Source organism: Ochotona princeps, chromosome 3 (genome assembly GCF_030435755.1).
Source record: "Ochotona princeps isolate mOchPri1 chromosome 3, mOchPri1.hap1, whole genome shotgun sequence".
NCBI classification, from domain to species: Eukaryota; Metazoa; Chordata; class Mammalia; order Lagomorpha; family Ochotonidae; genus Ochotona; species Ochotona princeps.
The window spans coordinates 86,705,665-86,765,416 of record NC_080834.1 but is presented as its reverse complement, the minus strand read 5'-3'; the positions used below and the strand labels follow the sequence as shown (position 1 = coordinate 86,765,416).

At 45.3% G+C, this 59,752-nt stretch overlaps 1 protein-coding gene across 3 annotated transcripts; it reads left to right on the top strand.

The window, feature by feature from the left end:
- The first annotated feature begins 2,394 nt into the window (after positions 1 to 2,394).
- Positions 2,395 to 36,492, top strand: ILDR1 (immunoglobulin like domain containing receptor 1). 3 transcript variants are annotated; one of them, XM_004578274.3, is made up of 8 exons: positions 2,395 to 2,629; positions 17,461 to 17,631; positions 18,705 to 18,854; positions 22,431 to 22,550; positions 22,813 to 22,959; positions 30,517 to 30,648; positions 30,860 to 31,710; positions 36,274 to 36,492. In XM_004578274.3, the coding sequence occupies exons 1-8, from the start codon at positions 2,575 to 2,577 to the stop codon at positions 36,313 to 36,315; spliced, it is 1,668 nt and encodes a 555-aa protein (XP_004578331.3). In that variant the 5' UTR covers positions 2,395 to 2,574; the 3' UTR covers positions 36,316 to 36,492. The 3 variants fall into 3 exon arrangements, with proteins under 3 accessions (XP_004578331.3, XP_058517951.1, XP_058517950.1); XM_058661968.1 differs by lacking the exon at positions 22,813 to 22,959; XM_058661967.1 differs by lacking the exon at positions 30,517 to 30,648.
- Positions 36,493 to 59,752: the final 23,260 nt, after the last annotated feature.

Sequence of the window (59,752 nt, the reverse complement as noted above, 5' to 3'; positions counted from 1 at the left end):
ACTCTCCTCACACCCACTGTGACCTCCTGCTGCCATGTGCTGGAAACCTACTGTAAGCCATCTAAAAGTTCCTCCACGTAGGAGGGAGCTCCAAGGAGGCCACAGAAAGTGCATATCAGCTTCGAACTTCATATTTCCGTGAGTTGAGAGAGAGAGAGAGAGACTTAGGGGTACTTGAAAGGTGGAGAAACTGAGTGAAAGAGATCTCCCATCCGCTGGGTCACTCCCCAAAAGGCCACAACTGCTAGGTCTGAATCAGGCTGAAGCCAGGAGCCACATGCACTGTCCTTGTCTCCTGTATATGTAACAGGGATACAAGTTACTTATCTGCTGCCTTCCCAGATACAGGAAACTGAACCGGAAAGAAGGTGGAATTCCCAGGGCTGAAACTGGCACTCCGATATGGGATGCCCATGTCAGTAGTAACAACTTAACCAGCTGCCCGTCGATGCTGGCCCCTTTCATGAGACTGTGAAGTGGGCTTTACCATCTGCCTGTGGTCACACACTTCCCAAACTTACTTTTTATTTTCCAGAAGATATGTGCCTACATGAATAACACTCCAAGTGAACAGGCCCATTGTGTGTGGGGAAGGGAGAGAAGAGTGGATGCAGAGGGAAATGGGGGCGGAGGTGGGGGAGGGACAGTTCTAGTAAGTTAGAGGGCAGCAGGAGGAAGGGGAATTGGAACTGGACGGAGACCTCAGAAAAGAGCCAGGGGTGCGCCCCTGAGTGGAAGCAAGACACAGAAGCAGCAACCTACCCAGCAGAGCAGGAGATTCATCCAGGAGAAATACCAGAGCCACTGACCAGAATCGGAGCTTCGTGAAATGATTTTTTTAAGCTAATTTATTTATTCTTTCAAGATAACATTTCTAATTTACATTATAGTCAAAGGCTTATGGCTTTACTAAGTAGAGTTGAACAAATCAAAAAGTAAAAAAAGTTCTCTCTCTTCTCCTTCCAGCCTCTCTTCCCCTTCCCCTTTTCCCTCTGATCTCCACCACCTTCCCCACCCCCACCCCCCGTTCCTGCCCCCACCGGAATAAACCTCCTAAGATAAAAAAAAAGGCCACTGTCCAGCAGAAAATTAGGCAGACTGTAAACAACAACCACATAAAAAGACGCTTAACTTCATGCACACACATTTTATGTAACAAAATCATTAATACCATAGTAGTATATAATTCCTATCAATTTGTTGGATCAATATTTTAAGTTTGACAAAACGCTGCATTTGCAGCAAAACTGATAGATATGGGCATTTCTTTCTATCTTTCAAAACATTTATTTTAGCTCCCACATGTAAGGAAGAACACGGAGTATTTGTCTCTGTGTGTCTGACTTATTTCCAGCGTGATGTCTTCCAGTTCTGATCATCCTGGTGCAATTGGTGGGATTTCATTCTCTTAATGCAGCTTTGGGATTGTTGTTATTGCTGTTAAAAAGAAAAGGTGATGACTGAGGGGCAGAGGAAGGCTTGTGTTTGTTACAGTGGGAAGCCGAGTCAATGAGAAATCCCGGTTAAGGGACAGGTGTACCAACAGCTTGCTGTCTGTGTACATTGGCCCATTGACCAGCGTATACAGGACTTCTCAGGTTAATGCCTGAAGGGAGGTGTGCTCTTCTCCTACTCACCCCTGCCATCCTCCCCTGGCCCTCTTTAGCGCGTCCTGTGGACTCCTGCTGTGGAAGGAGAGACTGGGAAGACACCACTTGCCTGCAACCTCAAATGTCACAACTTTGACCTTGGGAGGGTTTAGGTCTGTGAAGGCTGCTGAGTGCCAAAGCAGGGCAGGGGGAAAAAAGCAGAAATACCACAGCACTTCAGAAAGTGCATAGAAAGTGGAATTAAATGATACATTTATTTGGCGCCCTCCCCCAAATTTAAAAACCACACTTAATTTTTTGTAATATGCATTTTCCGTACCCATGTTGAAATCCCCTTATTTTCCAATATTAATTGTTCCTACCTATGAATGGAGAGTTTTAAAAATTCCTATAAGTTAATATTTTAATTTTTCTATAGTAAGCATTGTTGTTTATATAATGGTGGAAAATCGAGTCAGTCTTTTCTAGTTCATACTCTAATTTCTAGAAATTAACCTCTGGTTTCTAGAAAACCTGAGCAGACATTGAGTCTGACCCTCACCAGTGTTTTTAGTGAGGAAAATGTTTTCTGAGCATTCCTAATAAAGTTTATAACCACAGTAATTCCAGAAAGGGGGAGAAATTGGCAGTGTGGTGAGATTTTCCGAGAACTTCTACAACAGAATAGTCTCCGTCTGAGAACACCTGGCAGCGGGCAAAGGCAGGTGGAGAAGTGGCCGGGCCTCCAGGGAGCCGGGGGCGGAGCAGGAAACCCGGCCTGTGCGGGGCGGGAGGCGGAGCCGCCGGGAGCGCTGCAGGTGCGGCTGAGCGGGCGTCACCTGCCCGGGGACCGCAGCGGACCCACCCACCGCGGGACGCGGAGCCAGGGCTTCTCCGGAGCAGCGGGGCGACCGAGGGCGGCAACTGGTGAAGGCAGCTATGGTGCCCGGAAGGTCCTGAGCTGAGGGCTCCAAGAGGGGCCGACATGGGCCCTGAACTGCCGGTACCTTGGCTGCTGCTCTTCACCTGGCTCCCAGCAGGTGAGCCGTGGACAAATGGGACCCACCCTGGGCCTAAGGAGACGGGCAGCCATAGTGGCCTGGACTTGCCGAGCCGGCCAGGGGCTAGATAGTGGAGGTGTGGGTCACGTTCTGGTGCGTTTGGCTGGGGTGCCAGGTGGTGTGGGGACTGGATCGGGTTTCTGGCCGTAGGAACCTGTTGTTTTCCTGTTTGATTAGCCAGGCAACTTTTGAAATAGGAGCAAGTAACAGAGTAACCTGAAGCCTTTGGGCTTCCCCTTCACAACCGCCAAGCATTGGTTGAACCCTAAAGATGATTTAGTGAAGGTGAGAACACCGTCCTTAAATCTTCCTAAGTCGTTTTTCTCTTCATTTGATATTCTGCCTTTAGATCTTAGATAGCGTGATAACCATGCTGGCCCAGGATTGCATTTGTGTCATTCCTGGGGCATTATCATGTATCCTTGGCAGGTGAAATGTTCCTGGTAATTCAGGCTCTACAGGACCACGTACATATGCCCCTTGGCTACCCAAGTTTAGGATCACTTTCCCACTTTGAATCCAGAGGAGCTTCCCTTAACTTTGCTTCCCACTCTCAGTCTCTCCTAGCAGTTGCCCAAACACTTGCCATTTCAGCTTCTTCCTCCTACCTTCCACATGAAGTTCCCTCTCTGCTTTGGGAAGTTTGGCTTTATGTGTTTGGGTGGCATGCTTGGAGACAGAGACAGAGGTGTGTGTCTGAAGGAGTGAGACCAGGTATGAAATGGTAATGCTGATTTTGCAGGTCCCACCAGCCTGTTTTCAAAATAGGCGGTAGGTGTGACTTTGCAAATAAGAATGTGTAAGTTCCCTTGGAAGTTCCACTGTTTCATTTTCCCTGTCTTCCTCCTCTCTTTTAGGAATAGCAGCTCTCTTACCTCTAAGTTGTCAGTGGACCAGTTGCTCATGGGCCAGTTTTCGATCTTTTTTTCTTCTTCTTCTTCAAGGAAACAATTTTAATGGGAAGGGAAGGGCAGAACTTCTGTTTTATAAGCTCAAGCTTACAAGCTTTGTAAGCTGCTCAAGTGTAAGCCGATGTGATTCAGTCAGGAGTCTGTAATAACTTCAACTGAATGCTCAGAGTAAAAAGGAAAGGAGGATGGCAAAATGAGGAAAATGCCATGCGCACAGCCTTGGGTTCCAGGATCCTCTACATGTTATCTGAACTTGACAAACTCAGTAGTTGAACACCAATGTTGCCCAAGGAAAGGGACTAAACCTCACCCAAATGTAAGGGCTCCAAACTCTCCACTAGAGTGGTTGGTAGCTTAGATGGTGAATGCAAATTCATAAAAATGCCAGCACTTCGTGCCATCTGTCCTCTTGTTCTCAAGTGTTTCCTTCCAGCTCCATGGCAGCTGCACATTTCAGGCACAGGAGGGGCGTCTGCTCGCAGCCATCAGCTCCCTCTCCCCGTGGTTAGGACTTCATAAACAGCGGTCATCTGGGACAAGATGTAAGGGACAGAAGGACAAAGCCTGCAGACAGAATCCCCGTCAGGGCATAAAACCCAGTTCTTAAAAGAAAAGTCACTCCTTTTTTGGGGGGAGGGGGAAGTTCCTCTTTTTTAGACTTACTGATTTTATTGGAAAGGCAGGAAGGGAGAGCTGTCTCCATCTGCTCTTTCACTCCCCCAGTGGCCACAGCATCCATGGCTTAGCCAGGTCGAAGCTGGGAGCTTCAGTCAAGTTTCCCACATGCGAGGCAGGAGTCCAAGTATTTGGGCCACCTTTAACTGCTCTCTCAGGCGCATTAGCAACGAGCTGGCTTACAAGTAGAGCACCTGGGAATCGCAATACACACACCCCTGACACTAAATATAATTTTTAAGGTTCATTTATTCTTATTGGAAAGGCAGATCTACAGAGAGAAGGAGAGATGGAGAGAAAGGTCTTCCACCCACTGGTTCACTCCTCAAATGGCTGGAACAGCTGGAGCTGAGCGGATCCAAAGTTAGGAGCCTGGAGCTTCTTCTGGGTCTCCCACATTGATGGGTGCAGAGTTCCAAGGCTTTGGACCACTTCCTGCTGCTTTTCCAGGTCACAAGGAGAAAGCTGGATGGGAAATGAAACAGCCGGGACATGAACCAGCACACATACAGGATGCTGGCACTTGGAGTTAGAGGATTAGCAAGATGAGCCACCACACAGCCCTCTAGTGTAATATTGTAAAGAAAAAAAGAACTGACTTTTATTAATAACATTGAACAACGGAAACTCTTTAAATTATAACTTCAGATTATAACTTCAAAAAGTACATTCTTCTTTTAAGCATAGGATAGTGACTTGAGAAAACAGAGCCCTGAGCTTCTCTGAGCCAGTCACCCAGCGTGAACAGCTGGGATGTCGCAGTGGGATAGTCACACAGACCATAGAACCTGCATGGTGTTCTCTGAAGAAAGCCTACCAGCACACCACATTTTAGAACAAGAGTGCTGAAAGTGAAACAGTCGTGTGCATTAGGCTCACTTTCATTTCATACATGAGAAATTGAGACTTCAGCTATTGACGCCAACGCTTTAAGGGGGAATTGTTATTTTAGCAGAAATTTTTGCTAAATATTTGTAGGGCTGTGAATAAAATCACGTTCTGGTATCTCATGGAGATTTGCATCTAGGATGTTTCTATAGCTCTGGACAAATTATTGTATTGTTGAAGCCTCCAGGAAACAGAGCTGATGTGCAAGTTTTCGAGAAGATGCAATGAAGATGTCAGGACACCTAACACGGAGGCTGAACAGGGAGGCCTAGTGTGCATTAGCCCTGGTAATTAAGGAGGTGGGTTTTAGACCCAAGTAGGACAGTTCACACTAACTGTTAAGAAACAAGCTGTACTTCCCTCCCCTATGACTAAGGAACTAAATAGTCATCCAGATATCAAATTGAAATATAGAATCTGCCTCTTATTAACTGTGACTTTGAATGAATGACTTAAACTCCCTTTATCTAGAAAAACAAGTGAAATTCCCATCACTATCTCAGTCCCCTTCCCCCATCCCAATACCCAACAGGACCAACCCTTGCTGGGTCAAGCACCAACAGTGCCAAAGGTATGGTCATCACTCTGGAAGACCTGGGAATGTGGCCTTCCTTATCACCCTCACCATTTTTCTTTTATTTGAAACAAAGCTTTTCAAAACATCTCTTAGGATCAAATTAAAGGTCATACTTCCTTTTTCTCTTTAAAAAAATGTTTATTTATTTGAAAAATAAAAGTGTATGTGTATGATTGAAAGACAAAAATAGATATCTTGAATTTGCTGTTTCACTCCCCAAATAATGACCTGGGCTGGGCTGGGCCAAGCCAAAGTCAGGAGCCAGGACTCCAAGCTGGGACTCCCATGTGAGTGGCAGGGACTCAGATACTTGGGCCATCATCTGCTGCTTTCCCAGGGACTTTTATCAGGGAGCTGGATCAGAAGAAGAGCAATTAAGACTCAAACCAGCACTCTGCTATGGGTTAGGGCATTACAATTGGTGGTTTAACCCATTGTACCACAAAACCGGGCTCACGTTTCCTTTCTTGATCCAAGTGTCTACCAAAGCAGAGCTTTTAAAAAATTTTTTTCACAGCCCTTGGTAAGCAGTACAGTTTACATTGTGACATAAACATATACCATGGTTCATGAAAGGGACAAAAGATTTAAGAAACAAATCTCATGATTATGTCAAATAAAACAATAATGTCACTAAATATTACCTGATAGTTAAATTCAGAGAAAATTATGCCCACATTAGCAAAATTAAGTAGCACAATCCATTAAATTGATTTTCTCAAAACCTACTGTGAAGTGTGATGGACTTTGGAAAAACCTAAGCCAGCATGCTTTCATTTTGGTCCAACACCTTGTTCTCTTCTATTTTTAAAGAAGAGTCTACCCAGTTCTCAAATTAGCATCCAAGTTCCCACAATTGCATAGTGTCAGCAAGTAGTGAAATCGTACCAGATTTAGGTCCTCATTGGTCAATGTGGCTTGGGGCCCTTGACAAATTTTCAGAGTTAGGGAGTCTTGTGAAGTTACCACAGTGTCTATGTTCTGAATTATGCACATATCCCTTGGTGACAGCAGGCATGTGCTGCTTTGTTTTTTCTTCTTGGTATATCTCTGAAATTGTGTCTTTAGGTTAGATACATGTTTATTGCACGAATTACATCAGCATTCGCTCCTGGGAGCAGAACATTAAGATACAGTTGCAGGAAGCACCCACGGTGCTTGTATCATTGACCAACAGCTCTGGTTGCTTCCATCTGATCTCACTGTTCGCTTTTGGAATGAAGGTTTAGTTCCCCCCTCCCCCCACAGCCCTCACACACACATTCTTGAAGAGTATGTGTCATTTGTGTTTTTGTGAAATTTTTCTAAATTCTGGAGGGATGTTACCTTCAGAAGCACACAGCTATCCACTTGCAGTGTCATAACTTTGGAAAGTTAGGTGTTGAACCCTAATGGACATGAACCCTGGATCCCAACAATTTCCCCGATATGGGGGTAGGGGTGCTACAGGTGTGAATCATTGTGTAGACAGAATGAAATCTTGTGAAAATTCCCTATGTATTTGGGAGTAAGATGGAGCTTCTCAGGCTGTGATAGCCAGGGTAGGGGATGGGAGACTGCCCATTAACTTTGTCCCTGGATCCCAATGTGCTGTTAAATCCAGCTGGAAACCATTCCACTCCTGTCTGCCCTTGGCCAGTTCTATAGATAGAAAAATCTGGGTCCAGGGAGATCCTGTCTCAGATTGACACCATTATGTTAGTTTGAGAGCCGAGCTCAGAACTCCAGAGTCCTCACTTTTGCTCGTTGGCACTTTCCTGTATTTCACAGTCTGGGGCAGGTTTGCTTTGTTTAGTTGAATCCTGGTGTACAACATTAGAAATAGATGGGTGCGCGGATGAAAGATCTTCCTTTCTCTTTCCCCTCCTTTCTGTATATCTGACTTTCCAATAAAAATAAAATAAATCTTCAAAAAAAAAAAAAAAAGAAAAGAAAGAAATAGGGCCTGGCACAGTAGCCTTGTGGCTATAGTCCTTGCTTTGCATGCGCCAGGATCCCATATGGGTGCCAGTTCTAATCCCGGCGGCTCCACTTCCCGTACAGCTCCCTGCTTTTGGCCTGGGAAAGCAGTCGAGGATGGCTAATGCCTTGGGACACAGCACCCACTTGAGAGACCCAGAGTAAGTTCCTGGCTTCAGATCGGCTCAGCTCTGGGCTTTTGCAGCCACTTGGGGAGTATCAATGGATGGAAGATCTTCCTCTCTGTCTCTCCTCCTCTCTGTGTATCTGATTTTCCAGAAAAAAAAAAAAAATAGATGGGTGCCTCCTGGTTGGCTAACTAAATGCTAATTATTTAACATCTTGCCACAAGGACAATGTGGTAGAATGCCTTGTATACTTTGATTTCTCTCAGCTTAATCATTTCTTTCAGCTTTCAAAATCCTTGGGGTGGAGGAAATTAAATTATTGTGCTAAGGGTTATGAAGATTCTGGTAATGTCTATTCTGTCTACACTTATTTCTAGTCTTCCATTTTACAAATCTTAGACTGAGATTGCATCAAATGGTTGCAATTTTAATACTTTCTCCATTTCCCATACCCAGATCATCACAGAAATCTCTACTGGGTCCCAGAATCTGACCTTTTCTGTTCTAGGTGATAGTGTTTGAACTAGCCTACCTTTACATCCTTAACCATTTCCTTGCCCCTGGGTCTACTTAATACCTATTTGTCTACTTTCAATCACTCTCTCCCCAAATGATATTAACTTGCTGTGGTTAATCTTTCCCACAGCACTTTTTCTATTTAGGAACCTCCAATAGGCCCCATAGCTTATAAGAGTTGGTTGTAGCTCTTTGTTTGACATTCAAGCCTCACTGATTTCTGAACTCATTAACCTAGGTAGCCTTGCATCCACTAATCAGGGCATGTTTTTATTGTGCCCCTTCTTTTCTAAATGTAAATCTTTCTTCCTTGTGTTTTGTCTAGGCATACTACAAATGATTTAATTTAACCAGTTACTTATTGAAGGGTTAGACTATTTAAAATGGAGCCATATAGAAGGGGACGAGAGGGTGTGTGTGCATGTCCTGGTTAGGCTGTTGCCGTGTGTAGGCTGAGGGTGAAGGCAGTGTGTACTGGGATGAAAAAGAAGATGTGAAGAGATTCCAGAAATCCTTAGGAGATAAATAAACCCAATGTGATGAGAGGTTACATATGGGAAGTGATACATAGATAATCAAGGCCGATTACAAGATTTTCATTTTGCGTATTCACTGAGATGGTAAGCAGGGGAGAGAGGACCAGCTTTGAGTGGAAGGATGATAATTTCAAATGTGGGGTGAGATTTAAGATTTGAAACAATCAAGAGGAGCCATCAGAAGCATTTGGATTCTTGTATCTCTCCAGTCCCTTTTTGTACAGTAGAAGGTTTTCATGCTGAAAGTCCTGGCATTTTTGAGCCACTTTAGGGAATACTGTATCTGTATTTTTGTTGATTATTGACTCTCATTCCAAGCATTATGGGACCTTGTATTCTTTGCAGCTGTGCGCCTATCCTCCGGGATAGTGTCTAGTTCAAAGTAGGTTCTCAATAATTGAATGACTGTGTGCATTTTGGTGAACCCAGATTTGCATGTGCTCTGAGATTAGTAGTGGAGACATGAGTCACTAACCTGGGTGAGTGACTTTGGGAAACCCCAACCATCTGCCCTGCAGCTAGGTCTTGCCCTCTGCCACTAGCAACCCAAGAAATGTCAAGTTTAAACCACCTGAGTGGCTCTTTTTTTTACCTCATAGTTTACAAAAAAAAAAAAAATTAAAGGTATTTTCCCCTTTTGGAAGGGTTGTGGTGAAGCATGGGACTGTCACTTGCTGTAGATGGAAATACAAATTTCTTTCCTAATTTATCTATTGAAAAATAAAAGGCTTATTCCCTCTGATCCAGTAAACCCACTTTGAGAAATATATATAACTGGAACGGGAGTATGTCTGAAGAGAAATGTATACTAAGATGTCCATTTAAGAAATCTATACCATCTTTTGTTTCTTTTTTGTAATAGTGAAAAATCAGAAGTGAACTTCCCATTCATTATGAAGATGTGTGTATAAGCTGTGGTTCATCCATGAAATGAATTTTCATGCAGCCACTGAAAAAATAAAGCCAGTATGCACTGACAAAGTATAATGATATTTTATTTGAGGAAAAAACAAAGATGCAAGTTAATATGTATAATATGATTTTTAAAAGAACAGCATAGAAAATGTTGTGAAGTTCTCAATAGTGGTACCACTGAAGATTGGAATACATAATGAGCAAGAATGAAGTTTTACTTTATTGCTTAAAGCACATTATCTATTATTTATTTTTATACTAGCAATCAAAAATGGAGAAAGAATTTTCTACACAAATTTTTTTTTTATTGTGAATATCTCTTCAACTTGTGAATATTCCTCCAAGGGTTACTTCTCAACTATTTAGCAAACTTATGCCTTCCCCCCAAAATGGGATCAGATAATGGAAACCAGAGGAGGTTTTGGAATGGTTGAGTTCTAATTTAATCCTACTAATTTACTGGGCGTAACCCAGGCACCTAATCTCTATAAGGATTATCCTCATGGATGGAAAGGAAATAAGTTTATCTCCTATGGTATTTTTTTTACAACATTTAAATGGGAGAACAGATAATAAAATGTGCAATGCCGTATCTCACAACATAGCAAGTGCTTAGTAAGTAAGAGCTCCTCCTTGGACAAGGCATATGCTCAGGATCATTCAGGATACTAGGGCAGTATCTGGACTTGACTCCCAACCCATGCTTCCCAGCCTGTTTGCTCCCAACTCTATATCCGTTACCTCTTGTCCATGACTTGCTTCCAGTCCCCAATTCACTCCTTTCATATTTGCACTGTTATCTCAGAAAAGTTAACAAGCACTGATGGCAAATATACAGAGAGATAGGTTGCTTAGGACATAAACTCTGATATGATTGAACCTGTGCACTTTTTGCTAACCCATTGAATGGAAGTGTGGAGGGTATGTATATGAAAAACACTCGGGAATGGAAGACAGCATCAACTCCATACGACTGCCCTTCAGCAGCCAAGACCATACTCTACCTTCCTGCTTACTACCTGCTTCCAAGCATGGCCTTTCTGTGGAAAGGAAAGGAAAACCCATATAAACACAATTCCTAATTTTCTTTTTAAATATACAAAAAAGACATACTGAATAAAAGGATATACCAATATGGTCATGAATTTAGAATAGATGGCTTTGGTTATCAGTACATTCTACGTTCCCCCCGTGTGTCCCTTCTAACTCTAGTTAGGACGGCAGTCCCCATTGGCACAGCACTGCTGCCTTGGAAAGTACCTCAGGGCGGGAAACAGAGAGTCCCCTTTCCTGTCCCTCGTTCCCATGAGTTCTAAAAACTCATCCAAAGTTTTGCTTCTACCCTTAAGTGACAGATCTCCCCTGCCTTCCTCTTTCATAGAGAAGACAAACTGGGAGTGGGTTTGCCAGGATACAAAACTGCAAAGCTTTCAACCCACTACCTCATTTTGCAAAGAGAAAATGAGATTATTGCATTTGTTTTATTTGAGAATGTTTTGTTTAAGTCTTGGTCTCAGTTGATCTCAACCCTTCCCTAGGCAAGAGAAATAGGAATGATTGCAATGATAGCTAATGTCTCCCATGTGTGAGCCTGTTCACTAAGTGCGGAACATTTATTATTCTCACTGCTAACTTAAGAGGTAAGTTTTGTCATCGTGCCAATTTTGCATGGAAAGAAAAACTATAGTTTGGACTGGGTCCAAACTACTAGGTCTTGGGCTGGTGTCTGAACTCAGGAGGTTGGACTATACGTTTCAAGAGAAAATGAAAAAGGACAACAGGTGCCAATGAATTAGGGAGAAGGAAATTTAAAAATTACACCTGCCTAGTGCTGTGCGTGCTCAGAGCACTTAGTACTACAGAGGGAAGGAAGGCTCAATAAAAGGAAGATGAGAGAACGTCGCCTTTGAGCTCGGGTATCTTTCTGTTTCCTTTCTCTCCCTCCCAATATGGGAAAAATTCTGCTTTGTGAGAATCTAGTGCCTGACTTCTCCTTGGGAAGATCAAGCTCGCCTTGCATAGGTGAAATTGAGTTTTTGGTATCAACAAGACTTCAGTCCTAAATCCTGACTCTAATACTTACTATGCATGGTGATGTTGGGTGCCTGGGGCTGGATTTAACTTCTCAGAACTTTCTTTTTTCTTTTCTCTCTTCTTTTAATTGGAATGTCAGATATACAGAGAGGAGGAGAAACATCTGATGATTCACTTTCCCAAGTGGCTGCGATGGCCGGAGCTGAACCAATCTGAAGCCAGGAGCCAGGAACCTCTTCTGGGTGTCCCATGTGGGTGCAGGGTCCCAAGGGTTTGGGTCATCCTCAGCTGCTTTCCCAGGCCACAAGCAAGAAGCTGGATGGGAAGCAGTGCCTCTGGGATTAGAACCAGCACCCATATGGGATCCTGGCATATGCAAGACGAGGACTTTAGTCGCTAGGTTACTGCACAGGGTCCTATCTTTTCAGAACTTTCGTCCACATTGTTGAGAGGGCTGATATGCACTCTAGGGAATTTATGGGAACTAGAGACAAAGAATGCCTATCACATATTGCGCCATAGATGCTGAGGTCTGGCAACAACTGAGATGATCTACCCAGTCACTGGGCACCTCTTATCCTGAGACTTCCCCACTCTCCCAGGATGGGTGTGACAGGGGCAGGTGGTGGTAAAGCTGAAGGTATAAGATATGTCATCAGAGCTCTGTAAGATGCTGTGTGCTTGGCAGATCCCTGGAGGGCACTGAGGTCTGCAGGCAGGCATGTGGGAACCCAGCATATCTTAAACTGTGAAATTCATGTAAGGGGTGAAAGAGAAGAAAGGATAAAAGAGGGCCCAGGCAGCAAAGCCTGTGCTGACATTGGTAAGGGTGAGTCTTGTCACCCTTTTGTGGTAGGTTCATAATAAGGGCATTCAGCTAAGAGAAGCTAAGTGAACTTGACCATGGAGATAATCACTTATCTCCATTTCCCTCCTTAACGGTGTCAGATTCAGCAATTTTCAAAGCTACCCCAGAGCACCTTCTGTCTCTGGCCAGATTCCCTTTCCCTTCCTCCCTCAACCAAACCCAATGCTCCATCTCTATACAAGTAAATGTTGAGTCTTTGAATAGAGTGCTATTTATGTCAAATTACCATTGACTAAAGACCATGGAGGTTCCTAGTAATGTATCAGAATAGATTGCTGCCCAGCTTTCTTTTTAAAATTTATTTTATTTTTCATTGGAAAGTCAGATATACAGGGAAGAGGAGAGACACAGAGAAAGATTTTCCATCTGGTAATTCACTCCCTAAGTCTCTGCGATGGTAGGAGCTGAGCCAATCCAAAGCCAGGAGCCTCTTCTGGGTGTCCCATGTGGGTGCAGGGTCCCAGGCTTTGGACCATTCTTGACTACTTTCCCAGGCCACAGGCAGGGAGCTGGATGGGAAGTGGGGCCACCAGGACATGAACTGGCACCCATATGGGATCCCAGCGCATGCAAGGCAAGGACTTTAGCTGTTAGGCTACTGTGCCAGGCCTGCTGCCCAGGTTTGAACTCTGGCTCACATATCATGTCCCTAAGAGCAATCAATTGCAAACTCTCAGTAAGAACAACCAAACAGACTGGCAAGAGCACTGCTCATTGACAGACTCTTAGCTCTGAGCCTCTTAGAACATGAATGATCACATACACATCCCCTGCTTTTTCCAGGCCTCACATTTTGGTTTGTTGTACCTGAAGCAGACCTAACTTTTTTCCTGTCAAGGTCACATTTTGGGGGTAAAGGAAGATAGCTGCAAAGTGTTATATGAGCCTAAGATTCTGTGAAGGTCACCACCAATCAGTGTTTCCTCTCTATTCCAAACTGCAGGATTAGTTAGCAAAATAAGTCAGTGTGTGCAGTGATATTCCATTCATTGTCCAAAAAAAAAATTCCTCACCTGTAGCTGCTTCTGGTGTTTAGTTGTGTGGTGGATGAAAGCTATAAGGTCTATTTGAGGTCAGTTCTGGGAAAAAGCAAAGTGGTGGTGAGGGAGGAAGAACTGGAATGAAAAGTCAGATTGTGAGTAATCCATTTTAGGCTTGAGACACTGGTCATATTCTAGGATATCCCCTGAAACTGGTAGGAGGAATTGCCACAGAGCACCACCCCTCCCAACAACCGAGTCTGCCTATCTGGCACACACCAAATCCATCACCGACACCTCAAGAGAGGAAGAAATTGATTTGCAAAGCACAGAGCAAAGAGCCAGATGGCCACTGATGGGTTGAAGACAGTGAATCCTGTGGTTCATGATCATGAGCAACTTATGACTGGTTATGTGTGGGCCTCTGGTATGTTCACAGTGCACAGGGCCCTTTCTCTCTTGGTCAGTAATAGGGGAAGCAGAATTTCCTTTGGGAAGAGAGTGGTGGGCTGTCTGCCTGGGTCTTGGATTGAATGGTTATTTGGTTTATCTGGACCTGAATGTCCTTGAAAAGCTCTTAGAGTAGAAGTTCATGTTGAGGTGTTAACTGTATATTTTTTTCCTATTCATTTATTCATTAATTACATTGTATTACATGACACAATTTCATAGGTACTGGGATTCTCCCCCCTTCACCCCAAACCCTTCCCCCATGGTGAATTCCTTCACCTTGATGCATAACCACAGCTCAAGTTCTGTTGGGATTCCCTAATTACAAGCTCACACCATACAGGGTCCAGCATCCCACTTGTCCAGTCAAGTTCAACGGCCTCTTAGGGAGGCCCAGGTGTTAACTGTATTAACTCTAGGGGCAAATCAGGTCTTGCATCTGGTTTGTTATTTCTTTTTCTCTGAAAAAAATTTTTATTAGAATTTGAAAGATAGAGTTACAACAGAAAGAGAAGAGACAGAGATCTCCCATCCACTGGTTCATACCCCAAATGATTGCAGTGGCCCAAGCTGGGCCCATCTGAAGGCAGGAAGCATAAGTTTCTTCTGGATCTCCCACGTGAGTGCAGAAGCCCACCCACTTGGACACTTGGAATCTTCCATTGCTTTCCCAAGCACATTAGCAGAGAGCTGGATCGGGAGTAGAACAGCCAGTCCTAGAATTGGTGCCCATATGGGATACCAGCACCACAGGAGGAGACTTAGCGTGCTATGCCATGGTGCCAACCCTGTGGATTTGGTTTTACCCTCCACACTATTACTCTTTTTCAGTGAAGGCTCCAACAATTAGCCATGAACTAGAAGTAAACATGGGATTGCCATTTAGACTCCACCCCACCCCTACCACACCCACCTTACTTACCTCCCTGTCACCCACAAAGCCAGCAAAGCCAGCTACCCTGTTTTCCTCCAGGTCCTCAGGTAGCTGCCTCCCTGGCCAAGAGCTTGCTCCTCTCCTGGGAAAGAAAAATTCCTCCTGCCCTCTTCCTGTATCTCATGTGCTGTCCTTACCTTACTTGAGTCTCTACCGTCTGTGAAGTCTTCTCAGCCCCCCCCACCACCCTGCATAGAACACTTCTCCAGTGTGTCTGACACAGCCCAATGCTGGAGACAAACTGGGTTGTTGGGGGCAGGGGGGAACCACAGCCCTTCCTGGGCAGCATTCCATTCTCTCTCCGTGGAAATGAGATAAGCGGTGTAGAGGCCTATTAGAAGCTTCAGAGTACAGTTATATGGAGGGCTGGGGGAGTCTCCAATGGAAGGTGAGGAAAGATCCAGAATCACATGGTTCTAGCCATTAAGATCGACCTGCTGAGCTGTTCCACGAAGGGATGACTCAGTCAATAAAAAGTGACTACCCAAGAGCTATGTTGGAGAACACCTCAGCTTGAACCTCTTTCTCCTTGATCTGTTAATGTGGAAAAAGAGGAAAGAGGACCCGACACTAACATTTACAATGCAGTTAGGTGCCATGGACCCTGTCAAACTCTACAGTGGATGATTGCATTGCATTCTTGCAAGGATCTGATGAGGTTACCACAGTAGGTTCCCTCTTGTCTGTAGGGGGTAACTTTCTATCAAGGCTACCTTGTCTCCCTGCCAGTGAATGCCTGAAACCTTGAGTAGTACCAAAGCCTACATGTTACATTTTCCCGGAAAGATATATATACACACACAAACACATACACACACAATATACATATATCCAGTATATGTGTATATGGATATATATATATATATATATGGATATATGCATATTGTGTGTGTGTGTGTGTGTGTATCTCCAGTATATATGGAGCATGGTTACACTGCTCAAGAGAGGAGTCACAATTCCACTTGGAACAAGGCAGGGCAGCATACGATATTTTTGGGTTTTTTAATGTAAGATGTTATGCTACTCAGAATGTCATGCAGTTTAAAGCTTATTAATTGCTGCTATTTGGAATTTTCCAATGACTGTTTTCAGGCTGTGATTAACCATGGGTCACTGAAGTGGTGAAAAGCAAAGCTGCAAGTAAGCTGTGCCACCTAGCTCCAGTCATAGCCAAGGAACCAGAAGCTCTGAGAGAACCCATAGCCTGTCCCATTGAACCCATTGTACCTGAGTCCAAAGCCTGTTGGTTTTATCTAGTCTTCACCAGTGGTTCTCCAAGCACGGTTCCTCAGAGGAAGAACATCAGCACCTCCTAAACATGCTTGAGGAATGTAAGCCTCTGGGCTACCCCCAAGTCCTGCTGAATCAGAAACCCTTGGAGTAGGGCACAACAATCTGGACTGTCACAAGCATTACAACTCTGAGGACTACTGCCTGAGCTCCATGTCTCCACAAGAGGACTCCCTTCAACTTGGCCTGTAAGACATACTAACCCAGGAATGTTCTAAGGTGCCATTTAGGTATAGATCCCTGACCCTACCAAAGCTTCAGCTGACATTTCTATGCCCCCTGCTTTCTCATCAGTGTACACCTAGAGCTTTGGGCATTGCCCATTGGCTTGGAGAGTAGTTAGAGGGACTTCTACAAAGTGATAACAACTCTCAACTCCTTCAACTCCTTCTTGACATACAGTTTGGAAAATTAAGTTAGAGATCAACTTGTGGTATCTTTCCAGAGCCTGTAGTGAACAAGCCCTCGGCATGCAGTGAGAAATGTGCTGCTTATGACTGGTGCAAGGTGCTTTGAGAAAACTGGAGGCCCCACCCCAGACTTGACATTGGGTTGGGAGGGGTGAGGAAGGCAAGGGCTCAGCAGACCACCTATGGGATACAAAATGATTCACCTGGGGAGGGAAAGAGAGTGATGGTGGGTGATACGGACTAGTGCACTGGGCTGGGGGAGCCACATGGTGAGGAGTAGAGAAGGATCCTGATGTGGGAAGGATTGAAGTGTTTTCAGGATGGCTAAACACTGGAGTGGGGCATGACAAGAGGCAGCACACAAGGACAGAAGGTAGCTCAGTGGGCCTCATCAGCTGGGAATAGAGTTTGAACTTTATCTTTGAGGAAGCAGGAAACCATGTGCAGGGTAGAAGGGACATGGGAAACAGGTTCACTCCATTACAAATACAGCCTTATTTTCATACAGTCATTCTGTTGTTGAAGGTGTCATCACTGTTTGAGTACTACAGATTCTGGGGAGCGAGCAGTTCTTTGGTCTTTCTGCATGCCTGCCCCAGGGTGCTGAGAGCCTTTTACACCTGCTTCCTGCCTAGTCTGCTTAACACCCTAGGCAGGAGGGCAAGCAGCATGTTTGGCTCTGTTACTTCACAGCCAGAAGTGAGTCCCCTTCAGCACGTTCTCCTGTGCTTGGTTACAGGGTGTCTGTCCTTGCTGGTGACTGTGCAGCACACCGAGCGCTACGTCACTCTATTTGCCTCCATTGTCCTGAAGTGCGACTACACCACCTCTGCCCAGCTCCAGGACGTGGTGGTGACTTGGCGTTTCAAGTCCTTCTGCAAGGATCCTATCTTCGACTACTACTCTGCCTGTGAGTGCCCATCCCCATCCCCTTCTTGCTGGGTCCCAGGGTCTTCTGGGAAACTTTAGTGGTTACAGTATAGGAACTCTTTAGGCTCACTGAAGCTTAGGTTCAGAAGAAGACTCCAAGACCACCTGAAGTGGTCATCTCATTTTATGGACAGGCAAACCAGGCTTAGGCTGATAAAAGCACTGGTTGGAAGTTTATATTCAAGGTCATGGTATACTTTTGTTCATAACTTGTTCTAAAAAGGCTCAAGGCAGCCCAAATCAAGTCCTGCCTTCTTAGTGGTCCCTAGTGAAGAAAACTGCCTGCCCTCTGCCGCCTTCCCTTTTGCAGCCAACCTTCCTAGCTGATGGGTCAGCCCTCTGCTGCCTGAACACCCGCAGTGGCTGGAGTGCCTCGCTGTCCCCACGCAACCCATGTGTACCTCCTCCTAGGTTTAGCCTGTCTTTCCATGCCACAATAACTGTCCCACTCATGCCAGCCCACTGCTTGGAACCACAGCTCCTACCCCAACACCCCCTGTTCACTTTTGTCCTCTCTCCATGAGCAATGTGACCTAGAATCCACCATTAGCCCAGGACAATTCATCTTTTAGAAATTTGGAGCATAGAGGTAGATGGCTGGCTTGAAGGAAGGAAGTGAGTTTCCTGAGATGAGGCCAAATAAGGAGGGAGGCACCAACATCACTCATTTTTGCCCTGGGGCCACTATCTCAGTATGATTGGAGTAGAACCACAAAACTGACTGAGCCCCTGAGCCTCACGCTGCCTCTAACAGACTCCTCTATAAATTGAGGCTTTGTTTTGGGTTTGTTTCTGTTAAAATCCCTGGGGTAGTGGGAAAGGAACAGAGAAGAAGGTAGCAGGCTTTGGCCACTAGTGGGAGAACTCCAGAACCTGAGGCAAGGGAAGCTGGGATGAGACAGGGGAGGCAGCTCCAACTTGGAAATAACGGGCTGTTGGTCTAGAGTCACCTGGCTCATAGCAGGGAGCTTTTCAGATATCAGAATCTCAGATTCAACCCTGGAGCTGCAGAATCAGAAAGTTCAGGTAACTAGTGTGTCCACCTCTCCTCAGCATACCAGGCAGCCTTGTCTCTGGGCCAGGACCCATCAAACGACTGCAATGACAACCAACGGGAAGTTCGCATTGTGGCACAACGGCGAGGGCAGAATGAGCCCGTGCTGGGGGTGGATTACCGGCAACGCAAGATCACCATCCAGAACCGTGAGTGCGCGGGAGGGGAGGGGAAGAAGCTATGCTGGGCTGAGTCAGCAGGGGTTTCCCACTTTATCTCTGCTGTTTGCCTGCCTGAACTCTGCTCGGCCAGTGCCATTATTTTGAGAAAAGTGCCAGATCACACAGCATGTGAGACCCTGGAAGTTGGTCTTGGGATCCGAGGGTGTCCTCCAGCTTCAGCTTAAGAGATGGCAAGGTCTGGTTTCCTTTGTTTTCTCAAGATTGAGACTAAAGTATGCATCTAGTTCCTTTTATCCTTTCCATCAAGTTTGCACTCAGGACCTCCTTAAACCACCAATTCCCCTGTGGCCACATCTGATGTCCATCTAGAAAGAAACAGTGGTTTCTGAGTGGATAGCCACCACGAGGCCATTATCCTCCTTTAATAGAGGAAAGACCAATAAGAAGTGTCGAGCGAGAGGCCAGTACATCTGTCCTTCCACTCGCTGGCTGGGGTACCAGAGGCAAGTCAGTTATTTTCTCTGGCTTTTGTTTCTGCATCTGAAATATGAAGGTTGTGTTATCTGCCTCCCCATCACATGTAGGACCTGTGTCTGATGCACATCTATTCTTTGCGCATGGTGATGGTGAGAGCTCTGGCTTGGCAGCCGGATTCAAGTGTGGGTCTATGCACTTGCAGATGAAAAATTTCTATACAATGAGAATTGCTAAAATACCCATGTCATGGAGAATTAAGAGGACGAAGTGAGATGATATGTGACAATCCTTTAGGGAACAGTGAATGTGGAGTGAATGCTAGCCCCCTACACTTTGGAATGCAGGGGTTAGCTCCTCCTGTTCCTATCTTGTAATCCAGGATTGCTGTGCTGGGTTATTGGCCCAGGATTCAGAGCCCCTTTTAGTAAGTTTTACATAGTGGATTTATAGGTTGTGTTCCCATAGCTACGATATGATGCAGGGTGGATTGTTGTGGGGCCAGCACTGTGGCATAGTGGTTAAGCTGCCATTGCAATGCTAGCATTCCATGTGGGTGCCAGTTTGAGTCCCTGCTGTTGTACTTCTGATGCAGCTCCCTTTTAATGCAATGGAAAAAAAGCAGCAGAAAATGTTCCAAGTGCTTGGGCCTTCGCTCCCACTTGAGAAACCCAGAAGACAATCCTGGCTCCTGGTTATAGATTGGCCCAACTCTGGTTGTTACAGCAGAATGAGCCAACAGATGAGAGAGCTCTCTCCCTCTCGTTCTTTGTCTCTGTCTCTCCTGTTCTCTTTTTGTAACTCTGCCTTTCAAATAAATGAAAATTTTTTTCAAAAAAAAAAGGCAGATCAATGAAAGGGAGCCACTTTAACAATGACACCCAGTTTGGTCTGTAATACTTAGATCTGACTTGTTTATACTCAGCCTCTGATTCCCCGAGCCAACCCTTGAAGTGCTTGGCCTTAGAAATGACTAATCAGGGCCCAGTGGCGTGGCCTAGTGACTAAAGTCCTCGCCTTGAACGCGCCTGGATCCCATGTGGGCGCCAGTTCTAATCCCGGCGGCTCCACTTCCCTTCAGCTCCCTGCTTGTGGCCTGGGAAAGCAGTCGAGGATGGCCCAAAGCCTTGGGAGACCCAGAAGAGGCTCCGGGCTTCTGCCTTTGAATCAGTGCAGCTCCAGTTGTTGCGGCTGCTTGGTAAGTGAATCAGCAGACAAAAGATCTTCCTCTCTGTCTCCCCTCCTCTCTGTATATCTGAGTTTCCAATAAAAATAAAATAAATTGTAAAAAATTATATATTTATTTGAAAGGCAGAGTGTTGCAGAGGGAGAGAAAGACATGATCTTCTATCTGCTGGTTCACTCCCCAAATGTCTGCAGTGGCTGGAGCTGGGTTGGTCTGAAGTCAGGAGCCAGGAGCTTCTTCCAGGTCCCTCACATGGGTGGCAACACCCAAGCACTTGGATCATCTTCTTGCTGCTTTTTCAGGTGTGTTATCAAGGAGGTAGATGGGAAGTGGAGCAACTGGTACTCAAATCGGTACGTATATGGGTTGCTGGCATTACAGGTACACTTTAGTTAAATATTCTCCTCTTGAGAGATAAGTCTTCTGTGTACTCTTTTCTTTAATTTTTGAGTTGTACCTTCCACTACCTCCATGTCCAACAGCATTGGGTCAAATCCTGCCCCAACTCACTCTTACAGGAAGACAGTGTTTCACATTGGTTAATGTTTCTACATTCAGAAGCCCTGTTCTCTGACACTTTTATACCTGTGTTTGTATCATTTGAGATGGCCGTGTGAGAGCCTTCCCTGCATCATTTAAAACATGAACATATCTGAATACCCTTATAACTCTGGCAACCCCAAAATATTCTTTATGTCACCAATAAAAATTGGGTCAGCTTACAGCTTACATCAAGCTTTAAGGAGAATCTTCTTCCTAGGCACTGTCCTCATTCTTCCAAGTCTGGAGTAAATTTGTTTCTAGAAAACATAGTGGGTTTGGAAAATTGCGAGAAGGAAAATAGCACAGAGATTGACATAGAAAGAGAAGTCAGAGTTAGCTCTCGTGTCATGTGACCTTGCATTTTTGTTTCATTTTCTTCATAAATATATCTTGGCAAGCACAAAAGAAAAAATTGCTGATGAAACCGTCGACGAGTTAGGAGCAAGTATATAATGCTCAGCTCTTTAGGAATTTGAAGATGTCCCCCGGAATGCACTGTGTCATGGCCTGGAGACCGGGGCTGTGCTGCAGCCTCTGACTGAGTTTACACCTCACCCCGGACAGACGATCCCCTTCCTCTTAAGATTCCCCACACTGCCAGGCATAACATAGGCCCTCAAAAGCTCTTCATGGAGCATTTGTCAGACCTGCTATGTTTGAACACGTGTGTTAACCATTACTATCTTTTTTCAAGTTTTATGTATATGAATCTTTTTTTTAAAAAGATCCATTTATTTATTGAAAGGCAAACTGACAGAGAAAAAGACAGACAGAGGCAGGGAGAAGAATCTTCCATTTACTAGTTGAATCCTCAAATGGCTGCAATGGCTGGCATTGGGCCCAGCTGAAGCCAGGATTTCCACATGGATGACAAGGACCCAAGTACTTGGCCCATCTTCCACTGCTTTTTTGGGAACATTAACAGGGAAAGGGATCAAAAGCAGAGAAGCTTTAAGAAATTAAGGAAGGAAGGAAGGAGGGAAGGAAGGAGGGAGAGAGGGAGATCTTTGGGACCGTTATGTGACACTTCTTACGTTCTAGTGGTTATAACTGAGTTATTTGTCTGTCCTAAAAGAAAGTGGGAAACAATGACTTTGGACAGATGGCTACCTGTATGGTGAGAAGTTCTGTGACCGTGGGAGAAGTGTGTTTGACACCCAAAGTGCTCTGGGAGTCAGCTAGAATTTCCATCTTACCCATGTGTAAGATTGTGGTAGCAATTAAATGAAGCAAAAAATTTTAGAGTACCAAGTGGAACTCAATAAATTGTCCATTCTGCCATAATTGTACTGTTGGATAAAGAGGAAAAGGAGCTTTCTCGGGATGTAGATGAGTAATGCTGGGGGCTTGTGGTAACCTGGAATCGGGAATCACTGGTACTTTCTTTCTCCATTCTGTAGGAGCTGACCTTGTGATTAATGAAGTGATGTGGTGGGACCACGGAGTGTATTATTGCACCATTGAGGCTCCAGGAGACACATCAGGAGACCCAGATAAGGAGGTGAAGCTCATTGTCCTGCGTAAGTGCTGCTGGAATCTTCCATTTGGTCACCCCACTGCCATAACATGGTCACAGGGCAAAAACAATAACAAAAAACCCCACAACATCGGATCGTGAACTGCTGAAGTTCCCTCCTCAAAGTTCATTATTTTTTTTTGCTTGTATATTGCCTGACATTAACCTGTAGGTCAAGAGCTATGTACTAGACCTCTAGAATGTAAGAACTGGATGCGTTCCCTGTTCTTCTTCAGCTTGCCCATGCCTGGATTCTCCCCCTACAGACTGGCTGACTGTGATCTTCATCATCCTGGGTGCCATCCTCCTCCTGATGCTGATTGGTGTGTGCTGGTGCCAGTGCTGCCCTCAGTATTGCTGCTGCTATATCCGTTGCCCCTGTTGTCCCACTCGCTGCTGCTGCCCTGAGGAAGGTAAGAGAGAGGGTGGTATTAGGGCCCTAAGTCCCAAGCAGATTGACTTCCAATGCCAAGGGCATGGTTTTCCAGGTTCTCCTTCCAGGTTTGCCTAGGTCCTGAAAATGATAGTGGAGACACTATAGAGCCACATAGAAGGTAGCAGATGTAAGGACTTCTGCCTGTCTACCTTCAAGGTTGCTTAAAGGCTCCTTCAGATAGCTCCACCTGTTGCTGCTGTTTGCTTAATAGTGCTGATAGACCCATGCTTTGCTCTTTGATTACTGACCTGACTTGGGTCTGTAGTGCTTAGGGACTGGTTTTGTTGAAGTAATGAGAACACCGCTTGTTTACAAACAGATGAATAATTTTATGCTGCACTCAGGAGCCACTCAATATAAAAAAAAATTATTTACTTGGGAGACAGAGTTACAGAAAAAGAGAGAGAGAGAGATCTTCCATCCATGGTTCATTCCCCAAATGGCCACAACAACTAGGTCTGGGTCATACTGAAGCAAAGCCAGGAGCTTCTAGTTTTCCCACATGAGTGCAGGAGTCCAATCACTTGAGCCATCTTCCAATGATTTTTCCAGGTGTGTTAGCAAGGAGCTAGATCATAAATTGAACATCTGGGACATGAACTAGTGATCACATGGGTTATTGGTGTGGCAGGCAGTGACTTTACCCACTGTGACATAATACCAACCACTCAATACAACGCTGTTAACATCAGGTTTGTGTCTATTGGGGGAAAAGGGGATTGCCCTACACACCAAGCAATTCTCCAATAGGCACTGATGGAGTACTTTGAATTTTAGCTCAGATCTGATGTTATCTGGAGCCAGCGCCAGGGCATAGTAAGCTAAACTTCTGCCTGCAACACTAGCATCCCATTTGAGAACAAGTTCCTGTCCCAGCTGCCTCATTTCCAGTTCAGCTCCCTGCTTATGGCCTGGGAAGAAGGAGAGGATGGCTCAAGTCTTTGGGTCCTTGCACCTATGTGGGAGCACCCTATTTGGGAGACCTGGAGAAAGCTTCTGACTCAACTCTAGTCAATAAGGCCAATTGCTTAGCAAATGGAAGACATCTTTCTGTCTGTCTCTCTCCTCTCTAGAACTTGGTCTTTTAAATAAAAATAAAATAAATCTTTAAAAAAATTCTGACACTCTTTCTTTGAAATTAGTATTAGATCTCATAGGTTGAGGGCCCAGACCCACAGACTGTCCCCACTTCAGATGCCAGTCACTAGTAGGTGGTTATTGCAGGTAGGTTCTGACCTACTAACTGTGTTACTCTAGTTCTCACAACTGCCTCCTCAGTTTAATTTGCTAGAGTGTACTCATTTGTTACAAAGGCCATTTTAAAGGAGACCCCCATGAACAGCCAAATGAGGCAACATGCAGGGCAGGGTAGGCAGGAAGAAGTCTGGAGCCTTGAGGCCTTCCCAGGGTGCACCACACTCAACATCTGCACACATTCAGCTACCAGGCAGCTCCTTGAACCTAGGTTTTTGAGAGGCTTCATGGGATGACTATCATTAGTGAAAGCTATGGGTCTTTAGTGATCACCTCAGCCTTCAGTCCCAGGAAATTAGAAGGTGGGGCTGAAAGGTCTGATCTTCTCATACTTAGTCTTCCTAAGGACCAGCCCCCAGCCCCAAAGTTGCCTGGGTGCAGGCAGCAGTCTGTGAATGCATTAGGCCTGAAGAGAGAGACATCCAGGACACCGTGGAGATGCTACAGGTGTTAGCAGCTGTGTGCCAGAAACCAGGGGCGGAGACCACGTGTGTGTTTCTCATTCTATTACAACAACACAGCACTTTTTAGAGGTGACATGAAAAGAACAGAACAGAGGGGAAATGTGCTGGAGTAATAGATCTCAGACTAAAGCTTGCCTTATAAGAACACAGAGGGCTTATTCCAACAGAATTGCCGGCCCCCACCTCTGGAGGCTCTGACTCAGTTAGCTTAGGGTGGTGAGGGCCTAAGAACTTGCATTTCTGAAACGTTTTCACATCATGCGATGCTGCCAGTTCAGGGACCACACTTTGAGAGCTTTTATGTTATCGAGCGGAAGATCTTTCTGTGGGTATGATCTGTGCTTGAACTTAAAACCGATCCTTTGGAGCAGAACTTTAACACTTCCCGAAATAATTTGGCTGCAGAATACATGGTAAAAGCAAAAGAAAATAAATTACAATAAAGATCTTTTCTTAGTAAATTCATGGAGTAGAATCAGCTGCCTTAAATGGAAAATGCTTTTATGTTTTATTGGAAAGGACTGCATTGTAGGCTATTTGGGAAATTCAGGAAAATGTTGACTAATCTGAGTGCCCAGAGAAAGCCATTCTTTTCATCTTGGTCCATTTGGGAAAAAAAAAAAAAAAACAGAAAACAAAACAAACAAAAAAGAACACCTTTTTTAAAAAGGAATTTCCTATGAAGCTAGAAACAAAACCTCCTCCTTAAGAAGGTCAGCGATCTGCGTCTGGTTTCAGGTTGTACTCTGAGGTTGCCATGTTACAGGAAATGAGAACTAACTGTTGTTAGACACCTACTGTGTGCAGACCCTTTGCATATATTTCCTCACTGAGGCTTGCCAACAAACCCTTGAAGGCAGATATAATCCCTGTTGAAAAGACAAGGAAACTACAAGAGAAGCCACACAGTTAGTAACAGCAGCATCCCATCTGCAGTGCTGAATCTACACTAATCTGGCTTAGAAGTATCTGTATTGCCCGCAACAGGAGCTTCCCCAGCTCTGTGGGGCAATCTGTATGGGACTGACCGAGCTAGCGTGAGCTCCTTAAAGAGGGGCTGTGAGGGACCTCCCAGAAAAGGACCCTGGAGAGGTCCCTGTCCCTGGAGCAATAACGGTAGGATGAGATGACGAGAATCCACTAGGATGCCACCATAGAATTCCTAGTGCATGGGGTACCACACCCCGGCAAGACTGGGGACAAACATAGCACAAATCAGAACTGTGCTCAGAATCAGACATCCTGGGGGAGAGTGGTTCCCAAGAGCAAATGTGCAGTTCACAATCAATGACCGCTGGACTGGAGCTGCTGGAATTACTTGCCAAGTGAGTCATGAGTGCAAACTCTCCTGTGTATAGTGATAAGAGGAATTACTTGGAGGAGTAGGAGTTCTTAAGGAAAACTCATAGCATAACCCTAAGCAGATTTATAAGCAACCAGCCAGGATCAATAGCAGTGAGTAAAATGAAGCATCAAAAAATGAGGTGATGACTTGCCTCAGAAAGGGAGGAGTAGGTAGCCTGATCTCTGAAGAGTCAAAGGAAGTCATTAAAATGTTAAGGATCCGTAGGGTGTAAGGGAGGAAGCTGAGCAAGTTCACGACGGCATGCCGTGATTTCGGTAAATCAGAGTGCTAGACCCAGAAGTGAAACATCAAGATGGAGATCAGTGATTTCAACTTTTGCAACCACGGCCCACCTTTCCAGCGTGCTCCCGCTTTCCACGATGGGAGAGGAGAAAAATGAAAATAACGTTGTATATTACTAAGCCTTGGTAATCCATTTAATACTAGTAAACATTAAGATGAATCAATCAAAATCCAACTTTCTAGTTCCCGCGAGGTCTGGAGAAGCAGCTTTCAGCCTGAGCCCTCCTCCTCAGAGAGCCTGTCGGCATAGCCCACAGCAGGCCACAAGCCACACAGAGCATCTCTGCTCAGTCTCTCCCCCTCCCCCCACAGCTAAGGAATGTGAAAGCCAGTTGACTCTCCCACCAGGACACACAACTTGTTAGAGGTGGGCCTTCCTCACTCTACATGCAGGGTTACTATTTGTCCTCAAGAAAGATGTGGTCAGCCAAAAGTTCATGAGGAGGGGAAGGCAGAAGTGAGGGTGTTGAATCTGTTGCTGTGAAGAGGGAATTTGTGTTGAAAAAGGTCAATCAAGGAAGTCCTATTAGGATGTGGGGCGGGTTACTTGAGTTCAATTGTCTGTCTGGGGCCAGAAGCACCTGATAGTGGTTCCCTAATGTCCAAATGGCAAGAGCTCACAGGGGGAAGGGATTCTAAGAAACTCCTGAGGATGTCACCAAAATGACTGGCCAGACATGTCACAAGGGATTGGTACTTTCAGAAAAAGTGAAAGTGAGTTACTGACCATGAGTCAAGAGGAAAAAGATGAGTTCCTGAGAGCGATGATGGGTTGACAAGAAAGGGTAACAAGTTGTGGGCAAGTGAAATTGGCACGAGTTCCAGATGGTGATGCTTGTAGGCCAGGCAAGGCTCTAAAAGCAGACAAGATGTCATTGCAGGCACAGGATGTGCCCTTAGGCTTTGCTCAGAGTGAATGCTAACATGTCGTTGGTGGTTCAGTCTTCATTTGCGCTTTCATCTCTTCCTATGGGAGTTAAGGCGGAAGAAGTAACATGTAGCTTCAGGAGTCATTACCTGTTGTCTCCACTGTACACTGGGCATTTTGCATCTACTACATTATTTCATCTCAGCATCTGAGGGCGTAGCTATTATTATCCCCAGCTCATAGACTGGGTTCAAAAACTCAATGTCACACAGCTAGTACATGCTGGGATTTCAGGTTGAAGTCCCACCTAAAGCTCAGAGACCCATCCCTGATTGCCGTATTTATCAAATATTGTTGAGAATCCCCATCAGTCAACTCCAAGTTCATGCCATTGAACTCAAGGAGATTGCCAAAGCAATTGCTGAAGATGGGACAAAGATCTATTTCTCCCTAAATGGCCGTAACCACCAGGGCTGTGTCAGCTAAAGCTAGAAGCCAGGAACTTCATCTTGGTCTCCCACCTAGATGCAGGGACCCAAGCACTTGGGCCGTCTTCTTCTTTTCCCAGTCCATTAGCAGGGAGTAGGGAGTTGGATTGGAAATAGAGCAGCTGGAACTCAAACCCTTGCCCATAGAGGATGTCAGTGTCACAGGCTGTGGCCTTACCCACGATGCCACATCCCCAGCCCCAGATGGCAGCCTGTTTTAACCTGCTACACCATAACACTGGCCCCAGGGATCTGTAATTTTAACAAGCTCCATACAGATGACTGAGGTAGATTGTACTCCCCTGACTTTTAGAGATTATGTGTTGGGCATCTTTGGAAACATCATGACTTTTTCCATGCTGCTCACATATATTGTCTGTCCGATGCCCAGAGCAGCAGCCGCTATCCCTGATCGTTGAGACATCCTGTGGGACTATTTCTGAGGGCAGAATTTGAAAATAGAAACTTAGAGGCTGTGTGTCTTCCATGTCATCAGTTCTAATAAAGCAAGGAAATGAAGGACCCTGGGGAAGTGTCTGTGAAGGCTAAGAAGGGAACATTCAGGTTCATTCTAGAAAATTCAGGAAAAAAATGACAGAAAAGCTAATGGGAGATCTGGAGGGGATTGCTAGTGAGTTATCTTCACAGGGGATCCTATCAATGAAAAAAAAAGGTCGTTTGCAAATAAGGAGGATGCCCAACTTGCACTTTTAGTTTCACCATGTATTTTGTAGCCAAATGACTTTAGGAAATGGTATAGCTCTTAAAGTCTAAAGAAAGACCACATAGAGAGTAGGATCTTCAGCTCCTTCTTTCTGTCCCCTAACCATGGATTCTCAAAGTGTGGCCCCTCAGACCAGGAACAGCACATCACGTGAGAGCTTTTTGGAAATACAAATTCTTGGGCCCCACCCTGGACCAAATGAGTCAGAATCTGAAGGGTGAGGGCTGGCAATTCTGTTTGAATAATTAACCCTATGTAATGAAGCTTCCCTAAAGCTTCCCAAAGAACTACCAGGGCACAGGAATAAGACAGCTGAGGCTGTGGTGCCATGTGAAGAAGCCAGAGTCCAGTTAGAGGGGCAGGGGCTTCTCTACTTGTTGGAATCCTCAGTCTCCAGCCCTCCAAGACCTGGGCTTGCGGAGGTGATGGTATTGAACTGTATCAAAGTTGGAGGTGCCCTGGGAAGGACTGTGTGGCTTCCTCAGAGAAAGAGAGGAGTCAGTGGGACCTGCGGATGTGGCACAGAGCGTCGGCCTGGGGGTCAGACAGAACCTGCTGATGCCCTGGTTCTGCCAGCTCTGACCATGGCCACTGAGCCAAACTTCCTCATGGGAGTCCCCGCTAGAAGAGACCACCCAGAGGATGAGGTAACTTCTGTGGAGCCACTGGCAAACAGATCACTAGCGTGTTGGTGGTGACCAGCAGGGGGAGCTGGGGCAGGCATGCAGAACCTGTGGATTTGGCTTCAGAGCAGCTGGCGACTGGCAGTTGACATGAAGGTATGGAAGCCGCGGCAGCTGCTGAGATCAGCCTTGGATTCTCTGCAGGCTAGGCTGTGATGCCCCTCCTTCTGGCTGGAGCTCAAGACCATTCTGGGGGCTCTGCTGCAACCACTTCTGTTGTCCTGCCAATCTGTCACACAGGTGGTCGCTTCACTGCTGCTGGCCTTGGCCAGCTCCCTAACCTTGTCTTGCTGGATGCCAAATGCCTGATTTCTGTCCCTTCCTTCCTGTGCCAGGGGGCAGCCTGCTTAGGGTTGGCCACGGACCCTGGGGCAGAGAGAAGGGTGTGGAGTGCAGGGTCAAGGGCCTGTCATTCATTGCCCACGGCAGGTACTTCCTGTGCTTAACCATGCAAGTGCATTTCCTACATGCATGGATAACCAGAAACCTTAGGAGTCATGTGGTGCTTGGCCACAGGGGCCTCAAAATAGAAATTCATGTACAAAAACAAATAAATGCTTTTGTTTTTAATTTGCACTCCCTTGGGGGGAGGTTGTATGCTTTAGACTGGCTGCACCTAGGGGACAGCGGAGACATTTCCATGGACCCTTGTATTAATGTTATATATGATTTTCTTTGCCATGAAAGGAATTGATATTTCCCTTTCTCCTTCCTTCTCCCCACTCCCTTTAGAGATTCCCCAGCTTAGGGAAAACCCCAACATGCAGCGTGACGAGAAGAGTAGAAAGGATCCACTGGAATTCATTTCTGCTTCTTGCATGCCCCTGCCTTCCTCCTTTGGTGACCTCCTTCTTATCCAGGGCTGGAGCACCTGCTAGAAACACTCTTGATGGAGTAGTTCTGTCCATTGGCTTCAGCACTGTACCCTCTCTTCTCTTGCTCTAAGCACCCAGCCCTGAGCTTGTCTGGCATTGAGTGCCCCCACCTCTGCCTCACAACCTCCTCAAAGCCTTTTGTACCAGCACCTTCTGTTTCCAGCCTGTGGCCTCTGGCATTGTTGGCCTGGGCCACGAGATATCGTTGCCTTCTGGGATCCATGTGTCTACCTGTGCGATTTTGGTGGCCTTGGGAACATGCAGGATGATGCAAAGGTTTTGAGGCCCTGAAGTCAGGTCTTACAAAACGCTCTTCGTGCGGCACAGGCTCTTGCATACGGGCCCTTTATTTGCAGCACTTTGCCAGGGTGAAGGTTATTCTGCTGCTCCTTTCAGTCCTATTCTCATCCTGGATAAGTGACTTGGAGGAGAGAAGCTAGCCTCTTGCAGGAGGGCTGGGTAGAGAGAAGTGAAGTGGGGTGGGGGCATACCCTAGGCTGAGGGTCTGCATTTGTGCTTCTTCCCTGCAGTCCTGGCCCGCCACCGCTACCTGAAGCAGGCTCGGGCCCTAGGTCCTCAGATGATGGACAAACCCCTGTCCTGGGGGGCGGACAGGAGCTCTCAGGTGTCATCTTACCCAATGCACCCGCTGCTGCAGCGAGGTAAACCTTGCCGGAGATCTGGGGTCGGGGGCAGGGGGGAGGGCAAGAGCATGATGGGCTGTGCTGCCACCTCCATGACCAACACGGTCCTCCTGGTAGAAAACCGGAGTAAGCAGAAGTAAGCTGACAACAAGCATGTTGATGTCTTTGTCCCAGGGGCCACGTTTGGGGGCCAGCAATTCTGCATGATCTGTTCTGTGTTTCTGTTCAGATTTGTCCTTCCGGTCCAGCCTCCCACAGATGCCAATGACCCAGGCCCCCACACACCCTCCTATCACCAACAGTATTCTGGAATATCTGGAGAAAGAGCTGCGGAACTTCCACCCAGCCCAGCCTCAGCTTCCTGACACCAAGGCCGGACCGGCACCCCCATGCAGCCTGCTGTCCTCACTGGGCTCCGAAGTCGTGGAACGCAGAGTCATCCACCTGCCCCCACTGATCAGGGAGGTGCCATCCTCTCAGGCAGCCAGCGACTCCTCACGCCAGCAGTGGCTCAGCCCGGTTGGCTCTAGACCCTGGGATCTCGGGGAGGGAAGACAGCACCATAACTCTGATTTCCACCAGGAGCCCCAGTACCGCAGCCGAAAGCCCTGGGGGAGGCAAAGAAGGGAGCTGGACTACCCTCAGAGTGTAAGGCACCCAGGCCCCAGACCCTGGTCTGATGGGGACAGCCTCAGCGATGGCTGGTCATCCTGGGAAGCCCACTGGAGACCCAGCCGGCCCCCTCTCCACAGCCACCGAAGTTGGGACTGGAACCGGGATCCAGACCGGGAGCGGCCCCGCAGGTCCAGTCGCTTGCACAAGAGCAGCCAAAGGCGCAGGAGACACAGGCCCCGCAGCTACTCCCCTCCCCTGCCTTCCGACCTCAGCTCCTGGAGCTCAGAAGAGGAGGTGAAGGAGCGACCCCGGAGCTGGGGCACCCTCAGCCACCATCGCCCTCGCCCTCGCCGCGGTCGCTCGCTCTCCCCACCCTGGCCGGAGGAGAAGCCGCCCAGCTACAGCTCACTGGATGACACTCCAGGCAAGAATGGCAGGCAAAGAGGGAGTGTGGAGAGGCGCTCGGTGAGTCTGGGTATCCCACTGAGGGTCGGGCGGGGGGCCGAGACTCCTGCCTGTGTGGGACCAAGCCCCCCACCCCCATCTAACCTAGCGGGCAGGTGAGCAAGAAAGGAACTTAGTGGAGGCTGCTAGCAGGGCTTCTGGCAAAGGGGAAATCAGGCGCCTTGTGGGTAGTAGAGCTGGGACTTGAGGGCAGCCCTGCCCTTCACGGCCCTGTCTCCTGCCCCAGCTGCCTTGCTCTACTTAGTAACCTATTTCCATACTCAAAATTAGAACAGCGGCCCGACAGGACGAACAGCACGCAAAGCCCTGGTGAGGTGCCTGTGAGGGTGAGGCTCTTGGAGATGACCCTGGAAAGAGTCACCCAGGTGATGAAAACGTTAGCAAGGAGCTGGATCAGAAGTAGAGCAGCCAGGACTTGACCCAGAGCCCATAGACGATGCGGGCGCTGCAGGTAGTGGCTTCACTTACAGTGTCACAGGGTCGGCTCTTGTGTCTTTGTTTGTTTGGTTTTACAGTTTGTGTTATATCATAATTTATTTCTGCTTGAACACTTACTTTAGCATTCAGTTGGTGTTTTTAATTCTTTTTTGTTGCTTATTATTTCATTTTGATTATCTTTACATAGTTGATTAGGGCGTAAAGGGTTATTTTGTTGTTTAAAAGATTAAAACTTCTGAAATATTGGTTTTTTTTAAGGTTGATTTTTTTTAAAAAAAGTTTTATTTTATTTTTATTGGAAAGTCGGATATAAAGAGAGGGGGGAGAGACAGAGAGGAAAGTCTTTCATCCGATAATTCATTCCACAAGAGGTTTTAATGGCCGGACCTGTGCCAATCCGAAGCCAGGAGCCCGAAGCCTCTTCTGGGTCTCCCATGTGGGTACAGGATCCTAAGGCTTTGAGTTGTCCTCGACTGCTTTCCCAAGCCACAAGCAGGGAGCTGGGACATAAACTGGTACCCATAGGGGATTAAAACCGGCGCCCATATGGGATCCCGGTGCGTTCAGGGCGAGGACTTTAGCTGCTAGACCACTGTGCCAGGCCCAAGGTTGATTTATTCTTTAAGGATTTATTTTTATTTGAAGGCAGGGTTACAGAATGAGGGAGAGACAGAGGAAGAGTTTCCATCCACTGGTTCATTCTCCAACTGACCAGAAAAGCTGGAGCTGGGCTGATACAAAGCCAAGAGTCTCCTACAGGTCTCCCACATAGGCGCAGGGGCCCAAGAACTTGAGCCATCTTCTGCTGCTTTCCCAGACTGTTGGCAGGAAGATGGATTGGAAGTGGAGTAGCCAGGACAGGAACTGGCATATGGGGTGCCAGTGCAGCAGGTGTAAGCTTAGCCTTTCCCCTGACCAGTAAAACTGTTTCATAAGCAATGCACCAGTGTACTGGTCAAGATCTGCCACCACTGCTCAAAATCCTTACTGAATGTCCCAGACCCACCTTTGAAGCAGCCCGTGAAGATCCCTTCTCCATTTGGCCAAATCCTTTGGCTTCTGTAGCAATCAAAGGCTGTTCCCTCAGCAGGCTGTGCAGGGAGTCCACAGGGTGAGGTATACTGAAAGAATTGCCCTGGCTTGCCAGCTTGGAAGATGGTGCCTTTCATTTGGGAAGTAGGTGTTCTGCTGGGAGTCTTCTGAAGCCAGCCAGGCCCAGAGGACTTTGTAAGGGGCAGTGATAGTCTAGCATCCTCTGTTTCTCAGCTAGCTGAAATCCATACCAGCAATGGTGCATATTGAGATGATATGGAGCTGCGGCTGTCAGGGGTGCTGCATCTTGGGTAACCATGCCAGACCTGTGAAGGGTGTAGTATCATCCTGAGATGGAGCACCTGTCACTTCCATCATACCAGGGAGGAAGAAAACACAGAATCAGTGCAAGCTGGGACAACTGCCCTCACTTTACTCCTACAGTAGCCAAATCGCATCTCTTCATTTGAACAACAACAATGAAATGTAATGTTCAAATCAGTTTGGGGCCTGCAGTACAAACCCTGTGTTCTCCTAAGTCATTTTCCCCTTTAAGTATATGGCTTCTAGTAAGAACTATATATAAAAGGAACAGCAGTTGTGTTTCATACATTGGTGGGAGGTCAGGGAGGAGGTGTCTTTCTGGGTCCTGTTGTATTTGATCCTCACATCAACCTCAGGAAACGCAGAGAGGCTAATTATGTGTCCAAAGCCACACAGTCAATAGGCAGGGGAGCCAGAGTTTGAAAATAACTCTCTAAACCATCTGCTTTTTCTCCTTAACTTCATGCTGCCTCCTTGGAGAAAAATGTTGAAGCTGGCCTTGTGGTATAGCGGGTTCAGCTGCCACCTACAAACTCTGGCATCTCGTATGGATGCTGGTTCCTGTCCAGGCTGCTTTACTTCTACTTCAACTCTCTGCTAATGTGCCTGAGAAAGAAGCAGAAGGTGGCCCAAGTTCTTGGGACCCTGCACCCATTTGGGAAACCTGGAGCCATGTGGGCTCCTGCTTCAGCCTGGCCCAGCCTCGGCTTTTGCAGCCATCTGGGGAGTGAACCAGAAAATAGATGATCTCTCTGTGTCTCTGTCTCTCCCCCTCTCTCTGTAAGTCTACCTTTTAAGAAATACATACTTTGTTCAAAGCATTCTCAGGAGACGATCATATTTTTCTGAGGTCTTATTTCTTCCTCGCTTTCTGAGACTAACACAACTTTTTTTTAGCACTGAGATGTATACAATAACAATTCTCTCCACCCTTTCTCACACATACATCATATTTTCAACTAGAAATGAACTGAGCATCAAAGGTTTGTTTGCAAGTTTGAAAAGCCTCTCAAAGAGTCATTGCTTTACTTCAGCATATCCAGCTTTCCATTCCTGTTCCAGCGGGGACCAGAAACCCAGGTCAAAGCTTGACCTGGCAGCTTGGTTAGTTCGAAGGATGCAGGGGTTTAATTTGTAGCTTGAGATTGAAATGCCTTCCATGGGACAGAATGTTTCTATGGTCATAGTCTTTCCCTTCTTACTCACCTTACCAGTTACTTTCCCAATCTGAAGTCACTACAGCTTGCAGTCAAGCTCAAACATCATGCTGTAAGTGGCCCACTAGATGGGGATCTTCTGTCATAGATCTTTGAAGTGTGTGTTTCCTCTTTGAAGCCCCACTTCAAGGCCTTCTACATTAGAACTCTGGCATGCTTTTCTTTCTTTTTTACAGAAGATTTACTCAAAAGAATTCCCTGAGTATTTTGTGAAAGATGAATTAAGCAAAAAGTGTTTGGGGGTCCCATGGAAACTTCTTCCAGAGTAATGTATTCAGTAATAACAAAGTCTTTCATATGGATGAGCTCATAGACACTTGAAATTGGTCAGAAATATTCTCTGCCCAGTGCCCATGAGAACATGGATGTTACATTGAGTTTATTAAGGGACCCGCCATATACACACTCCCAGGTCTATGGTGAGATAGCCTCAGTTCAAGGGTTAAAGATCTTTTTATTTTACTGAAACTATAACTGCAGTTCTATCCAAAGCAGCACTTGAAGCTTTAATCCCAGTTGTTATTCACTGAGTGACCTCCTTCAAATCAATTGCCTTTCTTTCCAATCCTGCTGTGATGGATTGGACTTCACAGGCATTTCTGGCTTGTTCCAAACTTGGTCTGTAAATGACTGTGTTCCTTTTTCTCTAACTCAAATTTTCCATAGTGATTTCCATTTTTTTCAGTACCTGCCCCCATGACTTTTTGATTTAACAACAATAAAAAAGTTATTTAGACTTCAAAAAATCGTTCCATAAAATGTTTACTCCATGATCCTGTCTATGTTTTCCTTGAGGGAACTCTGGACATTCCCTGTTTTGTGATTTTCCTTGGTGGTCAGAGACTATTTGGGAATCATGTCTCCTAGCACTTATTCTTCTGATAAATTAGAAGCAGAGATTTTCAAAATCACAACGGGAATATCCATACATATGAGATGTATCACCTATAATACATAGTTAGGGAAACAGGAAATGTAAACTGTACTCCTTACCTTCACTGAACAAGTGGGACAAGTCTAAACACCAAGTGGAGTAGCTTCTAAAGAAAAGTTACTAAGTTTGGTTTAAAAGAGATAATCAGTGATCTTGGAAGAAAATTAAGTCCAGAGAAATGCTTAAGTGTGATGTTGATGTTTCCAGAAAAGGGCTGGGAAGAAGTAAATGGCTCAAGAGAGTATAGTTAAGAAAAAGACACCTGGATCAACCGTGTCCTCATAGAAGAGCGGCAGAAAGCTTCAAATGATGAATACAGTCTTTTGGGGTTTTTTTTTTTAAGTCTGGAGACTTACAGATGTTTAAAAAAAGAGCTAGAGTGAATAAGACTAAAAGCTTTTCAGAACTTGATGGCTATAGAGAGGTAGCAAAGAAGAGATGCAAAAGTTTGAGGAAGAGTCTGGATCTGTGAAGAGTTAAGAAATATTGTGTAGGTTCTGATCTCCCATTTTAGCAAGCCTGCAGTTACCTTGGGCTTGTGACAACCCTCCAGTGTATAGTAGATGCTGGCTCCTGGCTAACTGTGTTGTGTGTATTTGTGCATATTCTATTCCTCAGGAGAGAGAGAGCTCCCATAGTGGAAGAAGTGTGATCATTTAGTCACCTGGTCTGGCATTGCTTCCTGTGGCTACTTCACAGCTCTCCCATGTCACATCTGGGACTTCAACTTTCCAGCTGACATGAGAACACCTGGAAGACCGTATCTAACAATTTTGGATTCTATCCTGAGAATCAAACAGCAGAAGCCCAAAAGCAAGAGCTTGAGGAATGAGTGACTGTAGTCACACTCTCTGCGCATAGTTGACTTGTGATGGATTTTAGCGGAGTTATGATCCTTCAGCATCTCAGTAGCCTGAGCCTTTAATTGAATCCCATGGCTCAGGACCATAGCCCTTCTCAAAGTAAGAGCTCAGGAATGTTGAAGAAGAAACTGAACATGTTCTCCAGAAACGGGCACATCTTTGGCGGGGTGGGGGGCAGAGGACTGGAGAAAAATTATCCTGGAAATCCATCTCCCTCTTGTATTATCTTGAACATCCTTCTTGGCTAAGCATTCCCCATGCCAGGTTCTGAGTGCTCCTGAGGCCCCAGTGAGAGGTGGCACAGGAATATTCCTGCCATGTGCCCTGGTCTGGGTTATTTGTTGGAAGTGCACGGAATTAAGAAATAGTTTTGCACTAGCCTTACTCCTGCCCTGTTTCCCTCCTGTTCTCCCTATCCCTCGTCTAACTTATGTTTTCTAACATATGTTTTCTTAAATATTATCTATTCATTTAAAAAGTCACTTTATAAATGCTTCTTAGGAACAACATAATGTATATATAATAAAAAATACATTAGACATATTTGCTTTGCTACTCGAGTGTATCTGCTTGGATGAATCTTCCTTCTCCCCTAAAGTTCTGAGAAGAGCCAGGACCATCTGGGTAGCTCTGCTGGCACCGTGCAGCCTTTCAGAGCAGAGATTTCCCAAGCAGTCACATCCAGGCAGCTCTTGGCACCCACGAGGTTTTGGGAGAAAAGGGCTGTGCTCTCTGTATGACAGGCTTCACCACCCCTCCTGTTGGCCGCAGCCCCTTTGGTGGCTGCATGAATCCATTTATACTAGAGATGGATCCTCCCTGGACAGAGGTGTGTGTTTGCATGTGTTCTTCAGCTGTGTTCTCATGTGTATGGCCTGAAGTTCCAGTTAAATCCCCCTCACATATTCATCCTCCCGCTCTCTGCCTTATTAATTTAATCACATGGTCAATGCCCATAATAGACAAATGTTTCTTTCAGGTTTTCATTACCTATAGTAAGGGGTTTTAAATGAGCAAAACAGGGGGGAAAATACAATCTTTAAGCGGAAAATGTGGACATAAAAATCAATAGGTAAGGGACTTCTGGTCTGGACAAGATGGCATAGCCCCACTTATTCCCAACCCCTCCCCCACTGAGTAGAGCTTTATAAATCCAGGGAATAGAACAAAACACCACCAGAGGAGGACTCTGCAGAGGATGAGCTAGCATGGAAAGCAACTCCAAACACACAGCACAGAAGTCAGCGTCTTCCTGTGTCCCCCAAGCTGCAGGAGGCATTTCCTGACTTCCCATCTAGCCATGCAGGGAAGCCAGGTAGCCCATCATTGTCCCTGGATCCAGTGAAGTTTCTCTAGCAGTCTAAGATGAGGAGACTCCTGGAGAACCATGGTCAAAATAAGTGACCAAGGGGAAAGCACATTCATTCCCTGCTGAGCCAGAGATGCCTCTTTTCTTACAAGCGATAATACAATGCAAAGGAGATATGAGTAAGAGAAAACAAGAATAGTTTTGTTGAGGAATAACTATACAGGCTAGAGCCTCTCATCTCCTGCCCAGAGACATGAGGGCTGAAGATTAGAAAAGCACCTGTCACAGCAATTAGCAGCCTTGTCATGGAAGGCACTCTGTGGAGTGAGGACCCTCCCACAGAAACTGAGGCAGCTGGAAATCACCAACAAAAAGATTCCCCCACTCCCCTCCCTACCTGAGAGGTGGCTGGCAATCACCCAGGGGAGTTCCTCCTGCCGCTTCAGGTAGCACCATGAGAGACCAGGGAGGCCCCAGCTGAAGACCAAAGTTAGACAAGGGCCTGAAAAAATCACCATGACATTGGGATCATAGCCCACAAAAGCAAACAACCTGCATGTCAAACATAAGCATGACTTGTAAAATATACAAGTTAGAGCAGAGCCTCTTAATATAGCAGGCAAAATGTTCAGAAAAAACAAAAACCAAGAAAATCACAAATCGAGTAAAGCAGGAAATCCCTGTTGCCAACACTGAGATGAATCAGATGTTGGAATTATTCAATCAGAATTTTAAAGCAAGAAAAAAATAACTCTAAAGCAAAAATCATGAAAACCTCAGAACAGTGGATTACAAGTTCTCTTGAAACAAATGAAAAAACCAGGAAATCTCAAAGTTATATTTTAAAAAGTGAACAAGTGTAGACTGGGACTATGATAACAGAAATTTAAAGCAGTAATTTTAACAGTAGAATAATCATAATGGAGCATAGACTGTGAGGATGTGGTGACAGAAGGAAAACAGGCTGAAAAACATGACCAGGGCTCAGGGAGCTATGGGACAATACACACGTCCAACACGTGTGTAGCTAGAGTTCCCGAAAGTGAAGAGGAAAAGTGGGAGGGCATTGAGTGAATATTTGGTAAAAGAATGGCTGAAAAAAAAATCTTACATTTGGTGAAAAATATAATCCGAGAACTCCAAGAAGCTGAATGAATTCCCAAACAGGGCAAATTCAAAGAAATCTGTCCCAAGATACATAATTAGGATTTGAAAGCTAACAAAGGGGCCCAGCACAGCAGCCTAGCGGCTAAAGTCCTTGCCTTGTAAGTGCCAGGATAGCATAGGAGTGCCGGTTCTAATCCCAGCAGCATTGCTTCCCATCCAGCTCCCTGCTTGTGTTGTGGGAAAGCAGCTGAGGACGGCCCACAGCCTTGGGATTCTGCACCTGCATGGGAGATCCGGAAGAGGCTCCTGGCTCCTAGCTTCAGATTGGCACAGCTCTGGCCATTGCGGTCACTTGGGGAGTGAATCAACGGACAGAAAATCTTCTCTGTCTCTCCTCTTCTATATATATCTGAGTTTACGGTAAAATTAAATAAATCTTAAAAAAAAAAAAACTAAGGATGAAGAAAAATTGCTGTAAGCAGCCAGATAGAAATAGTGCATTGTCTGTAGTGGAACACAAATTTCAATTTCTCAGATAAGACAATGGCTTAATTCTTTTTGTTGTTATTAGTATTTTGGAGAGACCAAGAAAGCAAAAGCATCCCTAACTGCCTGTTCACATCCCAAATTCCCTTTGTCTTGGGTGGGGGGGCCAAGGCTGGGAACAAGGAATTCATTTCAGGCTCCCATGTCAGTGGTAGTAATCCAGTAATTGAGCCAAAACCAGTGTTCCCAGTGTCTACAGGGGCAGGAAACTAATTAACATCAGGATAGAGATAGGCATGGAATTCTGTTGTGGGCTTCAGCATTGTGATCACTAGACTAAATGCTAACTCTTAAATATTTTTTAAGTGCTAAGAGAACACTATCCTCTCAACTCCTTATCTGGCAAAACTACCACTCAAGATGAAAGGGAGAAAAAAGCATTCATAGATGAATAAAAACATAAGATTTTATAAGTGTTAGACTCACCTTTAAAAATAATGTCTTAAACTCTTCAAACACAAGGAAGTGATTTTTTTTTAAGATTTATTTATTTTTACAGGGAAGGCACATTTTATAGAGAGAGGAGAGACAGTGAGAGAAATTCATCCATCCAATGGTTCATCCACCTAATGACTGCAATAGCCAGAGCTGAGCCAACCTGAAGTCAGGAGCCAGGGGGTTATTCCTGGTCTCCCACCTAGATGCAGAGGTCCAAGGACTTGAACCATCCTCCGCTGCTCTGCCAGACCATAAACAGGGAGCTGGATCAGAAGTGGAGCAGCTGGGACACAAACTGGTGCCCATATGGGATGTTGGTGCTGCAGGTGGAGGATTAGCCTGGTATGGCATCACTCTAGCCCCTGGCCATTGTTTTATCATGAGAAAACTAGGCAGGAACACAATTCTGGCCTTCTGATGGGTTTTATCTTCTGCCTCTTGTTCCACCATTTTCTTAGATTTTCATTTTTTGGCGCTCCCCTCCTGATGCTGTGGCAAGAGATATCTGTCTTTAAGAAACCTCACTTTGCTCAGTGAAATTGTTGCCTTGAAAAACTTTCTTTCCTATGAGACAAAAACAGCGGTTACCTCCATTCTTTGTGTCGATTTCTCTGCACTATTAGCTCCACTCCCAATTCCAAATTCCTGTTGATGTGTACCCTGGGAGGCAGCAGCAAAGGCTCAAGCAGCAGAGTGCCTGACTTCAACCTCATCCAGGTTAAGCCATTGTGAGCATACGGGTAAGGAACCAGTGGATGGGAGCTTGCTCTCTGACTCCTTGTTAAGCAAGTAAATAAATAAATAAATAAATAGTAAAGTTTAGAAAGTGGTTAAAGGAATGGACTTGAAAATAATGATATGCTACATATAAAAAAATACAGGTAAGTTAAAAGTAGTAAGAAGTGTGGAGAATGATACACCATGTACACATTCATTTTTAAAATGGAGCAGATAGCTGTGACAAATTAGATTTTAAATAAAAAAATTATCAGTGATAAAGAGGGATTTTACTAGCACTCTAAGGATCAAACCACCAAGAAAACACAGTATAGCAAATGTGTGCAAGCTAAACCTCAGAGCCTCAAATACATAAAACAGTAATTGAAAAAGCTGAAATGGGACATAGAAATAGCTGCAAGTAGAACTGGGAATTTCAACACTCTCCTGCCCCCCCACTGCAGCAGCTGGTGGGGTTATTGGGCAGAAAATCACAGAGATGTGGGTGGTGTGAACAACGCAATCAGACAAGTGTCTAGTTCACATTTACGATGGAGCAAGGACATTCTTATCTCTTATCTCTGAGCGACAGCCATTCTTATCTCTTCTGTTGTTGCAGCTCTGCCTGAATCCAAATCCAATCCCAAGGGACTCTAGCCCCTATATTCTAAAAACCAATCTAATCCACACTCTGAATTATTCCCCACTGCCTGCATTTCCCTCCAACTATGTGGCCCCCAAAGACAACAGCCTGCTAAGTTTGAAATGCCAGCTGAAAGCTACTTTACCTCTGCTCACTGCTCTCCCTGCCAAACTCCTACATTTCATTAAGCTATGCGATAACCAGCCTCCTGGAGGACCACATGCTTGCTCTAGTTGAATGCCAGCAGTTAATCACCTCTCTGAATTTATTTCCCTTTAATTTCTTTGACTGTAAGTTTGTAATTCTCGCTGTTCTGCACCTCTTTCCTAACAAAACATACTGTTCAGCAATAGCTGAATGTATTTTCTCAACTGCCATGAACTATCCACTAACTAGTAACAACTTACAACAACTCTCAACAACTGTAAATGAAGTGAAGTCACATATGCTGTATGCTTTGACTGCAACGGAATCAATCTAGAATTATCTATTGAAGATATTAGGAAGCTCTTTAAAGATTTATTTATTTACTTGAAAGGCAGAGTTATAAAAACAAATAGGGAGAGACAGAAAGATGGGTCTTTCATCTGCTGGTTGACTTCCCAAATGGTAGCAACACCTGTAGCTGGGCTGATTCAAAGCCAAAAGCCAGGAACTTCTGTGTCTCCCACATGAGTGGCACACGTCTGAGAATTTGAACTATCTTCCACGCTTTCCCAGATCATTACCAAGGAGTTGCATTGTAAATGATTTAAAATGGTGACAGTAAGGCTAGATTTTCTGAAACATTTCTGAAATGTGCCCATAACTTGATCTTGGGTTCTTGGAAAGTTCCTAAAGGAGAATGAGAGTGCTTATTGCAAGACAGTATCTCATTCCATGATGATATCTTGATTTTCTATTACAGCTTAGGGGATAAGCTGATTGTCCCAGATTTGTTTCCATACATGGAATTAGAAAGACCTGTTTGCCTGGTTCTGTTGTTTGCTACTATGTGGGATGTGGTTCTTACTGATTGAATAGTTTAAAGTACGTGATGCTTAAATTGGATATCTATGTTCCATGCCACAACAGTTAATTGGATCATTTGTACTGTACATATGCTTGGTTGATCGAATGATTTGTATCGTGTGCCAGTGCTCTCTTAATTGATTGGATGATCATTGCTTCAAACCCCTGAACATGGTTGATCAGGATTGCTCCTCTCTTCCACGTGTGTGGAATGTGACAGCTCACTGGCCAGTGAATAATGACTCCCCAGCTCCAAGAGTCTGCCTCTGAATCATTTCTGGGGTAGATTGAAACCTGCAACAGGATCAGAAATGGAGCATCAGGGACTCAAATCGGCAATCATATGGGATGCTGGCACCATGGGCAGCAGCTTTACCCACTATGCCACAGTGCTGGCCCTGTCCAAGAAACTCCTGAAATATTTTGAAAACTAAGCAACCCCCTTATAAACAAAGATGGAGTTTCAAAGGAAATTTTTAAAAATCAAGATATGTATAAATAGAAACATATTACAGTATGTTGGATGCAGCTAATAGAGTACTGAGAGGAACATTTATACTATTAAGTTTACATTAAAAATGAGGAAGGAAGGGCATTTCATATAGAAGTTAAGAGCATGCCTGTGATGCCTGTTTCTCATATTACAGTGCCTGGGTTCACACCGCAGCTTTGCTCCTGATTCTAGCATCCTGCTTTTGTACACCTGGAGAAACAGCAGGGATGGGGGACAGCCACTTGCTGTCATCCTAGGATCCCCAATGTGGAGCATGTTCTGAGGGTACTGCTTAAATGGTTTCAATAACTCTGAAACTCTGTTGGTTTCATTCCAAGGCTGATGAAATCTTTCCAAGGTCCATTGGCTAATGTAGTCCACTTTAGCGTATCCATGTGCCCACATATTTGCTGTCAAAGCTTGTCCAGGAGAGTTGTCCAATCTGTTCTGCCCTCTATCCTCTGATGTGGTACTCAATGTCCTCTGCAAGCATCAATGAGATGGTTGTCATGTCTCCCAAGTGTATTTGAGCATGCTGTCTATTGACTAGGCATCAGAAACTGAGCAGGTCCTGTCCTGATACATGCATTCCAAGGTCTGATAAAAAATCCTATGAATTTTTCCCTGTGGTCAGAGTTTTGAGTCCTGTGGTCCCGTTGAGGAATGTCTCCCAAGAGATCTCACCTGAGGTGACCCCAGACCTAACTCCTTTGTGTGCCACCTAGTGCCGAGTCTGGTGCATTCCATCACCCACATCAGCCTGCACACTCACCGGTTGTTACAGTCACCTGGTCAGTTCTGTCCGCCCCCCTCATCATCTCATATGCAAACCAACAGATGCTGCAGCCCAGTCCAACCCTGCCCACTGCACACTCGACCCTCATGTACACTAGCAAGAATTGCAGTCTAGTCAAGGTGACCCCCACCAACCCTTACTAGGCACACCGCCAGTTCCAGTTCCTGTGCCTGCTGGTATGTGCAACAGATTGGTCTGGTCTGTCCCATATTCCCATCCAGCTCTTATACACAGCATGAGTGCTGCAACCTAGCTCAGCCTGTCTGACCCCATTATCCAGCCCACATGTATGCTGGCAGGTACTGTTACTTTGTCCAGCCAAGCCTACCCCTAGCCTGCTTCTTAGGCTTACTGGTGGTAGCTACAGCCAAAATGGAGAAGTACCCACAGTTTCCCTACTAGGTCTACTGCCAGCCCTGGATCCTGTACTTTCCAGGTGGTGCTGTGGTCCAGCCTGACATGACTTGCATGCATTCCTGGTACTTGCCAGCAGATGCTCCAGGAAAGTCCAGCCAACATTCATTTATTCTATCTCTTGCATATGCCAGCATATAGCAGATGCAGTGGTCTAGTTCGGTCCTACTCTCCCCCAAATCCAGTTCACATGCAGGCTGGCAGGTGTTGTAGCCCTGCCAGCCTGATCTACCCACTGTCCTGGCTCTCATGCTCACCAGTGGGAACAGTGACCCAGCAGGGGTACCCTTGCAGTCTTCCTGCCAGGCTTGTCCCCTTCCTAGGATCTTGCATTTGCCTGTGGGTGCTGCAGCCTGGCTCCCCACGGCCTGCCCCCAGTTTCCAGTTTATGATGGCAAGTGCTACAGCCTAGGTTAGCCCTGTCAGCTCCCAAATCCTGACCCTAATCTCAACTGGAAGCTGTCACAGCCCAACCAGGTCTGCCCTGCACTCTGTCCTGGATCTCATACCTGCCAGTGGGTGCTGTGGACTGGTCCAACCCAGCCCACTCCCAAGCCTGACCACATGTATGCTGATAGGTACTGCAACCTGGCCTGGTCTGGGATGCCCCCAGACTAAAGTGCTCATGTTTACCAGCGGGGACTATGCTATGACAGAAGAGTTCCCCAAGTTCCTCTGTCAGGCCACTTCCCAGTTATAGACCTTGCATACATTGAGGAGCACTTAGCCCAGCCTGACTTGGCCCACCTCCTAACTCTACATTCACCTGCAGGTACAGCAGCTGTGCCTGACCTGCCCACACCCATTCCAATTCTTACCAGTGGGTGCTACAACTCAGCCCCACCTGGTCCACCCCCAGGCCTGGCTTTTCATATAGTTCACTGGGTATGTGACCTATCCCAGCCTGCCCCACACCCACTTGGGTGCTGGAGCCTGGCCCAATCTGGCACACCCCAGACCAGCACATAGCTGTGTCAAGGGATACTGCTGAAGCCATGTCCAACCCAGTCTGGTCAGCCTACCCCCATCCCATTCCAGCTCTCACACTCACCAGTCGGAACTGTAGCCTGGCAGGGGAGTCCCCTTAGCTCCCTGACCAGGTTCACTCCCAGCCACAGATCTTACACCAGATCTGAGCCAGTCTGGCATAGCTCACCCGCTGACTGATGCTGCAGCCTCGCCTGGCCCAGCCTGATCCAGCCTGACCCCAGTCCCAACTCTCACTGGTGGATGCCAGCCTGTCCCCATTCACAGATCTCTTGCAAACATATGGGTACAGCAGCCTAGCCTAGCATGGCCTGTACCCCATCCTGGTTCTTGTGCATGCCAGTGTGCTACAATTTGGCCTGGACATGCTTGGTCAGGCTCTCCCGCCCCCCCCAAACCTGAGCCAGCTCACATACTTGCACACAAATAGAGCAGCTTTGCCTGGTGTGGCCCATACCCGGGCTCAACTCTTGTACTCACCAGATAGAGCTACAGTCCACCAGAGAAGTTCCCACAGTTCACCCACCATGCCAGATCTCAGGCCCACATCTCATGTGTGCCAGCAGGTGCTAAGACCCTACTTGGCATAGTCTTTCCCCAAGTTTCAGCCTTTGTGTGTACTGATGGATGCTATGGCCAGGCCTGGCCCAACCCTCATCCAGTTCTTGGATATGCCTGCAGGTACTGCAGCCTGGGCCAGCTCAGCCTACTTCTAATCCCAGTGCCTGTGTTTATCAGTGAGCATGTGGTTATGTCTAGCTCAGCCTGTCACCACCATCACCACCCCCCGGCCAGCTCTCACATAAGCCAGTGGGTATCGCAACAGGAAGGAAGCCACAGATATGTCACAGAATCTGCCCCTCAGGCCTTGTTCTCTTATGTGCTGGTTAGTGTCATGGCTCAGGCTAATATGGCCCACCCCTTGCCCTGACATTAACTAGAGGGTACCATAGACGAGTCCTGTCAGGGAGATCCCGTAACCTTAGATTTCATGTGTACCGGTGGTCGATGCCAACTAACCCAGATGAGGTGTCCCATGTGGATGGGTATTCTGATCTGATCCAAACATGTCCTCTAGCTTCCCCCACTCCAAACAACCCAGTCTCAGCCCCCTCGTTTGCCTGAGAATGCAGTGGCCTGGTCCCTGGAAGTCCTCCAGAAGTCACTCTACACCTGCAAAGTACTCCCTCAGTGGTCCCTCCTCCCACACACCCCAAAAGCCCCTTCTGGACAGTCCCACAGCCCTACACCCATATGTGCTCATGGGGCCTTGGGCCTGGACTTGCAGTGGGGTGACTTAAAACCACAGATTTCAAATAGAAACTCTGGTGTAAAATGCCGAATTCTGGCACTCTCATACTTGTCCTATCACAGTCCCTCACCTTCCAGCATAGTCTTGCTATTAACATTTAGACAGCCTAAATGAGAAACAATTTCTGCTTAAGGTTCTACAGAAAGGGAAAAAAGGAATTCTGATGAGCATCTTAAATGTCTACAGAGATCTTGATTTCATAATCTATACCCAAAAAAAAGCTGCACTTCTCATATGGGAATTTTCATGGAGGACAGAGTTCATCAGAGTTCATTTTGACTTTACATATATTAGGATACAAACAAACCAAGCTTTAAGACTACCTTTAATTTTCTCAAGCTTATTTCACAATTGACATAATTGTGACACAGAGGTTTACATTTCAGGTAAGTCACTTGATAGTTTGATAACACAAGAGTCTTGATGTTCTTGTGTTCAATAGTAAGAATGTAAGCAGAGGAACAGTAGGTAAAATCAGAACATTCTTAACTTTCGTGTCACTAGAAACCTCATCCATCCGAAGTTAGTGAATACAAACTTCCTTTACCAGGTTATAAGCACACTATAACCTCCAGGTCCTATTGTCAGAAATACAAAGTGATCTACATCACAATGTGTGAGTTCACGAAGTATTTTCAAAACCTATTATTGAATTTGCTGTTTCATTTTAAGTTAAAATTGATATCCTTAAAGGGAATCTCAAGATTTGGCATATATGTTGTATTTTTTATAGGTGGAATACATTATTCTGTTTCCCCATATAGTATTACTTAGCTAAATTTGTAATGTGTGTGTTATCTATTTTGAAATGATAATTTTTCATTATTAGTTTTAGAGGAACTCAATTTCTCCATTCCTGAGTTCTTCATTTTCACTCCTTCAACCTCATAAAGCTTTCACAAAAAGTTCTCATAATAACAATGTTCCTTAAATTTGCTCATGTTTATGAAAACTGTCAGCAAGACTGAAATATATCTCCCAGCTGTAGGCAAGTGTACACTGCTAGGATAAGAGCAACCAATAGCTGGCAGGCATTCTGAGCCTGGTTAATGCCAAATTTGTATTAACTATACCAATATGCCAACATAGTTACTTATTCTCTCTCTCTCAAAGATAAGTGGGGGGCCCAGCACAGTAGCCTAGTGGCTATAGTCCTTGCCTTGAATACGTCAGGATCCTATATGGGCACTGGTTCTAATCCCAGTGGCCCCCACTTCCCATCCAGCTCTCTGCTTGTGGGCTGGGAAAGCAGTCGAGGATGACCCAAAGCCTTGAGACCCTGTACTCACGTGGGAGACCTGGAAAAGACTCCAGGCTCCTGGCTTCAGATTGGTGCAGCTCTGGCTATTGTGGTCACTTGGGGAGTGAATCTTCAGATGGAAGATCTTGCTCTCTGTCTCTTCTCCTCTTTGTATATATGACTTTTCAATAAAAATAAATAAATCTTTAAAAAAAAGATAAGTGGGGAGTACTGGGAACTCTGGATTGGGACACTCCACCTTGACCCCCAGGTTAGGGGCTGCAGATTGCCAGGGGAGGGGGGTCTGGGATGTATTGGAGTGGGTGCAGCTGAGGATAAGTTTGACAGGGGAGGACTGATTTCTGGGTTCTTCCACAGACCACGTCACTACACCCACAAGTATGCAAGGGAGCTGAGATGGAGTGTTTTAGAGGGAGGGAAACCAGAGGGCACGTCTGAGTCAGATGAAGGCACTTGCCCACATGGGAGATCTGAGCTGGGCTAAATGACATTATGTACAACCTGCTGGCACTCCCAAAAACTGGAGCAGGGGGCATACTTGGCTAAACTAGGCCACAATAACTACCCATGAGTGTCAGAGCATGGGGTGGGACACATCAGGCTGGGCTGCACCCACTGAAATATAAGAGAACTGGATCCGAGGATAGATTCTGTAGGGAAATTTATGGGCTCACCTGTATGGGACTACAACACCTGCCATTTTACAAGCAGAGCTGGGGGCAGTGATGTGCCAAGCCAGGCTGGACCACAGAACTCACCTGATAGGAACCTACCTGACACTAATTAGGGCTGGGGTAGGAAGAAGGTTGGGTGTGGTCAGGTTGCAGCACCTGCCAGTGCATGCAAGGGCCAGGACTGAGGGTAAGCAGGACTGTTGTCCCCACTGACACAGGTGATAGCTGGAGCTGGGAGCAGGCCTGGTAGAGGAACTTGGGGAACTCCCCTGATAGTCTGCAGCTCCTTCTGCAGGGCCTCTCTCCTACAATGGGAGCTGGGGCTGGGAGCAGGCCAGGCAAGTGTACCACCACTCATCAGCTTGTGTGGTTCAGGTCTGGGGACAAACCAGGTTGGGCCAAGCCTTAGCACCTACTGGCATGCACAAAAGCCAGGACAGGATGTGGGCCGTGCCTGGCTGGGCTGGGCTCAACATCTGCTAGTAAGAGCTGAGATTGTGGGTGGCCATGTCAGGCTGTGTTGAAGCACCTGTCATCTTGCTCCAAGATCTGGTAGGGGAACTCTGACTCCCCTTCTGGGCTGTAGCTCTCAGTGGTAAATGCAAGAGCCAGTGCTGTGGGAAGACTAGGCTGGACAAGGCTACAGTGGCATGTGTGTGGTCTGGGTCTGGGTGCAAACCAAACTGAACTGGGCTCCAGCTCTCAAGACCCAGAATGAGTGTAGGTCAGGACAGGCTAGGCCATGGCACCCATTGGATCACAGGAGTGCCATTATGGGGGTGGATGAGGCTGGGCTAGGCTGTAGCACCCATCAGTGAGAACCAGAATGGGCACCAACCAGTTGGGCTAGGCTGCAGTACACACAGGTGAGTACCAGGACTGAGGGCTAGCCATGTCAGTCTGGGGAGTAGCACCCAACAGAACATATGCGATCTTGAGCTGAAAGTCGGCCTAGAGGGGGAACTTGAGGAGTTACCCTGCTAGGCCACAGCTCCCACTGGCAAGTGCAGAAGTCAGGGCTGGGAGCATGTTAGACCAAGTTGGGCTGTAGTATCTCTTGGCTTATGTGTGGGCCAGATTTGAATGTAGACCAGGCAAGGTCAATTCACAGCATACACTGGCATGAGTAAGATCCAGGACAAGATTCAGGCCAGGCTAACTTGGGATGCCACATCTGCCAATTAACATGATGGCTGGCACGCAAGAGTCAAGTCTGAAGTCGCCCCAAATGAGGGTTCTTGAGGGATTCCAAAATGGATCGTTGGATGCAGATCTTGGCCACAGGGAAAATCATAGAACGTGTAGTCTGACTTTGGCATACATGTATCAGGACTGGGACTTCTTAGTTGCTAATGTCTGTGCAGTGGGCAGCATGTCTAATTGCACATGGGGGACGTGGTGGCCAGTTCCTCTAAGCCAGCAGAAGATATCCACTTATCTCATCAGAGGATAGAAACCAGAATAGGTTGGACAATTGTGGGCAACCTTTACAGCATGTTCCTGGATCTGTGGATGCACTAAGGTGGGCTTTGTCAACCATTAGACCTTAGAAAAATGTTCTCAATCCTGGAGCCCCAAGACCAACAACTTCTCAGAACTATCAAAACCTCCAAAAAACACCCTCTGAACACTCTTCCCCACAACCAGGTCTCTAAGGTGACATCAAAGGACAGTCTCCCATCCCTGGGTGCTAGTACAGTTTGACAACAAGGAATTATCCCTATTCCTCCTCCCCTGTGGATACAGGAGGAAAAAAAGACGGAAATATATGTCCAACTTCTTTCCTGCATACCTGCATACCTGACCCTCCCACCTTAATCAGAGGCCCACATGGGCATGCATTTCTCTCAGCTATGTAATCAATATCAAAAATGAAATTAAAAAAATAAAAAAGACTGGGCCCAGCATGATAATCTAGTGGCTAAAGTCCTCGCCTTGGATGTGCCAGGATCCCATATGAGCACCAGTTTGTGTCCAGGCTGCTCCAGTTCCCATCCAGCTCCCTGGGAAAGCAGTTGAAGAGGTTCCAAAGCCTTGGGACGCTGCACCCACATGGGAGATCTGGAGGAGGTGCCTGGCTCCTGGTTTCAGATTGGCTTAGCTGCAGCCATTTGTGGCCACCTGCAGAATGAACTAGTGGCTGGAAGATCTTTCTGTCTCCTTCTGTCTATAAATCTATCTTTCCAATAAAAATAAATAAATCCTTTAAAAAGATGAAAATTTAACTGCATCTTAGTAAAAGCTTTTTCTCATAATATTGTGGCAACAGCTCAAGTCTCTTTGGATATGAATGTTGCTTTGGGGAAAGAAAAGCTTAGAGAGTTTTCTCCCTGTGATGTGTGGTCTCTTGATCAACAGCATCCATATCATCCAGCAAGTCATTAAATGCAAATTCTTAGGCACCACTGTCTAGCTATTGCCTTAGGAATTCTGTTGTAACAAATCTAGACATTTTTCTTGCACACCACAGTGTTTGACAAACTGATTAGATATTTACTCCTTCTGCCTGAATGACAGTCCGTCTTGCTGTCTGTTTTTGCCTCTGTGGCTCTTTTTCCCTCTTGCAAAGTTCTGTACTCCCAGTTCATTTTTTTTTCTTTCTTTTTTAGCTTCTGTATTTGTTCATCTGTTTTCTCGGCTGCCCTGCTTCTTGCACAGAGTTCTGATTTCACTCCCGCGTAATAACTTCTGCATTCAGACTCTGTGAATACTGTGGTACCGGGGCAGGATGCAGCTAGGGGGTAACTGGGGAAACTGAGAAAAGCAACTTCCAAAGGTCTCTCAGTCTGTTCCTCTTTCTCCTTGCCTCTGCCTCCTGAGCTTGAAGCCAAGACAGAGAAGGACTACTTGAGGAGGCTTAGAAAAAAAATACTTTTTGCAAACCTTCAAGACACAATGTCTGGATATGATAATGGCCAGTTGAGGTATCCTATGTGCTCCAACTGATGCTCTGTACCCAGGTCTCAATTCTAAATTATTGAGACACTCTAGAGAGTCCTGCTTGGATCATTGTCAACCCTTGACTGAATCTCCAAGAAAGGCAGGGTCACCTAATACTTTGTTCTTTTCTGAGTTGTGGCTGGAGAATGTTGCCATGAGAAACATTTGCATTAGGGAGGATCCTGTGAATTTCAAAGACATATAAAACATGATCTTTGCCTTCAGGGAATTTAACATCATGAACTCAATCAGGCTTGCTGTACTTAGTTACTAGAATTTTGGCTCACTTTGGGCTTTTGTATCTGAATATTAGGATGATTACAGATGGAAGTTTATCATCAGAAGGTCCTCACTTATGAAGATATGAGCTTTCTTCCTTAATTATTAAACTTAATATGATGAATTGCAGTATTTGTGGAGTAGCTGCTGTTTTCCCAATACTAGGCACATAGTATTCTGTTCTCTCAGAAACTCTATGAGGACAGGTCATTATCACCCTTTGACCCAATGCTCAGAGAAGTTAACAAAAGTTGGTAGAAGGATTGTACACTGGAGATTTGAACTGGACAAAGCTTCAGACTGGAGCCTGACACCCTAGAGTCCATTCTCTTTTTTGTAAGGAAGCACACAAAGCTGCCTCTTGAATCAGAATGATAAGGAGCGTACCATTACTTAGAATAATTAAGGTGGGCTAAATTCACCTCCTCTGGAGTTGTGAGTGTCTAGGAGAAGGCACTAGAGCAATGCAGAAATCGGGCATGTGACAGCTGGGTTGGGCTGGCTTTGTTGGTTTATGGCCCAGTCTGGGAATAAAGTTTTGTATGTGTTGCTTTGCAGCCTACTCATTGTGACATGATCCATACGCTACTGTGCAGACCCTGTGAGTTCTCAGGGACCCAAATGACCTACAAACTCTCCCTTGCTGCTGTACCAAATGTTCAGAGCACCTTCCGGGAGGTGTCTACTAAACACGGTTTCGTACAAGGCAAGTGTTCAAGGGTGGAGGTTTCTCTCCACACTGACTTAGCAGAATCCTTGTGAAAACTGGGTTGGGTATGCCGAAAACAGGCCACAGGCCAAAGACGCCCTGGAGCGTGTCTGACCTTTGGATCAGGAGAAAGCAAATGTCACACTGGTGAGAATTAGCAGCAATGAGAGTGGACACTATTCCTACTTTACCAGAAGTTTCTCTTTCTCTCTCTCCCTTTCTCTCTCTCTCTTTTTGTAGTCATTAATGGTTGTTGAATTTTGACAAAGGATTTTTCTGCACTAGTTGGTATGTGACTTCTTTCTTTTGGCTGTTAATATGGTGTATTTAGCCCACTGACTTAAAAATTATTTTAATTTAAAAGACAGAGTACAGAGAGAGAGAGGGAGAGAAAGAGAGAGAAAGAAATATTCCATCCACTTGTTCACCTCTCAAACATCTAAGAGATGTTGGTTGCTGTGTTTCCCTTCAAAATTTAAAACATGCCTGATCTGTAAATTTGTTGCAATGTCCCCAGGGTGCCTGAGTACATAGTTTGGAGAACTACAGGACAGAACAGATGTATTTTCAGAAATAGTAAACATTAGTAGCTTAGGTCAGCTAAAAACTAGTCGAGTTTCATATGCCACTAACTTTACTTTAGGATTCACAAAACAAATGGTTGTTTGGACTGTCAGCAAATCATAACCTGCTTAGTCTACTCAATTTATTGATTTTGAACTTTCAGAGAAAACACCTTGAATAAAGGGGAGCATCTTTAGGAGTAGTTGATGTTCATTATATTAGTATTTCTAGACTCAAACTCTTTCCTGAATGTCACACTCACAACTTTCAACTTAATGTCTGTATTTAGGTACCATTTGGCACCTAGTTCCATATGCTCCAAATAAATCTCACTGTAAACCCTAAACCCATCCTTATTTGAGTCTTTCCTACTTCTGTAAAATGTACTATGATTCATTCTCATTATTCAGACCCAAATCTAGCAGTCAGCATTGATTTCTTTCTTTTAAGCCACATATCTGGAACACACTCCAAATCATGTCAGTTCTATCTTAAATTTCAATTCCAAGTCACCCTATTTTTTTCACTTCCGCAGCTGCCATCTTGTTCAAGTCATGGTTTTCTTCCTCATAGACTGTTGAGAAAACCTCCTACCCACTCTCCCTGCTTCTAGTTCGTTCTAATTATAAATAATTCTCCATTTCACATGCAGATTGACTCTTACATGAAGAATCAGATTATGTTATCTGCACCCATGTTCCAAATCTCCAATGGTTTCATATCTCACTTAGCATAACATCAAAATGTCTTACTATGATCACAAGGTCCCACATGATTTGATTCCTGATTCCCTCTAACTACACCTTCCATCTCTGTTCCTTACTCATCATATTGTTCTTGCTCTTCCCCATGTCACAACTGTGTCATCAGGGCCTTTTCATTCTCTAGGGTCTTCAGAGTTAGTAAAAAAAACAAGCCCAGTAACCTTGAAGACAGATAATGGATTACACACATTTGTTTCCTACATGTACCCACTACCTGACTTAACTGTTGCGGGTGGGAGGAAATGGTATATAATACAGTATGCAACAATAGCTTTCTTTAAAAACTTTGGAGTTTTAGTTACAATCTACTATCAGTATCTGTAGATGATGGATTCATGACCTGCTCCTTTGGACACCCAATTCTTCAGATGCTCAAGTCTTTTATATAAAAAGGTATAGATTTTGGGCCCAGAGGCGTGGCCTAGCGGCTAAAGTCCTCGCCTTGAAAGCCCCGGGATCCCATATGGGCGCCGGTTCTAATCCCGGCAGCTCCACTTCCCATCCAGCTCCCTGCTTGTGGCCTGGGAAAGCAGTTGAGGACGGCCCAATGCGTTGGGACACTGCACCCGCGTGGGAGACCCGGAAGAGGTTCCAGGTTCCCGGCTTCAGATCGGCGCGCATCGGCCCGTTGCGGCTCACTTGGGGAGTGAATCATCAGACGGAAGATCTTCCTCTCTGTCTCTCCTCTGTATATATCTGGCTGTAATAAAATGAATAAATCTTAAAAAAAAAAAAAAGGTATAGATTTTGTAAATTAACTATGCATATCTTCATTATACTTTACATCATCTTTAGATTAATTTAAAAAACTAATATAATGTAAATTCCATGCAAACAGTTGTTATACTACATTGTTTAAGGGACAATGGGAACAAAAAATGTTACATGCTCAGCACAGGCACAATTTCTTTTAAAAAAATACATATATGTGATTTATCAGCAGTTGGTTGAGCACAGCATGTGGATAAGGAGTGCCCAGAACTTTAAGAATATAAGCCTACACTGTGATGCTGTCTGCAGAAACATCTAAGCCTCCCTTAAGCTGTATTAACAGAGGTGCATTGTTTGGAGAGAGGCAGACACTAGTTCTTCCAGTTAAACTACTTCTGGAATGTTGTATTTGGCTTAAGGTAACACGTATTAAGTTTTCTTAATCTTAATTGGTGTATCTCAGCCTCAGGATATTTTTTTACAAGCGAGAAACCAGGTTGGGGAAAGAACAGAACTATGTTTCCTGAGGAGTTGTTATGGGAACTCATAGTTTTTAACTGGATGAGTACTTGATGATGGGGAAAGAGGTGTGAAAGCTCTTTGCAGAGTTTAGAGTCTGACCCACGGAAAGGGGAATTATGCTTATTCTTGATGCTTTCAGAAGAGGAAGTTCTTAGTTCAGCAGAAGGAAGAATTGCTCAACAATGTTTCCTATTCCAGTGTTCTGCAGAATACCGTAGGAAACCTCAGAACATTTAACAGGCAAATGTTAAGAAGAGGATAGGGTTTGCTTCATTTTCCCAATGTATTTGCCATTAGTTGATTTGGCAGAGCAGTATTAACATATCTAGAAACAATATTCCTAGAATAGCATGGGTTAAGTCTGCTTGAAAGTGAACAGGTTGTGTTCTAGCAAAATAGGGTCCAGTTCACAGCAAGGTGCCTGGGGACACTGTAGTTTTGCTGCCGTTTCTGTACTTACGACAACTTCATAATAAGAACTAAAGAAAACAAAGTTTGGAGAGCTGCAGTAAATTCTCTTACTTGTTATATTCACAACACTGATCCAGATAAAAATAAAGGCATAAAATCAATAAAAATACGGTTTTCTACAGCAGTATTGAATTTTTCCCCCATGAAACACGTGGTATAAGCACGATAGTCCCAAATCTGTCCTCTGATCCACTTTTTTGGTGCAAGATGATGTTTTTCAACTTTTTTTTAAAAGATTTATTCATTTTATTACAGCCAGATATACACAGAGGAGGAGAGACAGAGAGGAAGATCTTCCGTCCAATGATTCACTCCCCAAGTGAGCCACAACAGGCTGATGCACGCCCATCTGAAGCCGGGAACCTGGAACCTCTTCTGGGTCTCCCACGCGGGTGCAGTGTCCCAATGCATTGGGCCGTCCTCAACTGCTTTCCCAGGCCACAAGCAGGGAGCTGGATGGGAAGTGGAGCTGCCGGGATTAGAACCGGCGCCCATATGGGATCCCGGGGCTTTCAAGGCGAGGACTTTAGCTGCTAGGCCACGCCTCTGGGCCCTCAACTTTTTTTTCAATGAGCACATACATGAACAAAAGCCTCACATACTCTATTCTGCCTCCACCCACACACAATTTTCACAGGATTTCTCTTTTCTGCTGAGTATTGCCATTCTAGAACCTCAAACCTGAACATTAACCCTAAAGAAAAAAAAGATACATTTATTTTAAAGAATGGAAGAGAGAGAAAACTGGAAAGTTACAGAAAGATCTTCTAACCTCTGGTTTACCCTCCTGCAGTAGCCAGGGCTTAGCCAGGTCGAAACCAGGATTGAGGAATTCAACCCAGATCTCCCATATGAGAGACAGAGAACCAAATAAATTGGACTATTTGTTTGCTGTTTTACCAGGTGGATTAACAGGAAGCTTGATTGGAAGTGGAAGAGCCAGTCTCAAACCGGACTCCAATATGGGATGCAGGTACCCCAAGAGGCAGCATAACTCACTGTACCACAAAATATACTACAATAGAACCTCTTTAAAATAGATGCTGAATTTCTAACATGACAGGAAGAAATGACATCTTACAATTGTGGAAAACTAAACAAAGAATGTTATCTAAATATATTTTGAGGCTAAATAGGATCATCTAAGAAAGGAAGTGAGAGTTGAGCAAAGTTGTTGAAGATTTGCTGCTATAATCATCACAAGCTGCAACAGTAAGAAAAAGCTGACCAGTAATAATGAAAAAACAAGGTTGCAAAATTCTAGTTGTTTAGGTCCCAGCACAGTAGCCTAGCGGCTAAAATCCTCACTTTGCATGCGCCGGGATCCCATGTGGGCGCTGGTTCTAATCCTGGCAGCCCCACTTTCCATCGTGCTCCCTGCTTGTAGGCTGGGAAAGCAGTTGGGATCCTGCACCTGCGTGGGAGACCCGGAAGAGGTACCAGGCTCCTGGCTTCAGATCAGTGCAGTTCCAGCCACTGCAGCCACTTGGGGAGTGAATCAGTGGATGGAAGATCTTCCTTTCTGTCTCTCCTCCTTCTGTATATCTGACTTTCCAACAAAAATAAAATAAATTTTTTTAAAAAATTCTAGTTGGTGTCTCTACAGCTGTTCATGAAGGACCCAATACAGGGCTGAACCCCAGGAGTTCCACAGAGGAATATGCACTACAGAACAATGAGTGAGTCACCAGAATTTCTGCAATTTTATCTGTCTCTGTTCCACAGAATTATAACTTCAAGATGGTTTTCAGGATCTGTTTAGTAGCAAAAAAGGATTGTTCACATAAGTAGATAACATACTGTCATCATTGGAAATATTCATCTTCTTCAGTCAGTCAAAAGACATTCTGTCAACTCTAAGACCTTACCAAGCCAAATCAACTCTTAGATCAGATCATACCATACTTACAATTTGAGGTCTTCATAAGTAAAACAATTTCATTGCTTATAAAGAATTTGAGAAAAAAATGAAATACCAGTTTTCTGTTACTCTTCAATTTTGCGTTTAAATCAGTACCTCAAAAAGTGGGGGTCAAGAATCAAGATGGCAGAATAGGGTAAGGACACATTTAAATGGACAGAGAAACATTTAATCAGGATGAAGCAGAGAGGACACATTCCATGAAATAGGAGAGGACAGAACAACAGCAGAGGGGTACCTAGAGACAGACACAGAAAAGCAGCAGACACAATGGAGTGGTGTTGCGGTGACTGATACTCCAGCAGCATTCAGCTAACGGGTCACCTGAACTCCACCAGCAACCAGGTGGGAAGGGACTTTGGGAGCTTGGGAGGTGAACCCAGACAAAGAACCATCCATCCTGCTGGTCCATTTGATTTGACCAGGAGCAGAGGCAGAGCAGCAGATCCCAGACAGGCAGTGAGAGAACAGCGTGGAATTCACAGCCCAGTCAGCCCCCTAGAGCTGAATTGGGTACCATTTTGCATAAGGAGTCAAAGGCAAGGGAAAGAACTGAGCGTACATTGAGCTGGGAGTGAACTCATTTCTGACTCAGCGAACTGCAGTAACATGGCATTCTACAGGTTTCACCCAAGACAGATCTGGGTAGCCCTCAGACCTGATGGCCAGCAGATCAAGAATTCTAGTAGTGGTACGTCAGGCACCATTTTGTACACTGTGGCAAATGCTTTAGGACTGCAGGGGACAACAGTGAACTGTGCATGTGCTGAGCTCGTCAGAACTTGCTGAGGTCCGTGGATTGCTCTTGTCCTGCAGGAAAATACTGACTGTGGCATCATACAGGTCAAAACAGGTCCGTGTGGCACCCAGACCTAACGTCCAACAGGTTCGAGCAAGATCAGCGCCACCAATAACCTAACTATATAGGACACCTGGTGTCTCTCTAATCCTGGGACCTGCTCCAACCAAAAATGGGAGAAAGGTTGCAGAGACAATGGTGCAGCCTCACCACGGTATCACAGGAGGTGAAGAGTGGTGAGCCAGGAGCTGGGGCTGTAGAAACCACAGTGGAAATCTAACATAAGAATCCAGACCCAGATCTGGAGCTCGCTGGAGGTTGTGGCACAAGTGGCTGCAAGCAAAAAGTTGTGTACCAACTGCAATAAGTAAAATCACATTGTAGACCTGTGGTTGACAGAGCTTAGAAACCTGCCCCAAGGAGAAGACTCTGCTAACCAGAAGAAGTACAATGACCAAGAGCAAAAGAAGAGACAAAGGCAAAATGAATATTACTGAAAACTCCCCCTGCAAAGGAGCAAAACCCTAAGCCAACCTCAGAGTTAACTAAGGAAGACATCGAGAAAATGGGGACACAGAATCTATAAGACTCATTTTAAAGATTCTGATCAAAAATGAGAAGCACATACAAGAGTTCAAAGAATTTAAGGAAGCAATAAAGCAAAGCAAGGCTGATATATCAGAAATTAAGAACACAGTAGAGCAAATTAAAAGTACAATGGAGAGTCTCCAAAATAGAATGAAGAAAGCAGAAGAAAGAATCTCAGAATTGGAAGATATTTCCTGTCATCAGGGGGAAGCAAACAAAAAGCTGGAAGCAGAGCTGGATCAGGACAAAAAAAAGTATTCAAGAATTGAAAGACAGTATTAAGAGTTATGAGCATCCCAGAAGGTGCAGAAAGAGAAGCTGAGTTTGCAAATGTATTTAGTGAAATAATAAAGGAAAATTTCCCTAATCTAGAGAAAGAATTGTGAAACAACATCCAGGAAGGGCACAGAACTCCCAACAGGCTTGATCAAAAGCGATCTTCACCATGACACAAGATCATCAAGCTCTCTTCAATCCAAGATAAGGAAAAGATCCTTAAATGTGCATGTGAAAAAAATCAATTGACATATAAAGGAATGGCAATTAAACTCACAGGAGATCTCTCACAGGAAACTCTACAGGCAAGAAGAGAATGGAGTGACATATTCCAGATTCTAAAAGAAAAAAAAATTGTCGGCCTAGGATAACATATTCAGCAAAGCTTTCTTTTGTCTTTGAAAATGAAATAAAATTCTCCCACAGTAAAGAAAAACTAAAAGAATTTGCCTCTTCCAAACCTGCCCTACAAATGATACTTCAAGATGTTCTCTTCACAGAGAAGAGGAATAGCACCTACCAAAACCAAAGGCAAATGGGAAGAACATCCCAGTAAAATGACAACAGAAGACTAAACCAATGAACAACCCATTCCTAAAATGACAGGACCAAAGTACCACCCATGTATATTAAACGCTGAATGTAAATGGCTTAAGTTCAATCAAATGTCATAGATTAGTACACTGGATTAAAAAACAAAGCCCATCTATTCATTGTCTAGAAGAGACACACTTCACCAACAAAATCAGCAGAAACTATCGCACAGGTTTTGTTGTTTTCTGTTAGTTTCATCTCTTCAAAACACTTTCTTTTGATTAAACCATTCAATGACTCATAGATCATACAGTAGCATCATTTTCTTCAAGAAGATTCTTGATTTTCACTTCTTCAGCTACACGTTAATCATTTAGTAGCATGTTATTTAACTTCATGGTGTTGTTAATTTCTTTTTTCTCCCTGATGTTGATTTTGTTTTGTGGCT

Coding starts and splice junctions, on each gene's coding strand:
- ILDR1 (XM_004578274.3), top strand. CDS start 2,575: ATGGGCCCTGAACTGCCGGTACCTTGGCTGCTGCTCTTCACCTGGCTC. Junction 18,855..22,430: donor CAAGATCACCATCCAGAACC/GTGAGTGCGCGG, acceptor TCCATTCTGTAG/GAGCTGACCTTGTGATTAAT. Junction 22,551..22,812: donor GGTGAAGCTCATTGTCCTGC/GTAAGTGCTGCT, acceptor CTCCCCCTACAG/ACTGGCTGACTGTGATCTTC.